At 36.4% G+C, this 72,089-nt stretch overlaps 3 protein-coding genes and 2 pseudogenes across 3 annotated transcripts; 1 reads left to right on the plus strand and 4 right to left on the minus strand.

The window, feature by feature from the left end:
* Window positions 1-3,763: 3,763 nt before the first annotated feature.
* LOC143616311 (F-box/kelch-repeat protein SKIP11 pseudogene) lies at window positions 3,764-4,741 on the minus strand (annotated as a pseudogene).
* A 332-nt stretch (window positions 4,742-5,073) lies between these two features.
* Window positions 5,074-5,537, minus strand: LOC143616301 (putative serine/threonine-protein kinase PBL19). Its single transcript, XM_077089173.1, has 2 exons — window positions 5,207-5,537; window positions 5,074-5,132 (listed from the first exon to the last, which is right to left on the minus strand). Exons 1-2 carry the CDS (start codon window positions 5,535-5,537, stop codon window positions 5,074-5,076), a joined length of 390 nt encoding a protein of 129 aa, XP_076945288.1.
* A 15,422-nt stretch (window positions 5,538-20,959) lies between these two features.
* On the plus strand, window positions 20,960-22,384 carry LOC143616302 (F-box/kelch-repeat protein At1g74510 pseudogene; annotated as a pseudogene).
* Window positions 22,385-23,287: 903 nt separating this feature from the next.
* On the minus strand, window positions 23,288-25,377 carry LOC143616305 (F-box/kelch-repeat protein At1g26930-like). The gene is made up of 2 exons (XM_077089175.1): window positions 24,675-25,377; window positions 23,288-24,518 (listed from the first exon to the last, which is right to left on the minus strand). Exons 1-2 carry the CDS (start codon window positions 25,041-25,043, stop codon window positions 23,415-23,417), a joined length of 1,473 nt encoding a protein of 490 aa, XP_076945290.1. The 5' UTR covers window positions 25,044-25,377; the 3' UTR covers window positions 23,288-23,414.
* A 448-nt stretch (window positions 25,378-25,825) lies between these two features.
* Window positions 25,826-28,550, minus strand: LOC143616306 (delta(8)-fatty-acid desaturase). Its single transcript, XM_077089176.1, has 2 exons — window positions 28,466-28,550; window positions 25,826-27,301 (listed from the first exon to the last, which is right to left on the minus strand). Exons 1-2 carry the CDS (start codon window positions 28,494-28,496, stop codon window positions 25,965-25,967), a joined length of 1,368 nt encoding a protein of 455 aa, XP_076945291.1. The 5' UTR covers window positions 28,497-28,550; the 3' UTR covers window positions 25,826-25,964.
* Window positions 28,551-72,089: the final 43,539 nt, after the last annotated feature.

A 72,089-nucleotide genomic window follows, 5' to 3' on the forward strand; every position in this document is an offset into this window, starting at 1 on the left:
CGTGTTGTCCCTTCCGCCTAAGAGAGGGCGAGAGCTGGATGAGGTGTCGAAGTTTATCCTTGACTGCCAAATACCAAGCTTCCTCTTCTTATTTTGTCGGGCGGTACGGACGTTATTTTCTCTTGTTCTCTGCGTGTAGAGGTTTGTGCTCTGGGGAAGATTTCTACCCAGTTGCTTCTCCGTCTCGGCGAAGCGTTTAGCTGCCGTCATGATGGCATCCCACGTGGATGGCATGCCATCTTTACCCGTCAACGTGCGGATGAGCTCTGGGTACTCAGCGCCCTGGATGAAAGCGGCGCGAACAAGATCTTCGCTAATGGTGCCCAGACTTAGCTTCTTTGAGTTGAAGCGAGTGATGAAGTCTAGCAAAGATTCGTCTTCCTCTCGGACGCAGTTGAGGATCGTCCACTGCTCTTCAGTATATTTTCTTTGTTGACTGAAGTGCTGGCTGAACTTGTGCTGGAAGTCTGCCCAATCATAGATGTGGTGGACCGGTAGACGATCAAATCACGCTCTGGCTGCCCCGACGAGCGTCATTTGGAACATGTAAAACCACGTGGGTTCCGTCCAATTACTGACGGTTGCCTCCGCTATAATCCTATTCAGGTGATCGTCCGGGTCAGATATGCCATAGTAAGTGCCTATGTTGGACATCTGTTTGGCACTCTTTGGAGCGATTGCTTCCGCAATGTCTCTTGCGAATTTGGACGTTCCCGCATTCGCAACAGTTGGTCTGAAAGTTTTGGAGAAGTCAAGTGGGTTTCCCCCCGTGTTCTTTGGTTTGAAGGTTTCCTCGAAATTTCTCTTCGAGTGGAAGTCTTCTTTACGCTTCCCTTTCGCCTTATGACGAGGGTTTGCGTGACTGTCAGATTCTTCCCAATCTTCGTCATCCACATACTCGCAATCGTTGCTCATGTTGAGCTGTTGTCTTGTGCTTCCGAATTTGTCATTGGCCTGCTGGAGTGAACGTAAACGTTCGTCCAACTCAGCCTGGAATTCTTTCTGACGTGCTTCCGCCCAAGCTTTAACTTGTTCAAGTGTTTGTTGGGGAAGTCTCGTCTGTTGTTTCTCCACCTGGATATCAATGAATCCCAGGGGAGGATTGTTTACTGCACTTGCCCCGGCTTGGGTAACCGGGGTAGTGTTCGTAAAAATCGTGTATTCACCGGTGTTCCCCCCAGTAGCTGGGGTTGTGGTTACCGGAGTTTCTTGGTCACTCGGTGGCCTTGGCGTCGGAGTAACCTTAACCATCTTCCCAGAAGTTTGAAAAAACTGAGAAAAAGAATTAGTTCTAGCTTAATGCACGGAGGGCGCCAATAAAGAAACACTAAATTACCCCGGCAGATTAAGGATAATCTGGGGGTTAAGTAGATGTTTCCCACGAGGGTTAGGTCCAGCAAAGATGGTTATTCTTCTCGACCTGAAAAACAGACACCGTGAGCTCGTCACTGAGAAGGGGGGGGGTTCCTTCTTGTGACCACCCTTCGGCGTGAGAATCAGACCAGATTGCTCTGAATATAAGTGTATATAGAGAGAAATAGCTAGAGAGAAGATACCGTTCCAAGGTGTTGGAGTATTTTATAGCCGAAGGTAGGTTTCCAAGCAGGTACGACCAGCTGTATAATATTCCTTTTCCACCAACTACGGGCTATGTTCGTGCCACGATGGGAGTTGGTGGGTAGGCAGCGGCTGATAGTGACATTTTGTACTGGAGCGTGTTGCTCCTCGTACTATTGTCGGTGAGCTGTCACCCTGTGATTGGTTCATGGGTTGCTTTTGCCAGATCTTGTCTATTTGTTCATACCTTGGTAGGTATAGTACAAAAGATCTTCTAGAAGCGTACAGACCGGCTTTTTTGGGCGGGAATATTCCCGCCCTGCTCATTCCTTCTTCAGGTGACATTACTGAAGTATAAGAGTTAGTGCCTTACGCGTGTAGCCTTACTGTTAGTGCGGGTAGCCCTCCTTCTTGGCTTGTATCTGCAGCTGCCGGAACAGGCAGGGTACTTTACCAAGGGAGGCTTTCCTGCGGGAACAGCTGGCTTACTGCGTGTAAGGTCTTCATCTCTCTGAGCATGGTGGGTCCTGCGGATCCAGTTGGTCTTTGCGCAGACGTCCCTCTTCAAGGTGAGTCTTGCGGGTCCAACATGGCTTTGCTGGAACCTACCTCTTCAGTATTTTAATAGCAATATTGCTAACAAAAATAAGTTGAATGTTGCGTTATCCAACAAATTTTCACCAAAATTCAAGAGTGAAAGCAATATCGTTGATTGAAAAATATATAAGAGGTATTCAATTTTGTCGAATACGAACAGGTTAATCTTTACGAGACTCACGAGAAAAAAAATTTTGAACACAATAATATTCTGTATGCTTTTAATTTATTATCTCCACTCTCCACTATAAGAAAAATGAATATCTGCTGAAAACAACATTACAGCACAACTCTTTACCTTTCTAACAATGGGATCATAATCAACATGTCTTCCTCTGGTAAACTGAAGATTCCTCTCAGAGAGATATCGTCGGCAACTAATGAATTTGTAAAGCAAACATCATTGGAAAGGGTGGATTCGGCTTAGTGTACCGAGGCCAATCAGAACAACATGGCACGCTCGCTATAAAGCGGTTGAGTCGTGTGCACGGACAAGGAGATCATGAATATGGGATGGAGATTTCACTGCTTTCAAAGTATAAACATGAAAACCTTGTCTCTCTTATCGTACGCATCTATCTATTCTGCATACTTTTGAACCTTGATATTGATAAGTTCCATGTATAATACTTAACATCTGGCACTTTTTAAGGCACCCCTTAGCATGGGCAAAGTGGGTGGCGACGCCCCTAGGGTCCCGGGGGGCCAAAATTTTTATAGGTAGCCCCAGGTTTCTTCTGAGGGGATAATAGAATTGAACTCTTGGATACCTAATGAAAGCCGGCCTCAATGGAACTTGCTTGCTAGAAAGCGTTCAAATGGTTTTGTTTATAATTGCGTGGTGATTGGATGCTGATATGCAAAACAAGTTTAAACAGATTCCCTTCTGAACTAAATCTTGGCAGTTTTGTTAAATTTCTATGTTATTTTTGGTTGTTTTCTTATTAAAACTAAACTAATTTCATGGCGGGTTTTATTCACGTTATATGCCAAATTAAGTTGATTATGTGTAGTGACATGTTATTCCACCCGCCTGACAGTAATAATAATAAAGCAGAAAGCGGAGTATATATAGTCGTTAAAAAGTTACAATATAGACAAACATCTAATCACAATTCTAAATTCGAAAACCATTTTGATCATTGACCCATAAAGTCAACGCATGCATATCTCTGGATTCAAACTCTATCAACTGAGTTCTCTCTTCATCTCGAAGGAGGATTACGTACTGTTCGATCGTTCCCAGGCAAAGTATACGATTAATCTAACAGTTCTTCATTTCAAAACCAGTTTCATTCGAATGATTTAGATAATTAATATTTTGTATAATGCAGCTAGAGAGTATTCAAGAACTGATCAAACAAAATCATAATGTTCTTCGATGAAATTTATTCAAAATCTTTTTGTGTATACAATGTAGAGGTTAACATCCCATCACCGCACAATTATAAACAAAGCCACTCGAACGCTTTCTAGCAAGCAGGTTCCATTGTGGCTGGCTTCCATCGGGTACCCAAGAGTTCAGTTCTGTTATATAAGAACCCAACCACCCGTGGTTTTTTAAACGGGCCGTGCCAACAATTGCTGCCCCTACCTCTAGCTTTCATACCTGCTCGAGTGAGACAACGTTTCTAGTTTGGTCTATGCGAAACGCGGGCCTAATTTCCTAGTTTAATTTTAATAAGAAATCAAACCACCAAAATAACATATATTGAACCCGTGGAAACATATTTGGAATCTCGGTCCAAGTACCCGCATTCAAATCATAAACTTCCCCACAAGTCAGCTCGTTATAATCTTCGCCTATTCCACCAATAACATAAAATTTTGATTCCATAAATACCCATGCACACATTTTTCTTGGTTTATTCATGTTGGGTAAGGTAACCCAAGTCTCGGTCTCTGAATTATAAAGCTCAGCCGAGCTCAAGGTGTTGCCTGATAAACCCTGCCCACCGGCTACAATAGCTATCTCACCAAGACTTGCGGACCCAAACAGACATCTAGGTGCATTGATCTTGAAACCAGGTGACAATGAGTTCGTTAAGATACTATATTTATGCACTTTATGTGTGTCTATGTCTCTACCAAACACCAGCAGCTCAGTGCCTACTGCTAAAGATTCTTTGTCTGCGCACATGAAACATATGCTGCAGTCCATGGTAGGCAGGTTTATCCACCTACAGTGGATTGGGTCAAAAGCCACCCATTCCTTATTATCAAAGGAAATATAAACCCAATGTTCTGTAATGCCCATTAATTTTCTTAGCTTATAAAGCTCACCACTGCGTACCAGGGTCCGAAAGGCGCGGTTCAGTGACACGATCGAACCATAATTAGACCTCGAGCTGTGCAAGAGGCAATAAATGGAGAGTTTTCGGCCTAGTTCACTAAATAACGAGCTAGAATATTGTGATTGATCATTAATCAGTGAAAGTGAAATGACTGGATTAATATCCTTATCTGTCTCGTTGGATTTTCTCAACCTGGTTGTCGTACTTGTTTCTCCTTCATTATTCTTGTCTTGTTCACACGCACTTGGACTTCGTAACTCTCCTGAGACAAGAAATGATGGACCCTCCAACATGATTCGTGTCTGAAACAATGAAATATGTTCAGTTTGTCAAACGAATCATGGACTTCATGAAGGAAAAAGAAAAAAAGATTAGTTAACAGACCGTTTACTTGTGCAAATTAACGAAATCTGATGTAAATATGTGTAGAACAAAAAATACAACCTTTGCAATTTTGTAAGAAAGTGCTAGATGTTAAGTATATACATGGAACCAAGAGGGTCTCTCTTTTTGCCCTTGCTAAGGGCCGACTCTGTTGTAAAAAAGTGGTAGATGTTACGTATTATACATGGAAAATATCATCAAGATTAAAAGATGGTGCAGAGCCGATAGATGCATACGACAACTACAAACTAACAATAGATTTGCAGACATCTGAAACATTATCATACCTCTTGGTGTGCTCTAAAACATTATCAAAACTTTAAATAGATCAAAATGACAGTTTTGGATAAAGGAGTATACTCTTAAGTGATAACCCAAAGCTTTCTCTAGTGCTTCCACGACCAAGCTCATTGTCGGACGCTCTTTTGTTCGTCTCTTCAAGCATTGGTAGGCAATGGTTGAGAACGTACCCAAGGAATCGGAAGTCATTTCATTAGCAAGTACAGGAACGGTCATAACATGCAATGTTTTCTCCTTGTAATGCTTTTTGGCCATTTGGACAGTAAAACGATCATCACCAAGATTTCCCGGAACAGCTACAAGCTTTCCAAACAAGACTTCAAACAGCACAACCCCGAAAGAATAAACATCAGATTTTTGCGTGATACCACAACCATATAGTATCTGCGGATCAACATATCCCATTGTTCCACAAGGAGTCGTGAACATGACTGACTCGGCCGAATTTGTAAGAGCTATTTTAGACACCCAAAATCTGAAATCTTGGCATTCCAGTTTGTTAAACGTGTTCAACACCAAACCATATTGAAGGCTCCTAAAATCTTGGAGAGTAATTAATATAATAATTAGTTTATTATTATAAGATAACTTAGTCTTATTTTATTTAATCCTCTTTGTTTTAGATTCAAATTGTGTATTTGAGTTAGTATAGGATTAGTCATGTATGGGCTCTATATAAGCCATACATTGTATCACAATTATTAAGTTTTTCTCGTTAGTCGTTTTCTTAATAAAAGAGTCGATCGTGTGTTGATCAAATCTTGTGTTCGTGTTCTTGATTCACCTACCAAAAGTTTAACAAGTGGTATCAGAGCCTAGGGCTCGTATCGGGAAGCGTTTTGAAGATCGGGGCAGCCTCCACCGGCGAGTGTGTCCGTCGGTGGAGGGCACGCGTGAAAAATTGGCTTATGTCGAGACTCGAAACCGCGAGACTAACAACAACAATAGACGAAGACGGTGAGGTGTTTCGGGTCAATCGTTGTTGTGCGGGAGTACCGTTTGGGACAACAGGGTGACAATATGTTCGTAGCTGTTAGAGAAGAAATATGATGGTGGTAAATCTTGATTGGCTCATGTGAAGAGGTTGGCCATGGGTTAACAAGCCGTAATATGGAGTGTTCAAATAAATTGAGTCCAACCCATTCTTTTACTTCCTGTTTATACAACAAAGGTAATCGACGTTTGATTTTTTTTGGAACGGAACCCATCATGGTAAGTTTTTTATCGAACAAAGGTGTGTCTAGGTTCCGATCGCCGTAAGTTTCCGATAGAAGTATTCGTGAGTCGAATTAATAACCGGAAAAGAACCGCTTGGTTGAGCAAACATACTGTTCTTGTTTGGTTTTAATTGATCCATAGTAAGAATCCGATCAAACGTCTCTAGTTTTAATAGAAAGTGTCGCTAATTAGTTTAGCAAACATGCGCAAGAATTTTACCAAGATCAGTTCTTGGCAACCGGCGGTTTGTAGCGGTTGACCACTGGGGATGAGGGAATTACAAGGTGGTTCGGTACGCCAGTATAACGGAGTGTAATAGGGTTGTGTGTCAACTTTGTTTAGGTGTTCATCGAGTTGAAGGTTTCAGTGATGAAGTGCCGTCACCGTGTGTCGGGATGGTTGAAACTTCGTGTGTCCAGTCGCGATGATGTGTCATCACCGTGTGTCGGGATGATAAAATCTCTATGTGTCGGTGTAGTTTAGTGGGCTGAATCGATGACCCAACAGTCCGAGTGGTAGCGTTTCCGGGCTGTCTAAACGAGATAACAACATCAGATGTTCGAGGTCCGGTTTCGGGACCAAATTGTAACGTGCATGGCAGAAACGGTTCATGTTTTTAACAACAGCGAGGGATGATTTACGGAGCTAGAACCGGTGGCAAAATTGGTCACATAGTTATGGTTTTGGGACTGTCAAAATAGAAGACAGCGGGCTCGATGGTTTCGGTTTGTACGAACAGTGGGTTCGTAGGAGACCACTGAAGATGATCAAGGCATGTGATAAGGCCGTTTGGAGGTGAGTTGAATATGTCCTAGATCTTGTGTAGATTAAGAAGTAACGAACCAAGACGCAACTTCATGTAAAGGCGTGTGGCGAGACCAGAAATCAAGTCTAAAGAGATACAGGTGTTGCGAGACCATAAAAGACCTTGGAATTACCAAGTATGAACCTAGAGGGAGTGTTGGAATTCAACACTTGAGTCGAAGCCGGAAGACGTGACCTGTTGAGTTGAGTCGCAGGTTGTTTCGAGTCGAGGTGCTTCGCGTGTGTCACGATTAGAAGAAGTTTGGTGTTGAGAGGGAGTGTTAAACGTGTTCAACACCAAACCATATTGAAGGCTCCTAAATCTTGGAGAGTAATTAATATAATAATTAGTTTATTATTATAGGATAACTTAGTCTTATTTTATTTAATCCTATTTGTTTTAGATTCAAATTGTGTATTTGAGTTAGTATAGGATTAGTCATGTATGGGCTCTATTTAAACCATACATTGTATCACAATTATTAAGTTTTTCTCGTTAGTCGTTTTTTTAATAAAAGAGTCGATCGTGTGTTGATCAAATCTTGTGTTCGTGTTCTTGATTCACCTGCCAAAAGTTTAACACAGTTATCATCCAAGAGGATGTTCGAACTCTTGCTATCACGATGGATAACTCTGTATCCAGATCCAGTCTCGTTATGAAGGTACCTTAACCCATGGGCAGCGCCCAAGCAAATCTGAAGACGACGAATCCAGGAAAAGTCTTTCCTATGCAAAACTTGTCAAGACTCTGATTTGCTTCATATTTGTAGACCAAGATCTTTTCGCCGGCTTCTCCACAAAATCCAATAAGAGAGGCAAGGTTTTCGTGCTTATATTTTGAAAGCAGTGAAGTCTCCATTCCATATTCATGGACTCCTTGTCCGTACTGCCTATTCAACCGCTTTATGGCTAGCTTGCCATGTTGTTCTGATTGGCCTCGGTACACTAAGCCGTATCCGCCCTTTCCAATGATGTTTGCTTCAGCAAATTCGTTAGTTGCCGACGATATCTCTTTGAGAGGAATCTTCAGTTTATCAGAGACAGACATATTGATTTTTGAAAAAAGGGAAAGTGTTATGCACTAATGTTGATTCTGAGTAGATATGTCAGTTTCCTATAGTGGATATAATAATATATTAACACCAATGATAACATTAGTATTGTAGCTATATAAATGTCTTATGTATTGCACTTAAATGATATTAAGTAGGACATATTTATGTGGTTGTATTGAATAGTCCTCACTAATATTGAACTTAAATATTACCATCATATAACACTTGTAGATTCTTAAACCATATCTAGAAATCAATTCCCTGAAACATATTACAACAATATTACAAAAAACAAATATACAAGTAGTAAACAAATAACAAAATCTTACTGCTCAAAGCCTATTACAAGAAGTAAAGAATCTCAACTTAACTTAACCATGAAAGCCTCCCAAAGTAGATTCTGCGGAGCCGGGTTAGTAAGGTCACACACCTGCAGAGCCGCTGTCCTAAGCGTCTTTAATGTAGTTACATTTGCGTCGTAAAACGACAAACTCACATAAGGTAAATCATGTTTCTTGCATAGTTCCTTAACAATAGGAGAAATAGACATCAAGTGACACCGTGGCAACCTAGGAAACAAATGGTGCTCAAGCTGAAACTGTATACCACCGAAAAACCAATCCATCCACGAAGAACACATGATATCGATCATCCCACTCGTTTGTTTCTCGAACCAGTCGTTACCCTTTGGTGGACCCACGTAAACATCCACCTAAAAATGGTTAAGTGTAAACTGAACATGTTGAATACCTGTTACACAAAATCTAACCAACACAAACGCCACTCGTTCGGGCCAGTTCGGTAACCAAGAAACAAGTAACGGAAACCACGTCCAGAAAATTAACATGCTGAGTATGTTTAACCCTCGGTAGGGAATCTTTCATTTCGAAATCAGCAAAAGGATTGTTTGTAAATAAAGTTTGACCTGAGCGACACACATGATCGGGTAATACGAATGATGTTGGTAACTTACTAAGAGCCATGCCAATGTTGGACGTAATTTTCAACTTAATAAGCCCGTCGCGTGTAGGTGGTTGGGTTAGACCTATTGGGTCTGTGGGATTCATTAATGATGTAATGGGTTTATGAGGCTGCAATTAGGGTTTATTATATTTGGTAAAGTCTTGACTAGCAAATTAGGTTAGTCTATATATAAACCGAGTTATGGTTAGGCATTATAGATAGTGAACAAGATGTAACCGAGTAAGGGTTCATCAAAAGTCAAACCGAGTTAGGGTTTGAGGGTTGTAATCAGTCTTTTGAGTTAGATTTTTTGATTAATATAAATGAGAGTTAGTCGTTTAATTATCGTTTGATTATTGATCAGGGACTTGAATTGGTATCAAAGCCTTGTGCTCTTGGTGTTTATCAATCAATCAAAGTCGTGATTTATCGTTGAATTCAATATCACCTATTGATCTTCTTCCCAACATCATTTTCAACAAATTCCTTAAACTTCTTGAAAGCTTCAAACATCTTAAAGTATTCGATTGTGTGGCGTATGTAAAGATAGTGGGCACTCACTTGAAAACGCTCAACGACAGTTCGAGGATTTTAGTGCATATCAGAATCGAGACCGGGTCCAAAGCTTACCGGTTATTCGATCCGAAGGACTTGAATAGTGCTAAAGCCGAGATGGTCAAGATCGTGTGTCGAATCAAGCATGTCAATGGAGACAAGTTTAAATCAAAGACCACCTGTTTCAATTCGGAAATTAGGGGGTGATTGTTGGACGTAATTTCTAACTTAATAGGTCCGTCGCGTGTAGGTGACTGGGTTAGACCTATTGGGCCTATGGGATTCATTAATGATGTAATGGGTTTATGAGGTTGCAATTAGGTTTTATTATATTTGGTAATTTTTTGACTATAAATTTAGGTTAGTCTATATAAACCGAGTTATAGTTAGGCATTATAGATGGTGAACAAGATGTAACCGAGTTAGGATTCATCAAAAGTCAACCCGATTTAGGGTTTGAGAGTTGTAATCAGTTTTTGGAGTTAGATTTTCTGATTAATATAAACGAGAGTTAGTTGTTTAATTCATGTTTGATTATTGATCTGGGATTTAAATCTTACGTGCGCAAGCCCACTTAAGTCCAAGTACCCGCTTTCAAATCATAAACTTCCCAACAAGTCAGCTCTTTATTATCTTCGCTAGGGGTGGCAAATTAATGGGTTGGGTTGGGTCAAAATGGGAAATAGGTCGGAACGAGTAAATTAAAAAAAATGTTGTTTTGGGTCAGTCAGAACGAGTCCGGGTAGAAATGGGTCAGAACATGTTTGGGTCGAAAACGGGTTTCGGGTGGATTATTTTACGAGAATAACGGAGGAAACATTTTTTCCCCTTAGCTAAAGGTTTTTTTTTACCACCGGGTCTTATTTAGCAAAGTTTTTAATAAGACAACACTCAATATAAACCTTCAAAATTGAAAATGTGTCATACAAGAAGGAGTGTTAAGAAATATTAAGGATTATTGGATGATCATTTTTTCAAAATCCAAGATGAAAATTATTCATCTAGTTGTCTCCAAAATAGTTAATTATGTCTACCAAATAGTGTATGTATTTGTATAAGTTAATACTAACTTCATTCTAATAATGAGAAAAATGCACCATCTTATATAAACTCAAGAGTATGCATTTCTTACTATCTATAATTCTTTTTAAACTTCGTAGGTTAATTTACTATCTTGTGCTAAATATAATAATATTATAACGTTACTTTTATTTCTTGATTTGGACCACGCGCGTAACTAGTAAAATCTCAAAATTTTAAATAAGGTGCGACATTTACTTATGAATTATATTTTCAATTTATTTATATTAAGGCTCTTTAACTAAGCCTGCCCCATCAAATGAATAGGTTTATTAAATTTTGGTTTTTGTAATTTTGATATTCCAAATGAAAGTTTCTAACAAGCGAGTTATATCAGTTTTAGTTTCTAGCTATGATTCGAATGAACTGGTAAAACAATTTTTGTTTCTATGATTAGAATCAACAGGTAAACCAAGTTTAGTTTCCACGATTTAAACACGCATTTGTTTTCACCTGAATCGTTTTGAACAGACCATCCGCCCCCCCCCCCCCTCACAAAAACTCCTAGATGGCTAGATCTGCCACTGGATTACGATATGAAATCGTATACTCCGATTAACCAAGAATGGCAAGAACATATTCCTAAGACTAGATTTAAGCCCAAGGTATACTCAAAATTGTTTCTTTCATATTCTCAACTTTAATTTGTAAGTGTTTCAATAAATATTACAAAAACCAAGCTGTTTTCAAAATAAAGTAGTTTTATGCGTATTCGTTTATATTATTTAATTTTTCAAAAACTTTTCTGTGTTTGGATTATTATAATGGATCACCAACTTTTTATATTAGAACAAAAAATTTGAAAGTGTACTATAATAGCAATATTGCTAACGAAAATAAGTTGAATGTTGCTTTATCCAACAAATTTTCACCAGAATTCAAGTGTGAAAACAATATCGTTGATTGAAAAATATATAAGAGGTATTCAATTTTGTCGAATACGAACAGGTTAATCTTTACGAGACTCACGAGAAAAAAAAATTTAACAGAATAATATTCTGTATGCTTTTAATATATTATCTCCACTCTCCACAATAAGAAAAATGAATATCTACTGAAAACAACATTATAGCACAACTCTACCTTTCTAACAATAAGATCATAATCAACATGTCTTTCTCTGGTAAATTTCTCAGACAGTAGCGGAGTCAGAAATCTTTTCTTATGAGCTCGAAATTTTTTGGTGTTGGAATTTGTTTTCGTCGTCAAAGTTTTCGGGCCCGGATGGGCCAAGACCGTCATTCGGCCAAATAAATAACTTGCAATATCACAACCATAACCAAAGTACATCGTAAACATTAAAATAACATACAAAGTCAAATTAAATAATAATGTTTACATATTATAATTGTTTCATACACGTTTTCATGTATTAAAAACGAATCACAAAATCTTCGACCGCGACTATCAGAAAGAACTTATTTTCAATATAAAAAATGCAATCATTGTTCATATAACCTTTACACATACAATTAGTTCAAATATTTTTAATGATGATGGAGGAAATCAGAATTTTTTATGGATAAAAATAGGGGGCAACGAGAGAAACTTGATTGGGCGAGTTTGTGAAATTGTACAATTAGAAAATTTTGAAGTTTGGTGTTGTACGTTCATTCATTTCTAGCTTCTTGCTAGGCATTGGAGTTTTTTTAATAATATTTAGCCGTTAAAAATAATAAAAATAAATATAGATCAATGATGACGACCATTAAATAAAATACGGTGCTACATATATTATTATAACGAAAACAATATTTGTCTAGACATATATTTTGTGAGTGTAAAAACCTCAGATGAATCTAAGCGATAGTATATAGAAAATGTGAGTGGATACTTGATTATGAGAAGTTTCTTATGAATATTAGAGAGATGGTATAGAAGATGTGTTTTTAATTCCCGAAAGGCCTCATCTGCTTCCGAATCCCAGTAGAACTTGTTCTTCTTCATGCATCTTCTTAGCACCGCCATGAACGGAAGGGTTCTATCTGCGATTTTCGAGAGGAATCGGTTCAGGGCGACCAACCTCCCTTGCAGCCTCTGTACCTCTTTGATGTTCTTGGGTGGGTGCATCTGGGCCAACGCTTCTATCTTCTCGGGGTTTGCCCGAAATCCCTCCTTGGTAACGAAAACCCCTAGGAACTTTCCCTCCTCCACCCCGAATGAGCATTTACTCGGGTTGAGTTTCATGTTGGCTTGTCGAAGGGTGTTGAAAGTTTCCTTGATATCGTCTAGCATCCTTCCCTCATCCGTGCTTTTGATGACCAGGTCATCCACATAGAGATCTCCACGTTCCTTTCTTTTTGATGATCGAACAAACGGTCCATGAACCGCTGGTATGTAGCTCCAGCATTTTTAAGACCGAACGACATCTTGGTGTAGCAAAAGGTTCCTTCGTCTGTGTAGAAAGCGGTTTTCTCTTCGTCTTGGGGGTACATTTGGATTTGGTGATACCCTTTATACGCGTCCAGGAAACATCGAAGTGGATATTGGGCGAGGGATTCTATCTTCTTTTTAATTTCCGGGAGAGGATAGGAGTCCTTTGGGCAGGCTTTATTCAAATCTTTAAAATCAATACACATACGCCAGCTGATGTCGCTTTTGGCAATCATCACTGGATTCGCTATCCAACGCGGGTATTTGACCGCTCTTACTATTCCTGCCTGCACTAGCTTGGCGGTCTCTTCCCGGACTGCTTGGCTCTTCTGGAGCCCTAAACTTCTTCTTTTCTGCTTGATAGGTTCCATCCAGTGGAACTCATCCAATGTGTGTTGTGCCAATGTTCGTGGGACCCCCGTCATATTGTGAGTCCACGCGAATACGTCTGCGTTGTGCAGCAACACTTCTTTTAGACCTGCCTTTCCTTTATCGGATAGCTGCGACCCTATCCTCACTGTCTGTTCAGGATGCTCCTCGTTGAGTACCCATTCCTCCACTCCTTTCTTTCCTTGCGTCTTTTTGTTGACACTAGCTATGATTTCCGTGGACGACCGAACGGTAGCTATTCCCTCGGGAGTTGGAAACTTTATATATCCGTGCACCGTAGACGGGACCGCCATGAGCGCCTTCATACCTGGTCTGCCCAGAATGACGTTATACATGGACGGGGCTCGGACTATGGAGAAACGGAGGCATACTGTCCGGGTTTTCTCTCCATCTCGAAGTATGAATGGTAAATTGAGGGATCCCAATGGCTCTACTACTTTTCTGGAAAATCCCATTAACGGGCATATATCCTCTTCCAGCCTTTCCTGGACATCCCTTTGTAACCTAAGGAAACAGTGCTCGTACATCACTTCTACCCCGCTGCCTCCATCGACGTGCACTCTAGCCACTCGATGTCCGGCTATGCTAGCCGATACGTTCAATGGCATTTCCCGGGCCTCACTTTCTGTTATGCCGGGGAAATGGACCTCAGCTTTCATCCACGCCGTATTCATCAGTGGAAACTCCTTTCTTACAGCCGTGTAGGGTCTCCCGGGGCTTCCGTCGCCCTCGTCTCTTCTTCGTATCATATCTAAGAAATGTCTGTCTCCTTCTTCCTCCTTTATTCTGGGTGGCGGTTCTTTAGCCGGGGGAGGCAGCTGCCCGGTTCTTAAGGCCGCTTCCCATAATCTTTTTAGTTGAACACAATTTTTTGTGGTATGCCCGGTGCTCTTATGATAATTGCAATATCCAGATGGGTTGGGTTTATATGCTTGTTTAAACGGGCCTGGTGTTCTGACAGGATATTTGGCCTTATCAGCTACCAACACGTCCTCTTCTACCGGGCTCACCTTTCCTCCGTGTGGGGGTCGGTACCTACCCCCCTCGGGTCTGATGCTGGGGAATCAAGGGGGATGATACGTAGTGGAGGGTATATACCCCGAATGATTCCCGGGAGGTCTATATGGGGTGAACCGGGTTCTATCAAATGGTGCTCGCATCTTACCTGGACTTGCACTCCCCAGGATCTTGCCCCCTAACGGCTTAGGGCCCCCCTTCTTGGTCTCCCATTCTCGCAGCTTGGACCCTGTATCTCTTTCCCCCTGACGAAGGCTCGAACCCGATCCATTAGCTGGTCGAAGGTGGTGGGAAAGTCTTCCCCTAGCTTTCCGTGAGCTGGGTAAACCTCACACCATTTATGAACCCACTAATTTTAATAATCTCTGGGACACCCTTGATGTTCATGCTTTCGGCCACATACCGGTCCATGAACTATTCCACCTTCTCTTCGTCCCTTCTCCGGATATGCAGGATTTCGTTAGGGTTTTAATGGCTTTTCTCTGCTGGCTGAAATTCCCTAAAAACTTCCCCCTAGCTCCTCGTAGTTATCTATACACCTCGGCTCCAAACTATCAAACCATACCCTCACTCCTCCCGTGAGAGTCTGGGGGACATCAAACACCACGCTGGCATGGTCCATCCACTGACCATGCCTGCACCTCTGAAAGCATGTAGGTGGTCTTCGGGGTCTTGCGTCCCGTCGTACTTATCTACCATGAAGGGGTATCGTGGTATCGGAGGCAGGGTAGCCTCGGCTATTCGTCGGGTGAATTTTGACACGTCAGAGGTATCTGAGGGACGGTAGGGAGCATCTAGGGTGCTGGGTATGGACTTTTCCTTACCTTTGACCGAAGATAGAAGGGTTACAAGCGACTCTAGAAGGACTCCGGGGTCTTTATCAGTCGTTTTCTCCGGCTCCTCCTCATTCTTGGACTTTGGGGTATTAAACAGAAAGTGCGTTCGGACTGCCGCGAGTTTCTCTTCTTTTTCTTGCTCATCCAAACAGGCCCTGAGCGCGTCTCTATGAGCCCGTATGAACTCTGGAGTTATCTCCCATTTTTCCCCGGAGGCGGGGTCTTTCTCCCGCTCTCCCCTCGCGCCCTCTTTCTCCGTCTCATCTTCTATTATGACCGGACCCTCCATGTCTCGTACGTTCTGCAGGTTCGTTTCTTCGTTCGCCCCTATAACTGTGGACTCATTTCCGTGTGCTGTCCCAGGCTGAAGCCCCGAGACATTCTGCTCTAGATTTTGATCAACCATTTTCTTCGAAACCGTGGTGTGGGACTTCCTAGTTGCAGAGGTCCCACGGATGGCGCCAATATAAAAACCTCAGATGAATCTAAGCGATAGTATATAGAAAATGTGAGTGGATACTTGATTATAAGAAGTTTCTTATGAATATTAGAGAGATGGTTGATGTGAAAGATGTGTTCCGGGTTTCTTATTATTTTGCCTTTACAATATACAAATCCCTTTACATATAGGGAGTCAAGGGAATCTTCTCCCCTTGACCGTTATCCTAGAGTGTATCCTATTATCCAGTGGTTTATCCGTGGTCTCTTGACTTGAGCAAGCTTCCCTCTATTGTCCGCTGGACACTTCCCCTTTTGTAAGGCCCCGTTACCGGTGCCTCACATTGGACGTTGGATTTACTCATAAACGCAGTTCTAAATATCAGAATTAATTAAAACTTACGCGGAATATAAAAACTTTCATAAAACATTACATATCAAATCATAAACATGTCTTAAAACATTTTTCTTGTCTTTTCAAAATCAAAACATAACTTATAAAACATAGCAGATCTTCAGATGCTAGACTTTTATTCTTCTGCCATCTGTCCCACTCACGCCAGCTGACGCATCCTACTCACCTGCGTGCATACTAAAAGTCAGCTACGCTGAGTGAGTTCTAGTTAATCATACATCATACAATACATTCACTTACCTTCAATCATGCATCCGAATATACATAATAATTACTTTACTAATTTACTTTTATTACATAAGTCATACATACGTTCGTACTTTAATACTTTCATACTATATAAATTACTTTCCTTTTCTATCTCATATATTATTAGGGTCTGGTCCCTCTTTCCTTTGTCTATCTCAGATATTATTAGGGTCTGATCCCTTTCTTGTCTATCTCAGATATTATTAGGGTCTGGTCCCTTTTTACTTCTCTATCTCAGATATTATTAGGGTCTGGTCCCTTCTATCTCAGATATTATTAGGGTCCGGCCCTTCTTTCTTCATCTTCGTACATACCGTCTTTACATACCCATAACATACATACTTTCTTTAATCATTCATACATACTCATATATTGTACATATATTTATCATACACATTCATCTATCATAAACATACCTCCCTTATTAGCATGTGCAATATCCGAAGATCGTTCACATACCGACAAGCTTTCATTTACATTTAAGATATACATACATAACATATAAACCATATAAGGCATACACTTACCAGTTAAGGTAAGTGTATTAACTATCGCATCGAATATGCACACAGCCCCGAAAACATAACAAGGAAATGGGGCTAGAAACTCACCTGAATGCGGTTACGTTCACCGTTTACCGTAATCCCTTTCTTGAGCTGTGCACGGCTAACTGTATAATATTCACATGTATTAATTAACTATTAATACCCATATCGTATTTCTATCTTTATATAACCCACAATGAACGGGGGTCCGGGGGCAGCGCCCCTGGCAGCGGGGTTCTATGGGTGGCAGCCCCTAGCGGGGTCCAAGGGGCAGAGCCCCTGGCTGGGGTTAAGCTGCCAGGTCAGCTTGAAAAAATTTTATTTTCATTGACTGTCTTAACACATTTTTCATTGACATTTTAAAATATTTTTCTAAATTGGGCTTGCTTAGTTCTGATGGATTATGGACTTAAAGTTTGTGGACTCAGTAAGGTCAGGCCCAAACTGTCCATTAAAGCACTTAGGCCCACTAGGATCAGGCCCAAACAGAAAACTGGGTCAGCCGAGGACTCTAAACAGAGAACCCCTGTTGACCGAGAACTAGAGTTTGACCGAAATCCATGTTTGACCGAGAACGCATGTCGTTGACCGAGAACACGGGTTACCGAGAACCTACCTTGACCGAGAACTCTGGTCCGACCGAGATCTCACCCTGGCCGAGAACTCAAGGAGGCCGAGATCTCAGGTCCAATGCATCCAGTTCATATATATATATTTTTTATCTATTAATCATTTAAACCTTAATCTTCCTTAACCGTTTTAAGTTCGTTATCAACCCGTTAACCTCGCGGATTCAAGATCTAACCCATCCTAGTCATAAAGATTGAACCTTAAATCCTAAAAATGTTCTTTAAGCTAGATCTAGGGTTTCATTAATGGACCGTATCTAACCATGATTCCTTTACGTCCATATTAATCATCAAGTTTGAAACTTCATGATTTATCTAGACCCGATCTAGTCTATGTTAAATTTTCATGGCTAACCGTTCATAAAAACGTAACCTTTAAGGTTAAAGCACATACCTTTAGACGTTTGGTAAGTCACGGCTAGCTTGATTAAGAACTTGGATTGTATGTCTAGCTTGAATAATGAAGGTAAATCAAAGACCTATGCTCGTTTGATCTTGGATCTCCTCTTTCTTCCTTGCGGCCGAAATGGAAGGGTTGTGTGTGTTAGGGAGGTGTAGAGAGAATAAGATGGATAAGTTGGATAAAAATGGAAAGATTTAGGGTTTAAGGGGTATTTATACTCCCTTAAGCCCATAGACCTAAGGCCCATCTTTCCTTTTTAGTCCATGATTAACTCATCTAATTAGTTTACTTATCTTGCCCTCTTTATTATTATTTATGTATTTACTAACTCGAGTAAACTTTTCCGTTATAAGAAATAATATATAAATTATTATTCGAAATTTTGGGATGTTACACCTTTTGCCTCAGACATGCGTCATCCCGTCCTGATGCTCCAGACTCAAAAGGGACCCTTCAATCGTTGACTTGTCTTTGTCTTGGAGGGCTTTAGGCTTCTGGAATTGGGCTCTGCTGCCTTGGGCTTCTGGGATTGGGCTCTGCTATCTTGGGCTTCTGGAATTGGGTTGGATCCTAGGTAATCTCTTCAGTGAGCACAAAGAAATTGACAAGACTTCCCTTATACCATCTTCTTCTCTATGGATTCCTTAAAATTAAATGACATGTACTCAAAGCTGAAGAAAACAACATCGTTGTCTCTCTCTAAAATTCAAGTTTTTGTTTTTTCAACCGCTAACAATGAAATGTTTCCAGAGATTTCGTGACACCGGGTTCGTTCGTCTAAAAAAGAATGGGTTCGCTCATTAAATCGTACCTATAAGTTATATATAAAACCGAAAATGAAGCGGGTTCGGCCAAACCCGGTGTTTTGAATGTGGCTCCGCCACTGCTCTCAGAGAGATATCGTCGGCAACTAACGAATTTGCTGAAGCAAACTTCATTGGAAACCATGGATTCGGCTTAGTGTACCGAGGCCAATCAGAACAGCATGGCATGCTCGCTATAAAGCGGTTGAGTCGTGTGCACGGACAAGGAGATCGTGAATATGGGATGGAGATTTCACTGCTTTCAAAGCATAAACATGAAAACCTTGTCTCTCTTATCGGATTTTGTGGAGAATCTGGCGAGAAGATCTTGGTTTACAAATATGAAGCAAACCAAAGTGTTGACAAGTTTTTGCGTAGGAAAGACTTGTCCTTAGAGGCGGACCTAAAGCTTGAGGATTGGGGGGTTGAGGGGGGGGGGGGGGGGCAGCTGCCCACCTTAGATTAAAAAAATATAGTGTTAGACATATGTAAAAATCTTGAGCGCCCCCCATGAAATTTTGTAATCGCCCCCTTTAAGCTTTCGAAACCACTAAAAAAAGAGAAATAAGTATACAAGGAATTATTTTTAATGAGTTATAGCCATGGTGAGAGATGAGAGCATCTTTCTTGTTGCAGGGAAACAAAATGAAGAAGATAAAGATAATATAGGAAAATGACAAAAGTTACCATTTAATGACTTTTGGTGACAATTGACCATTTAAACCCCTAAAGTATACTAAATTTCATTTGAACCTTTTTTCTTCTTTTCAATTGATTTGTACAGTTTGTAATAAACTAAATAATAAGGTATATACGCATGATAGTAGTCTACACCTTTAGTTCTCCTTTCCAACAATTAAGAGTGAAATAAAATATGAACTTTTTAGTCAAGTATAAGTACTAAGTATACATATACCATTACAATATATGTGATTATTTTGTTACTTAATTAGTTAATTGTATAAATTATACAACTTTTATCACAAGTATTTAATTTCCATTAAAAAATTTAGACATGGAAAAGTTAGAAGTTTGTTATATACTAGTTCATTAAAAAATAAATAGCATATAATGTGACTCTCTAGTCCTCTAGTGTGTCACTATTTACAATGAGGTTAGAGGTTGTAAAGAAAACGATGAGACATGTACATGTAGTTGTTTATTTTATGTTAGTTTGGGTTTTATCCCATCTTTTTAATAATATCCACTCAAACAATGACTGGAAACAGTTATGTGTGCATCAACATACCTTTTCTAGTCAAATCCCCACTTCAAAAAATTATCTTTTTAATGTGAAATATTATAATTAAAAATACTTAAATTAATTATCTTACTTTATCTCAGTTTTACCTTTCATTTATTTATTTTTTCTTTCTTGGTGTTTATATTTTAATTTTATAATGTTCAGATTTTTATTTAATATATTCTTTTACGTTATTACTATCTACTTTCATTTGTAAAAGATATATTATTATTATTATATGTTATTTTAAAAAAGGTTGTGCTCTCTGGTTAAAAGTCTCTATTTCGTCACTAATTATGATGTTTGACATACTTTTGTTAATTATATAAAATTTAGGGTGATCATCTTTTTTCAATATGACATGACACGACCCAAACCACACCCAAACCAGACAAAAAAAACTGTTATATAGCGATAGCCAAGTGAGTATTAAAAAGTTTCGCCTCCCATGAATAAATTTCCTAGGTCCGCCACTGCTTGTCCTGGATCCGTCGTCTTCAGATTTGCCTGGGTGATGCTCGTGGGTTGAGGTACCTACATAATGAGATTGGATCCGGACACGGAGTTATCCATCGCAATATCAAGAGTTCTAACATCCTCTTGGATGAAAACTGGAATGCCAAGATTTCAGATTTTGGATTGTCTAAAATAGCTCTTACGAATTCAGCCAATTCGGTCATGTTCACTACTCCTTGTGGAACAATGGGATATGTTGATCCACAGATACTATATGGTTGCGGTATCACACAAAAATCTGATGTTTATTCTTTCGGGGTTGTGTTGTTTGAAGTCTTGTTTGGAAAGCTTGTAGATGTTCCCAGAAATCTTGGCAACAGTCGTTTTACTGTCAAAATGGCAAAAAAAACATTACAAGGAGAAAACATTGCATGTGATGATCCATCCTGATCTTACAAATGAAATGACTTCTGATTCCTTGAGTACGTTCTCAACCATCGCCTATCAATGCTTGAAGAAACGAACAGAAGATCGTCCTACAATGAGCTTGGTGTTGGAAGCACTAGAAAAAGCTTTGGGTTATCACTTTAAAGTATTATCCTTTATTTATAACTTTCATATTTTCCTATTTAAGTTTAATCATGTTTTAGGGCACATCAAGAGGCATGATAATGTTTCAGAATCTGGCCCATCAGATAAACAAGAACAAGATGATCAATCACATACTAGCTCATTAATTAATCAATTAGGCCGAAAACTTTCCATTAACTGCCTCTTGCACTGCTCAAGGTCAGATTATGGTTCGATCGCCTCATTGAACCACGCGTTTCGGACGCTGGTTCGCGGTGGTGAGCTTTATAAGCTAAGAAAGTTAAGGTGTATTAGAGAACATTGGGTTTATATTTACTGTAATCTTTTGGAATGGGAGGCTTTTGACCCGAGCCACCGTAGGTGGATGCGCCTGCCTACCACGGACTGCAGCAAATGTTTCATGATTTCAGATAAACAAGCTTTAGCTGTAGGCACTGAGCTGCTGGTGTTTGGTAGAGACATAGACACACATGAAGTGTATAAATGTAGTATCTTAACCAACTCATAGTCACCTGGTTCCAAGACCAATGCACCTAGATGTCTGTTTGGGTCCGCAAGTCTTGGTGAGCTAGCTATTGCAGCCGGAGGGTGCGATCCAACAGGCAGCATCTTGAGCTCGGCTGAGCTTTATAATGCAGATTCCGAGACTTGGGTTACCTTGCCTAACATGAATAAACCAAGAAAAATGTGTTAAGGGGTATTTATGGAGTCTAAGTTTTACGTAATTGGTGGATTAGGCGAAGACATTAGCGAGCTGGCTTGTGGGGAAGTTTATGATTTGAAAGCGGGTACTTGGACCGAGATTCCAAATATGTTTCCGGTGTTAACTGGTGCAGGGGGTCAAGATGCACCTGCGACGACCAAAGCACCACCTTCATTGGCGGTTGTAAAGAATGAATTATATGCAGCGGATTATGAACAACAAGAAGTCAAGAAATATGAAAAGCGTCGAAATATTTGGGTCAGAGTGCGTGGGCTGCCGAAAATAGCACGCCCTATGAACGGATGGGGATTTGGTTTTCAGGCCTGTGGTGATCAGCTCATTTTTATAGGTAGCCCCCAGGTTTCTTCTGAGGGGATAATAGAATTGAACTCTTGGATACCCGATGAAAGCCGGCCTCAATGGAACTTGCTTGCTAGAAAGCGTTCGAGTGGTTTTGTTTATAATTGCGTGGTGATTGGATGCTGATATGCAAAACAAGTTTAAACAGATTCCCTTCTGAACTAAATCTTGGCAGTTTTGTTAAATTTCTATGTTTTTTTGGTTGTTTTCTTATTAAAACTAAACTAATTTCATGGCGGGTTTTATTCACGTTATATGCCAAATTTGAAACACCGCGTCAATCGAGCAGGTATGAAAGCTAGAGGTGCAAGTTATCTCCCTAGTCGAAAACTAACATCAAAATATTTAGTGGTCGATCTTTAAAGGACTTCAAACCGGTACTGATCATGGTTAATTTTAAACATGAAAGCTTGATCCTAGCCGGTGAACAAAGTATTGAAAAGAATACAATGACACTTCATGTTATTAGAATATAGTATTTCGGGTTTTAGTGAATCCAATGGGCCTAATTATCTCTATATATTGTAACTCTATTGAATCAGACCCGTGGGCTCGACACTAAAACCCCAAATACTATATTCCAATACATTTCATAATTACCCTTTCTAACGTAAAACTATTTTCCAGTTCTGTTGCTTAAACTATATGCCACTTAATTTTTAGACTAAAAAAATCTTCATATAAAAAAAATAAAAAGAGTGTAAATAATTACATAGCAAAATAATAATAATATATAATAATAATAATAACAACACCAACCAACAGCAGCAGCAACAACAATAAAGCAGAAAGCGGAGTATATATAGTCGTTAAAAAGTTACTCCAATATAAACAAACATCTGATCACAATTCTAAATTCGAAAACCATTTTGATCATTGACCCATAAAGTCAACGCATGCATATCTCTGGATTCAAACTCTATCAACTGAGTTCTCTCTTCATCTCGAAGGAGGATTACGTACTGTTCGATCGTTCCCAGGTAATGTATACGATTAATCTATCAGTTCTTCATTTCAAAAACCAGTTTCATTCGAATGATTTAGATAATTAATATTTTGTATAATGTAGCTAGAGTATTCAAGAACTGATCAAACCAAATCATAATGTTCTTCGATGAAATTTATTCAAAAACATTTTGTGTATACAATGTAGAGGTTAACATCCCATCACCGCACAATTATAAACAAAGCCACTCGAACGCTTTCTAGCAAGCAGGTTCCATTGAGGCTGGCTTCCATCGGGTACCCAAGAGTTCAGTTCTGTTATATAAGAACCCTGAGGGTTACCAATAAAAATGAGCTGATCACCACATGCCTGAAAACCAAGTCCCCATCCGTTCATAGGGTGCGCTATTTTCGGCAGCCCGCACACTCTGACCCAAAGATTTCGACGCTTATCATATTTTCTCACTTCTTGTTCTTCAAAACAAGCTGCATATAATTCATTCTTCACAGCCGCCAAATAAGGCGGTGGCTTGGCACTTGCATGTGCATCTTGATCCCCTGCACCAGCTGACGGAAACATATTTGGAATCAGGTTCCAAGAACACTTTTCCAAATCATAAAATTCCCCACAAGTCAGATCGTTATTATCTACGCCTATTCCACCAATAACAAAAAATTTTAATTCCATAAATACCCCTGCACACATTTTTCTTGGTTTATTCATGTTAGGCAAGGTAACCCAAGTCTCGGACCATGAATCATAAAGCTCAGCCGAACTCAAGATATTGCCTGATGGACCGCACCCACCGGCTACAATGGCTATCTCACCAAGACTTGCGGACCCGAACAGACATCTAGGTGTATTGGTCTTGGAACCAGGTGACCATGAGTGAGTTAAGATACTATATTTGTACACTTCATGTCTACCTATGTCTCCATCAAACACCAGCAGCTGAGTGCCTACTGCTAAAGATGCTTTATCCGAGTATGTGAAACCTTCGTTGCAGTTCATGGGAGGCAGGTGCATCCACCTACGGCGAATCGGGTCAAACGCCTCCCATTCCGAAGGATTACAGGAAATATAAACCCAATGTTCTGTAACACCCATTAACTTTCTTATCTTATAAAGCTCACCACCGCGAACCAAGGTCCGAAACGTGCGGTTCAGTGAGGCGATCGAACCGTAATCAGATCTCGAGCAGCGCGAGAGGCAGTAAATAGACAAGTCTCGACCTATCTGACTAATTAATGAGCTAGAATGTGACTGATCAACTTGTTCTTGGTTATTTAATCGACCCTCCGACATGATATCTGTCTGAAACAACGAAATACGTTTGGTCAAACGAATCATCGATTTCATGAAGGAAAAAAAATAGTTAAAAGACCGTTTACTTGTGTAAACAGAACCTGATGTAAACAAAATACAATGTTTGCATATATTAAAATGATAGTTTTGGATAAAGGAGTATACTCTTAAGTGATAACCCAAAGCTTTCTCTAGTGCTTCCACGACCAAGCTCATTGTCGGACGCTCTTTTGTTCGTCTCTTCAAGCATTGGTAGGCAATGGTTGAGAACGTACCCAAGGAATCGGAAGTCATTTCATTAGCAAGTTCAGGAACGATCATAACATGTAATGTTTTCTCCTTGTAATGCTTTTTGGCCATTTGGACAGTAAAACGATCATCACCAAGATTTCCCGGAACAGCTACAAGCTTTCCAAACAAGACTTCAAACAGCACAACCCCGAAAGAATAAACATCAGATTTTTGCGTGATACCACAACCATATAGTATCTGCGGATCAACATATCCCATTGTTCCACAAGGAATCGTGAACATGACTGACTCGGCCGAATTTGTAAGAGCTATTTTAGACAGCCCAAAATCTGAAATCTTGGCATTCCAGTTATCATCCAAGAGGATGTTCGAACTCTTGATATCACGATGGATAACTCCGTATCCAGATCCAGTCTCGTTATGAAGGTACCTTAACCCACGGGCAGCGCCCAAGCAAATCTGAAGACGACGAATCCAGGAAAAGTCTTTCCTATGCAAAAACTTGTCAAGACTCTGATTTGCTTCATATGTGTAGACCAAGATCTTCTCGCCGGCTTCTCCACAAAATCCAATAAGAGAGGCAAGGTTCTCGTGTTTATATTTCGAAAGCAGTGAAATCTCCATCCCGTATTGATGGACTCCTTGTCCGTACTGCCTGTTCAGCCGCTTTATGGCGAGCATGCCATGTTGTTCTGACTGGCCTCGTTACACTAAGCCGTATCCGCCCTTTCCAATGATGTTTGCTTCAGCAAATTCGTTAGTTGCCGACGATATCTCTTTGAGAGGAATCTTTAGCTTATCAGAGGACATGATTACTTTTTGAAATAAGAAATATATGTTGATTTATGAATCATGATTAATGATCTAATGCTGGTTCTGAGTAGATATGCACTTTCCTATAGTGGATATAATAATATATTAACACCAATGATAATATTAGTATCGCTATTATATAATCGATAATAGTCTCATGTATCACAGTTAAAAAAATATATATAAAGTAGACATATTTATGTTGTTGTATTGAACATAAATATTACCATCATTTAACACTTGTAGATTCTAAACCATATCTATAAATCAATTCCTTGAAACAGATTACAACAATATGACAAAAAAAAACAAATTTACAAATAGTAAACAAGTAACAAAATCTTACTGCTCAAAGGCTATTACAAGAAGTAAAGAATCTCAAAACTTAACTTAACCATGAGTGTTAAAAGCCTCCCAAAGCAGATTCTGCGGAGACGGGTTAGTAAGGTCACGCGCCTGTAGAGCTGCTGTCCTAAGCGTCTTTAATGTAGTTACATTTGCGTCGTAAAACGACAAACTCACATAAGGTAAATCATGTTTCTTGCATAGTTCCTTAACAATAGGAGAAATCGACCTCAAGTGACACCGTGGCAACCTAGGAAACAAATGATGCTCAAGTTGAAACTGTAAACCGCCAAAAAACCAATCCATCCACGAAGAACACGCGATATCGATCGTCCCACTCGTTTGTTTCTCGAACCAGTTGTTACCCTTCGGTGGGCCCACGTAAACATCCCCCGAAAAATGGTTCAGTGTAAACTGAACGTGTTGAATACCTGTTACACAAAAGCTAACCAACACAAACGCCACACGTTCGGGCCAGTTTGGTAACCGAGAAACAAGTAACGGAAACCACGTCCAGAAAATTAGCGTGCCGAGTATGTTTAAACCTCTGTCAGGAATCTTTCGTTTCGAAAGCAGCAAAAGGATTGTTTGTAAATAGAGGTTGACCCGAGCGACACACATGATCGGGTAATACGAATAATGTTGGTAACTTACAAAGAACCGCGCCAACGAGTCAAAAGTCAACTGTCTACCGTAGAAAACCGAAGTCAACGAGTTAAAAAGCTTAGACGAAACCGCTAACATTGGTAAATGCTGCAGATCAGGATCATAATCAAGACTATTGCAAGCAATGTGATGCGCGTTATGTGTCCATTTCCACCACGCGATACTAATCCCGGTTACACAATTCCCGATAAAGATTCCCGCAAATTTGTTCCACCCACGGGTCGCCATCATTTGGTAATGACCCGCGTCATGACCCAAGTAAGCGATTTGCATCCACGCTAATCCCAAAATCGCCCCCGAAAGCATATGAATCCAAAAGCTTTCGGAATATAACACGCCATACACGCAAGCCGAAAGCAATAAAGACACGAAACAAAGCGAGTAAATTACTCCGTGACCCTTTTTCTCAAACATCCCGGCTTTCGCAAACTCAGAAGCGAGTTTTCTGTAGTCTCTAGAAACTTCTGAGACTTGGTAATCTTTTAAATAGTACCCGGTAAACAGTTTGTCTAAATGCTTCCACGCGGTGCCAGGATGAAATGCGATAAATGCATCGGTTACATCCTGACCCGCAAGATTAAGCAACGGGATGTCACCACCCGGATGCTCTTTAGCCCATTCAGTCACATTGTAAACTTTGCCCAAAATTGAGATCCAAAGGTCACTAGGATTGTTATGTTTCTTTAATTCTTCTGATGTTATATACTTTTTACCATCTGAAAAAAAATTTAAAACTTTAATGTAAGAAAACAAATCTTTAAACTAATGAAAGTAAGTAATCAAACAGCTAAAATGTCTCTTCTGATGTTCATAAGTCAAGAAAAGAGGTATGTCTAGTGGGCGGTGTTGCAAAAAACACTGCTAGCTAGTCGGGGACTAGAGATTAATCAGGATTAATCGAGATTAATCGGATCGGACTTGTATAATCTTCAGTTTTATATATACACGCACACGATTAAGTCCGATTAATCCTGATTTTGGCCGGATTTGACTATTGATCGATTAGCCCAAAATTAATCAATAAAGTGGGGACTAGAGATTAATCGACACCTAGTCGGGATCTTTGCAACACTGCTAGTGGGTTCATTACACAAAATTAAAAGCTAAGACAAAAATTAAAAATTATTTCTTTAAACTAATGAAGAAAGTTAAAGATAATAATATATATATATTCTTCAAAAAATATCGTAATTAAATGCTAAAATGACGCGTCTTTAGATATTTATGCAGGCATGAAAGTCAAGCCGGACAAGATCAATTACTTAAAAGAATAAAGCAACAAGAAAATCAAGCTTTGAAAAATGTGTCTTTCAGATTTGCTAGCTACAAAAACATCTCTCAAATTCAACAAGTAGTGTTCCTTAGTTTAACTCTAAATAAAATTTATTAATCTTGACCGGTCAATCTAGATGCATCATGATGTTAATACCACACAAACACCATGCCCCACTGATTCACATGACATGATGTGAATTAAAACAGTAAAACACCACCATCAGTTTATTGTTAATTATTATGTTTTTTTTTAAACTCTCAAACCTTACATTTGTAAGAATATGAACCACCAAACACCATGGTCACGAGTATTATGTTTAAAACATAATACAAACTAATTACTCCACTTTAATGGTGAAATGAATATATATATATATACCAAATTAATTATTAAACTTATTTAATATGTAAAACTTTGGAAAACACCTTTTTGTAATTCCTAGTACACACAATATCAGATCCAGATTCGTAACAGAAAGTGCAACAACGAACCAGATCTCGGATCCGGTTAACAAAAACCGAATTCACTTAGTTATAAACACACACAAAGTTTCACATTTCGAAAATGCATTTAAATTAATATAATAACAATAATATTAATTTACCTTCAACAACAGGAGTGGAAGAAGAAACCATGTTTGAACCTAGGGAGAATTATATAGGAGGTAGTAGTATGTTATGATATGTTAATAGTTAATATGTTTGAAGAACCTTAACGTTGTATATTATTATATAGGAGGATGGAAGAGAAAAGATCAACGGTGGACATCGAACGGTCCGCGTAATGTAGAGGATAACTACTCCTACTCTACTCCTCTGCAACGCAATTGCCTGTACCCTTGCAACCGCCCCACGCATCATATAAAACAACAGCACATTGTTTGCCTATTATTATTATTATTTAATTTTTTTATGGAACATCCAACTAAATAAAGTCGGGTATTCCGTACACAACCCCTGTTAGCTAAAGATAGCCCGAGCCGACAACGAGTCTGGGCGGACGAAGCTCCTAGGAGTCCACCTAATATTTAACCTTAGATATTATTATTTTATAATTATAAATATTATAGAATATAGTGGCATGTTAAAAAACTAAAATAGGAACCCAAAAAATATATGTCTTCTACATGTAACAAAAAATAAAAAAAATCGTTTTTACATGAAAAACGCATTCTTATATAATTGTTTTAGAGCTTTATATATAAACACATGTAGAAGTTGTTTTCATAAAAAAAAAAGTTTGAAAAAAGTAAAAGAAATATATATTCTTTACAAAATAAACTTTTTTTTTATTAAAATGTCTTTCACATGTATTTATAAGCAAAATCTCTAAAAAAAGTATATTTTAAAACTAATATTTTACATATGAAATCGAGCTTTATATTATTTTTTTACATGTAAAATATATGATTCTCTAGTTCCTTACTTTTTAAAGTTCTATATTGAACCCTCCCCATATAATATAATATAACTTAAGTTATGATAAGTTTAAATGGGACCGTGAATAAAAAGAATAAAATGTATACGTTTTGGTGACTTGTCACTTTTATATTCTTAAGTTTTAATACCTTTTTTCACAAATATTGAATTTTCACAAAGTGGCGTATGGTTTGGACAGGCTGACTTATATGCCGAAAATTCTCAGGACCATACGCAGTGTAGAGGTCTAAACACGGCGAATGAATCCAGAAATGGTTGGCTTTATGTCAGCATGTCCGGCCTATACACTTCGTCCCATGAACGATCAATACGGTACGTGAAGACCTATATGAACTGTATTAACTCATAATGTTTTTTTAAATATTTAAAATTACTAAACAACTTATACGTGTCGTTTTTATTGCCAGAAAACCACAAATTAAGTTATTTTAGTTTTTTATTTATTATAAAAATTATTTTAATTTCATGAAATGAAGGCCTCTGCGCTCGCTCCATTTCCGCCGTTCAGATTATCTACACGTAAAGCTACAACTATTACATATATATGGTCAAAAAAACAGCAAAACAATAGCTATTATTTTCCATTTACTTGAAAGGATGTTTGTTCTTGCTACCTCTTTAATTGATAGAGGACCCGTGATGCTTTCTATTATATGTATTTTTTTTATTAGAAACCTCGTATAATACACGAGTCTCATACAAGTTTTTATTATATAAAAAAACAATGTATATATCATAAAAAGCACACGATATGTCATCAAGTTACGTGTGGTGTAATTGTGATGGTAAGCAAGCACCTACTTTTCCTCAAACAAGAAACAACGTCAATGTTAAAAGAAAATGAGTAATCCGAATTAGTATCTTTACAATGACATAATACATTTATCATAGTTTGTGATTCATGAATCTATCTAAGGCTTTTTAATTAGTTGATGATGAGGATGTTTAGGTTAAGATATACAATCCACAACAAATTATTTGTAGAGACGGGTTTAAGATATAAATCCATGGTGTATTATCGTATAAAGACGGAAATATGAGGGTCAAGTCAAGATCTTTGAGAAATCGAATCCATCATGACATCCAAATCCCTTGTTATTTAAGATGTGGGATAATGTGTGTTTTGAAGGAAATTAAATTGATAAGTGTTCTTCATACAAATTGGGAGTCATGTATGTTGTAACACTCCCATTATAGACAATAGTAAATTTACAAAACTTATTTTATATAAGTAAAAACAATAAAAAGGTCTTATGTAAAAGAAGAAACCATATGACAGATTAATATCACCAGTTATGTAGTACTTGTGTGTCTTGTAACATAGCAAAAGCAAGGGTAAGCAATTAACAGCAAAAAGTGTGATAGCAAGCTAAAGTTGTCATGTATGTTTCTTTATTTTTGGTAGCTATACTTATCCCGCTCATTTTATTAATCATCATCTTGGTATCTTGTATGACACGTCAATCCCGCTGAAAAAAATAATTGTAAGTAAAACTAAGTATTAGTAAAATTATTAAGTGTGCCCAAGGGCGAGGCTTCATGGGGAACGGGGTGGCCTCGGCCACTGCCTTTTTTCGGTTAATAGGTAAATATCGTGACTTTTGCCTGAAAATTTTTATAGGTATTAAGCGTGGTCACCCTGAGTTATTTCTCCATAAAGCTACCGGTCACCACTGAACCTTTTTTAATAATATACCAACGTTTGATTATATATATATATATATATATATATATATATATATAAATACACACACACAAACACATATATAACCTCACATTTTTATAAACAAATACTAGTCGAATACTAGAATCTTTGTTCTTATAAAACTCATTGAAGGAGGCTATTTGTAATAATGATACACTTGTTTAAACAAACAAAAAAAACCAACGTGATTGCCATTGGTGGATTAGGGTTTGGAAACCATCTACCATTCATTCGGTTCAGAACTTAAATCACTGCCTTACCGAGTCACTGGAGACCACCCGCGACCACTAAGCACACACCATCATCTGCCGCTATCGGCCACCATTCTGGAGACAACTGACCACCACACACAGGACAACACCTTCAACCTTGGAGACACCACACACATTGCAACATCGAGTAACCGCACCATTCTTCTCGTGTTATCATGAATATGTTAGGTATTTGTTGGTTAAAAATTTATCTAGTTATTATATATATATTTTTTATAAGAACAATCGTTTGAATGAATGAAGAAAAATTAGATATTTAAATATCATATTGTTTAACCCGACCCAAACCGGATAGGTGACCCGACCCGGACGAATCTTCGAACCGAAATTTTTTAGGTTCATGACTTCGGTTACTGCTGTGACTAAGCTCAAGCTTTGACACTGAGTGTGCCATAGATTTGCAGTTTTTTAATGTATCTTTCTCAATTTATATGAGCTCTTTACACAAATATATTTACTTTAGCAGGTCCTTTCTTTTAACTAGCATTGTCTTTATACTTATGTCCTGATTAATTTGGCGCCACACACATGAATGTTCATAGTCTATTGTTCTCGGACTTTAGTTATGTAATAATTGTACAATTTGTATGACAATCATATGAATATTGAAGAGAAATTTGTATCTCATAAGTCTCATGCCATATAACGTACTCTTTTCACATGTTTATGTGTTAATCATAAACCATCAACGCATTTTCTGACACATTATTATGAATATATATATAAGAGATGAACTCCATAAGTAGGTGTGCATGAGTAGGAAATAAACAATATATGTTGTTATGAGGGATTGAATGTTATAACGTTCGTGTTTGTTTACGCTGATGTGGCAAACCTCAACAACAAGAAGCTAAACAACAATTTACTTTACCGTGCTTGAAAAGTAGTTGTCAAACCAAACAGTGTTAGAAAAATATTGTTGCAATGCATGTTTGAACATATATTAGGGCCTTCAATAAGTGTTGTTTTTTTTACCAATTAATTTGGCAGAATTGTTAAGATAGTGGCATTATTAGCGGCTTTCATCTTGTTACAATAATTAAATACCCTCCTACCTTTTTCTAATATATTTGAGCTTCTTGTTTTTATAACTTTTTCATAAAAAAAACTATATTTATCTTACTATTCTAAATCTAACAATGTAATTGCTTTCTTGATTTAATTTTTTTATTTAATAACTATATTTAAATTTAATATTTAATTAAGTTAAAAAAGTATTTATATTTTATGTAATATCAATAATCTTTCTAGTTTTGTTTTCTTTTTTAAAATTTAAAACTAGTTAAATATCGGTGCTACCGATGAGCTAATATGGTATCGGTTCAATGACAAAGCATTACTAGTATTTGTATATAGGTAAGTTATAAAAATTAGACGACAATGCACGGAGTGATTTAATAATGTAAAGTTGATCATTGTATGCATTAAAACCAAACATTGGACCCACAACTCCACAAGAGAAGACACCCAAAACAAATATGCATAATCTATTTTTTTTATTAAGACAAAATGATTTTAAAAAACTTTAATTATATTCTATTAGCAAGTAGCAGTCTCATCTTTATACTTAGCATGTGACAGTCTCAACTAAATGTGTATTTATTTACAATAGTCCGCAACTAACAGAACCCTAACGCCCTTATTTGCAGATGGCCGAAAACTCACATTTTTCGTTGAAAAACTCAACTTGAACACCACCAACTGACTCACAACCAACCAATTGACTCCAACGATGGTTTTAAGATTCCGAAGACCTCAATAACTGAGGCTTTTACTAAAATAATGTTCATAAAGGTCCAATCTAAGGTACACAAACAGGTTTCGGTCGAAAAAATGAGTTTTCCGGCAAAAATGTGATTTTTTCTAGCCGAAACCGTTTTTCATGTGAATCGCAACTAACGGCGTTAGGAATCTGTTAGTCGCGGGTCATTGTAAACAAATACATTAGTTGGGAGCGCCACCAACCAAGTGTTAAGTTGATACCGTTATTAGACAGGGGCATAGTTCGATTATTTAAAACAATTTTTTCTTTTGTTAAAAACAACAAACAAGACTAGCAAGTTGCTAGACTAAAGAATCTTACAAACAGCCGATAACAAGGAACCGAATATCAAAAAAGAAAAAGAAAATCCACTACTACATAAAACAAGTCTTTTACAACGGGTTTTAAACACTATTAAAACGATTCAATGACCGCTTTAAATGTATGTGTTTTAAAAGGTTGAGATCGTTTTAAATAGTAATTTTGTATATAAACAACATACTCATCAAATACATCGGCTAATCCTACAATTAACAAATACATTAGTTTATAATTCTTAATTCTATTATGCAGGTATTAAATATCAAAACATGATATCTAAACCAATATATTAAAAGCCGCAACCAGAGTTCATACATTAGTATCCATATGATGTTTCTACATCAAGAAAACAATCGATAACCAAAACATTAAACATCATTAACCATCTAATATTTCTACATATTTCATAGTTCAACATTGTGATCACAAACAAGAGCAGCTTTGGTGAGACCATGGAACCAGTAAGAACTGTCGAAAGCTTAATCAATGAAGATACTTCTATCCACGAACGAATGTAAAATCCTAACCATAACTACAAAAAATGAAAGTTGAAAAGAAAGTCAACATTTCTTGCATTATTAATACTTAAAAAAAAACTTGAAGTTACATTTTAAATAACCGACCTGATGCGGAGCCCATTATATACCTATTCATGAAAAGAAACATGAACTTCCTTTATTAGCATAATAATCTGCTCAAATATAAAACACTGCTTATGTTATTACATAAATGAAGTCCATCTTTGACTTTTGAAAGTCAAATGCTACATTTTTTAACATCCAAAAAGGGAATAACTACTAAGAAAACTAAGTTAGATGGAAGTCTAAGACTATAAATCATTACACTCAAGAAAGATTGTACTATACATTAAATTGATTTTTTCACCATTAATGTGAAAGATCAAGAACAAAAGATATAGTACCACGTAATGACTTTACATGGTATACAACACAAGTTTAGTGATATACAAATTACACATAAATTCTCAATCTATTCATTTGTGAAGCATAAATGCATCAAAGACAACTACTATACTAATAATATTGATTGACAACAAATAAAAAATAAAGAAAGAAGCTTACACTTTCATGCTCAAAACCTTAACATAAGTGGAGCCGAATTCAATCGATGTTAGAAGTTTTCATAAATTTCTCTAATGCTTCTTCAACAAATTGGTCAATTTTAAATATAAAATATGAAACTACAATGTTAAAATTAAGCAATGAGAAACATCTAAACACACAAGAAATTAAAAGTCTGAGAGTCCAAATTAATAATTATACGCACCAATTTTAGATGTCTCTAATTATAATATTAGCAACAGTTACAATAACTTTTGATCCTAACTATAGCACCATAAACTCGTATGTGTTTGTTTTAAATAATTAGCCTCAATTAAATGCCTATGAACCCTAGTAAGTGTCGATAATAATCAAACGGAAACGCAATTAAAGCTAGCCATGGCAATAATCAATGAAACAATATAGATACATGTTTAATTTGAATACCTAATAGTGAGAAACATAGGGAGCAACGGAGGACTTGTGGGAAGTTATTGGTAGTGGGTAAAAACACTCAGAGAGGTTATAGCAATGGCTAATAAAACGTTCTAAACTAAGAAGCAGGGGAAATTATGGTTTTGTATACCAACTAAAAGTTATATTATCGTGAATAATATAACACAAAACAAATAAAGTCTTACCTCTTGTTCTTGGAGTATTGGCGTTCCCATAGAGGAGGCAGAGAAGGTGACCATGTCAGTTGTTTGTGTTTTGGGGATGATTTATAAAAAACCCTAACAAAAAATCGAATCTAAAATACCAAATAAAACACCAAACTCAAACTCAAACCGTTTAGAAATAAGTATACCAAATAAAACGAACCTTTTTAAATAAGCATGTTAAAATAAAATTAAAATGCGAACAAACATAAAATAATACCAAATAAAGCGGTGCAACTTAAATCGTTTTAAATGACTTTACCCAAATAAAACGTTGTCATTAAACAAAAAGAAAACCGTTTTAAATAACCATTTTAATAATTTTATAATGTTGTATTTGTTCTTCTAAATATTGAATGTCTTAAATAGTAGATCTTAATTTTATGATCATGACATTTTACAACAGTTCCTTACCTCTTAAAACGGTTATTATAAAACCGTTTTAAATGAATAAATAACATCGAAACGAGAATGCATACACTAGAGGAATATCTCTTCAACTTGTAATGTGTTACCAAAAACCAACGCTACACACACATGTATCAATATATGATCCACTGACTCGAGTGCATCATCACATAACGGACACCAAGTAGCTTCAATGCCATATATAGAGCTATAAGCCACGGTTAAGGAAAAAACAAAAAAATACGTTTTTCAGAAAACACTTATATATCACGGATAGAGCTATAAGTGACGGTTTGAACGGTTTTCTACCCACACCTCCTTAACTTTAACCAAACAACAAGAACGTTTTAAGTAATTTACTCTTTTTATATATTATTTTACAAATCTGTCCATGTGTGGCACAAGTGGGGCGAATATGGCAACCACTTATATTCTAGAAGTTAATGTGAGACCAAGTCTTTGTAACTCTAATCAAACATTGGTCTCAAATGGTGTCGTCCCATAATATCTCCACTCATTTCTCCGTAAGTTACATTTGGATTTTAGATTTTTTTGAATAGACATTTAGATTTTAGATCCTTTAGATATTTTTAGTCCATCCCTTGTTTTACTTTTTCTACAACTAAACAAGACAAATGTGAGTCTTAAAATCATATTTTATGAGAGTAAATATATGTTGAAAAGTTCGACAACCATTATATAAATTGGTAAATTGACATTTGAGCAAATTAACCTTCTATGAGATGAGTATATGCATGCATATCCTGAAATTTTGCACTCAATGATAGGAATTATAGGAAAACAACACTAAATCATATTAATAACGGATATGCAATATATTTTTATGATGTGTATGTATGACTATGTATAAATTGCTTTAAGTTATTTTATTTAAGGGATTACGCTAGAGAATAGTAACCAACTTTGAAAGTTGTTCCAGTCATGTCACTGATAAAAACTTTTGTTCCAATCAGGTCATTGAACTTTCATTTTTGTTTCAATCCTAGATATTTTACCTGGATAGCAGGTAATCTAGGTTTTTCCTAAAAAATTCAAAAAAAATAATAAAAAAACCACAATTCAAAATATAAAACAAAAACAAAAAAATAAGTAAAAAAAAACCTAAAACGTGTCGTCCCTTGTCCTCATTCAACAAACAAAAAAAACAAAAAAAAACTACTCGAAACCCGTTTTGACCTTTCCGACCAGGACTCATTCCGACCCGGACCCGTTTTGACCAGAACTTGTTGACCCTAACCCATTCCGACCCGAACCAAAACAACTCATTTTAGTCAAAACGTGTTGAAGCAAGCTGTTAAGTGCTGTAACGAAATGAAAAATCGCTTAAACGAGCTGTTAGGTGCTGAAAAGAACTAAAAAATCGCTTAAACGAGCTGTTAGGTGCTGAAACGAACTGAAAAATCGCTTAAACGAGCTGTTAGGTCCTGAAACGAACTGAAAAATCGCTTAAACGAGCTTTTGCTGTTAAAACGAGCTGTAACGTGTTGAAAACGCATTGATTCGTTGGTAAAAGAAACTGACCAGAAACCCGTTTTGACTCGTCCCGACCTTGACCCGTTCTAACCCAAACCTGTTGACCCTAACCCGTTCCGACCCGAACAAAAACAACCATTTTTTTAAGTGACCCGTTTCGACCCTAACCCGTTCCAACCGATGACCTGTTTCGACCCAACCCAACCTATTTGCCACCTCTAAATTAACAATATAACTAAAAGGATTGAAATTTATTGCAATTTAAAAAAAAATTGAACATTTATGCATTTTTTTTCAATTTTTGCATTTTTTTTCAGTTTTTCCAATTTATTGCAATTTTCTGAACTTCTTTTGCAAATTTTTGGAATTTTAAAATTATATTTCGCATTTTTATTAATTTTCGCAACATTTAAAAGTTATTATGCAAAGTAAAAATATTGAAAAATTAAAAAAATCCTAGATTACCTGCTATCCAGGTATAATATCTATGATTGAAACAAAAATGAAAGTTCAATGACCTAATTAAAACAAAAGTTTTTACCAGTGACTTGATTGACTCAAAGTTGATTACTATTTTATGAACTAATCCATTTATTTAAAGACTTTGTACTTTAAAGTTTAAACATGTAACAGTTTACTATGTCCAATAAATCAATAATTATAGTATATTGCAACTTGCAGGCTTGGGAGTTGGGAGCAAGGGGCTGGGCCCAAAATAAATAAGGCTTAAATTTTTGTTTCTCTCTCTCTTTTTTTTTATTGCAATTGTCCAACTAACCCAGATACAGTTTTGTATGATATATTGATGCCAGCACAACTTGGGCTGATAGATATGGCCCAAAAGATCAAACGTTAAAAGCGTAAACATAACTTTCAAGATATATTTGTAATTTGCATACTATACTTTAGTATCACCAACTTCTATGATACTTTTACATAATTAAATATGACTTTTATCGGTTATATCTCAAGGTTTTCAATCTTAAACATCTGGATAGAGTGTATGGTTTCTAAACCAATGGTAACATCGCTGCCACCTCATGCGAGTAGGGTGTATGAGTTCATTTTATGGCAAAGATTTGCTACAAACTTGATTTAATGTCTAAGGTTGGAGAAATAAAATTACTTAATAATTAATTTATTACACATGTGGGTAGGCGTCGCCAATAGTTTTATAGTTTGTGGGTACTTAAGGGTTAAAATGAGGTGATATTGTAAGATTGGACGGTTTAAGGACAATACTCATGAATGTCCCTTCCACTCTTATATATGAAGGAATATAGTGTGAGTATAAGTTATCATTTTTAAAAATCTTTTGGCCTAGAAATCATTTGATCAAATTTCTGAATTTTTGTTGTCCTTTAGTATTTACCATTTTACCGTTCAACAAAACAGATGAGACGGTTGATGTGTACTCGTGTTCTCCAACAACAATAACTTAATACAAAACAAAAACAATCAACCTATTTATAATTTAGTATTTGCATATACATATAGGCCATTCCAATTTCCACCACTCTTTGTAAGTTTATATTTATATCACTTTTTTTCCCTAAGTAATAAGGGCAAACAATTCATTTCTTATAAATTTGACAAAATGGCAAAACTAATCCTTTATGTTTCCACGTTTTTTCAGTGTCCATCCTTTAGCAAACTTAATAATATAAATAATCATTTACGTTTAAAAACTTTATCACGGTATGTCCTTTGACCCTAACCTAGTTAACTTTTCTTGTTAAATACGGTCATGTGCAAATCACATGAGGTAGTTTTGTAAACTTACATATTTATTTATTAATAACTGAAAATAAAAACATTAATATATTTAAAAATAAATAGTCTCTCTCTCTCTCCCCTATCTATCCAAAACAGCCGCCCACAATCTACCGCCGCTCCACCCACAACCCACCGCCGGCTGCCTCCATCTGCTGCCACCTCCACCCACAACCCACCGCCGGCCGCCTCCACCCACGACCCACCACCGGCCGCCTCCATTTGCAAATCCCACAAATTAGAAAACCCTAAATCCACAATACTCATCATATTTACAAAATCAAAAACCCTAACTTTAGCCCTAATCCACCCATCTCTGTTTTGCCGTTACATATATGGCCGGTCACCATCTATCCATGACCACCACCACAGTCGGTGGCCATCACCAACACTTAATTATTTCTCTATAAACCCCAAACTGATATTCATCTTCACCACCAACTCGTACTTGTTTCTCGCCGGTGACCACCACGTAAACGATGACTGATGACAACAAAGATCAAAAGGCTATTGTAATGGATACACCTGTTTGCTTTTAGGGTTTCATTTCGAAATTTGATTATGGGTTTTTGTGGGTTTCTGCCGTTTTTACGATTTTTGGTGTTTTTATAACGTTGGGTTGAAATCAAGTTTGGGTTTTTATCTGTAATTGTTTTGGGGAAGTTTGGTGTTCATGGGTCGATTCAATTTGAAGAATTTGGGTTTTGATTGCGTTTTTAATTGGTTGTTTTTTATGGGTTTCATTTTTAGGGTTTTATGGTGGATTGGGTGTGACAGTAAAGGATCTACTTGTTCTTTGGTGATGGTGGTTGTTTGTTGATAGTGGTGGTGGTGATGATGAATGGGTGGGTGGGACCCACATTAACTTGATATATCTTTTATATAATATATAATTATAGGGTCTCATTAATTTTTTTTAAATTACAAAACTACCCTCATGTGCATTGCACATGACCAAATTTAACAAAAATATTTAAATAGGTTAGTGTCAAAGGACGTAATATGATAGAGTTTTTAAGCATAAAGGATGTTTTCTGTTATTAAGTTTGTTAAAGGACGTCCATTGAATAGCCGTGCAAACATAAAGGACGTCTTTTGCCATTTTATCTATAAATTTAATGTCTTATTATGTTTACGTCCATTCGTCTATAGAGCAAAAATATGACCGAAAGGTAAACAAACGAGACCATATGTCATTTTTTTTTAATTTACGATTTAATTTGAACTACTAGTTTACAATATTAATCATCCATTCAATTTACTCTTTCGCTTATGTTAAACGATATTTAAATATAGATAAAATAGCAAAAGACTTCCTTTATGTTTGCACGGATTTTCAATGGACGTCCTTTGACAAACTTAATGACATAAAACATTCTTTATGTTTTAAAACCCTATCACAATATGTCTTTTGACACTAACCCAGTTAACTTTTCTTGTTTAAATCTGGTAATGTGCATCCCACATGAGGGTAGTTTTGTAAATTTATCTATTAATTTAATTAATTATGTATAAAAAATAATCTCGCTCTCTCTCCCTCTCTCATAAAAAGGATTCTCTTCAGACCATCATATGCTACAATCCAAGATTCGGCTACCACCACTGCTTGAAAACTGCCACCATCGCCTCCCCCTCTTTAACCAAATCGAACTGAAACAGATTTCTTCGTAAACCTTAATAAAACCTTATTTGATGGGGCTTTTAGAGAGAGAGAGAGAGAGATGGTGAGATCTGTTGTTTGTGGTTGTCGGAGAAACGAACGATGATTCTTAACCACTACGGGGATTCTATTTATTTGATATGTTAACTTTTCAACTATGATTTTTCAGATTTGTGAAGATCTAATAACACAATCAATGAAGATGCAAATGATTATGCTGCTGAAATCCAGCGGTTGTTCTCACAAACAAGTGGCTGTCCACAGCCTGCAATGGCGAATTGAAGATTCAAATTGAAAAACCAGCTGTTGTACGACTCTCCGATCACCCTCAGATTTCCGGCGACAAACATTGCAGCAGCACCAGGGTTCCGATGACTCTCAGATTTCCGGCGACGCACATTGCAGCACTAGGTTTTTCGAGAGAGAGAATAATGACTATTACGGTGGCATTGCAGCTAGTGGGTCACGGTGCTCCTAAAAAGGTCGATGACGATGGAGGCTGATCTGCAAAAAAATTTTAGGGTTTGAAACAAGTGAAATGCTTTAGGGTTAGGGTTTGGGTTTGGATATTTGGTGACCTCCCAAGTCTCTATTTGATTTCAACTTTCTGCTGTTCGTGGAAATTGGTATTGGGGGTGGCAAGTGATGGTGGCGATAGTGGCATGTGGTGGGTGTTAGTCGGTGATGGTGGTAAGGTAGTTTTAGATGATGGTGATTGGTGGATCTGTTGGAGAGAGAGAGGGGGGGGGGAGGGGGGAGAGAGAGAGAGAGATTATTTTACAAATATATATATTTTATTTTTAGTTATTAAATATATTTATAAATCTACAAAACTACCATCATGTGGGATGCACATGACCAGATTTAACAAGAAAAGTTAACTGGGTTAGTGTCAAAGGAAATAATGTGATAGGGTTTTGAAACGTAAATGATGTTTTCTGTCATTAAGTTTGTCAAAGGACGTCTATTGAAAAACCGTACAAACATAAATGACGTCTTTTGCCATTTTGTCTTAAAGAGTTTCTTCTCTATGTTTTTAATAAATAAATCTTAAAATACAAGAAAAGAAATTGCCTTAAAACAACTATTAGGGGCACCGACGACGGTGTGCGTGAGGCCATCACGCGTGATGGTGGCTCATCACGCACCACCCCGGGTGGCCTAATATAACTTATCAATTTTGTTTTATTTATTTAATAACTGGAAATAGAAAATAATGGTTCTATAACATAATCCTCGCTTGGTTGGATCTAATTGGACCGGAAACAATTGAACCGAAAGACTTTTAGACTTGGCTAAAAAACACACATCTACCTAATAAGAAGAAACAATTTGTGGAATGAAACTATATTAAAAGCTAACGATATAAAGACAGAATTGATTTTTGATTCCATATGTAACACATTTTTCTTTTCTTGGATTGTAATCACGAATAAAAAGGTAACATTAGTTTAGACAGAGTGGCTTCAAAACTCACTGCTAGGACTGGTCATGTAATTTGTCCTTTGTTGTTGGTTAGCCTTTTCTGACCTACATCTTCAATTTATGCTAGCAGGAGAGGAGAGTTTGTGCGTTGGGACGAGTGTCTAAATACTTAATTATTGCAACTAGAACTAACAACAAGGCCATTTAAGTGTTTTTCTTAGTGTGCAATAATACGCATTTGAGTTATATTATAGAAGTAAACTAAGACACGAATGTTCGTTAATGTAATTTAAATATAAACTCAACATGTATAAATATGTAGGTATTAATGGTAAAGTGATGGTTTTACTGTTTTGGTAATCAAATTGTGACTTGGAGAAACAACTATTATTCTGTCAATACTGGGTTAATATCATAATCACAAGCACAACTTTGATATAGGATTATGTTCAGAGTTGAGTTCACAAACATGTAACAAGTACTACTATTTGTTTATTAATCATCATATCAATAATATCCAACATGTAAGTAACATGTACGGCTATTTGTTTGTTAATTATATCACTAACTAATATGCAAACATAACTCTTCAAGTTACAAACAAATGTAATTACAGTACAAAAGCTACAACTATTAAAAATTTAATCCAATAAAAACTTTTAATCAAACACAAGAAAATTTAAAACCTACTTAAGACAACAAAAGTAACATATGTTACACCTCGCCTCGGCGGAATCACGAGGGGTGACGAATGTGAGTTTCAAAGCATATGATTATCGCAAACACAAGCACACAAATTGGATACATAGTTAAAATTCAGAGTTTACATCCCAAAATCAACGCTTAAGTCTCAAAACATTTATTAAAAGACATCGTTTCTAAGATTTTTCCCATATGACCGAAGACGTCCGTTATACAAGTAAAGTCCTCCAAAATGCGTATCCGACACTTGTGTGCGTGTTATCCTACGACGCTTTCCACTTGAGTGATTGTGCTTTAAGTACATAAAAAACATACTTTGAAATGTCAACATAATGTTGGTGAGTTCACAGGTTTTAGCGTTTAAAAGTTTGTAAAATCTTTTCGTCCGAAAGCGTTTCATGTAGCGTTAAATATAAACAAGTAATAGTTTGACCCATCGTAAGCTAGCAAAGAATACGATAATTATGAAATACATGAGGCATAACCAAGACACATGTGTTTCGCCCCTCACGAGAAAGTGAGTAGACACTTTGCAGTCATTCAACCATGCGGATCGGCGGTTAGCGCGACTAACCATGACTGGGGGCGTCAATCCCAATAGTACTATTCACAGAATCTTAGGCTAATAAAAGCTAATGGTTATTAATAAGCGATAAAGGGGACTTTCGGATCCAAGAGATAACTCATGCAAACATAAAGGTCGGGTCTTGTTAGTAATTAACGTATAAAGGCGAGTATTTGTATGTTTCTCCCCCATTTTGTAAATTGTTTGAAAGTAAAGGGGCCGTGAAACTCACCTTTGAGTTTTCGCGCGAAATAGATAGCCACTATCGAAAAAAAGCGTGAGACTTCTCCTAACCGCGACCTAATCAGTTACTGTTACTTAGAATCCCATAGTACAATATCAACATACAAGTTGATCTTGTATAAAGTCCACCCAACATGTTAGACTCGATGATGTATGCGTTTATTGTTAATGTATATCCTAATGAACCGTTGGTGATTCGTCTATGTGTTTTATCGTACATTTAAGTTTTGGATCAATATATATAAGGTTATATATATTAAGAATGCCATTATTAGTCCATAAATTCTCATACAAGCTTTATATTAAGATTTGGTGACTTAGTGCTAGTATCTGACATTTTATAAATTGCTAAATTCTTGACTGATTCTTTAGCCGTTTTTGGGGTGTGAAGTGACTCGATTTTCTGGTATCAAACAAACTTGTTTTGACTTGAAAATTTTATAACATACTCTCATGTCTTAAATTTCCAGAAAACTATGATACATAAATTTTGAAGGTGTTTAAGGGGTCCAAACACATTTATTAGTACACAAGGGTCGTACAGAAAAATTTATTGATAATTAGTGGAAAAACCTTTATTTTACTTACCTAAACTTATTTTCATGAAAAGTGTGGGTACAGATTTTAAACCTAAGACATAAAGGTATCGTTGGATGTAATTTGGATTTAATATGCGTGAGTTATGGGTCCTAGAGTAAGACTTAAATCTGTTAACAAACTGACAGTTTTGACACATATTTTTGTAAAGTCTGTTTCGGTATCAAAACTCATCCAAATCGCATAATAACGGTTGGGTTGGAAACTAGACTAGGATTAGTATATTTTAGACTCAGTATTTATTCATTTTGGTTAAGTATTGACTGAGTTATAACCTTGTGAAACCGAGTTATGAAAACTGTTAGCTCAGTGTATACTTATAATTGTACTTTTGAGCCATTTTTACACATTTCCTAGGCGTGTAATGGTTTAACCTTTTATCAATGGTTTATAAACTTGTTAAGCATTATTTTTACAATATTTTGGGTCTTTTGTTCTAGATTTTTAATACATTTATATGCTGATTACAAATCATGGGTTCATAGTTTAGTTTTTGTCTGTAGTTCTTGTCTTTCTCACGTTTGTTCTTGTAGATCTTGATTTTACCCATGTTCTTTGGTTAGTTCTTGTTATTATAAGTTTGTTTACCCATCATATATAAAAAAAGTTGGTTATTTTCTCATATTTAAAGAGGATGAGCACACCACTTTTGTTAGTTTAAAACAACTCATGTTTCAATCTTTAGTGGTATTTTGTGGTTACCAATAATGTTACTCTATTACTAACAATTCTTATGAAAGGCTTATATTAAATATATCTTCTATATAAAAACTTGAATATGCCATGATTTATAGAAGAGGTTTGTATAAGGTTGAGAATAATATTGTGAATTGATGATGTGATTACAGATATACGATGCCTTATATTGGCATGTTTACAATATGGAAACAAGTAAAATAAAGTAATAAATTATGCCTCTATACAAGGTAAGAAAAACCATGACATAAAATGTATATTTACATTCTTTCTATGTTTGTGTTGACCCATTAACATTGTGTTTCCTTAATAGTTTGTTTAGAGAAAATAAGGTTTTAGTTACTAGTTTGTGTTCTTTCATCTTTTAATCTAATAATTTGGGTGGTTCATTATACAAGCTCTCAAAACTTGTATATATCAATATATTAACAAAATAATAAAGAATTATGGTCTGTTTGGTATGGGGTAATGAAATGGACGATGGAATGCAATGAGCGAGGGAATAGAATGGACGAGGTAATGAAATGGATCATTACCATTCCATTGACATATTTGCTTACCATGTGGAATGAAATGAATTATTAGTTTTTTTTTTATTTTTTTAGTAAGCTAGAAAAGGCCGAAATAAAATAAAAGTATTGGTGAGTGGCGATAGCAATGAGCGGGAGCCGGGAGCGATTATTGGTGGTGGCAGGTGGTGGTGATGATGGTCGGGAGCGATGGTTGGTGGTGGCGGTGGTGGGCGGCTTTGTTAGGTGGTGGTGGGTGGTTGGTGGTGGCGGCGGAGGTGAGTGGTGGTGATGACGGCCTGGAACAATGGTTGGTGGAGGTGGTGGGCGACGCTGTTAGGTGGTAGGTGGGTGGTACTGGTTGCGGGCGGCGGAGGCGGGTGATGGTGGTGGCCGGAGGCGGAGGCGGTGGTGGGTGGTAGCGAGCGATGGAGGCGATGGTGAGAGGGCAATGGGTAGTTGTGAAGGGAAGGTGGTGAAGGTGATATAATGTGAAAGATGGATGGAATGAAAAAAAGGGGGGGTGGATGGAATGAATATGAGGTGTTTTAAGGGGGAATAGAATGGACATGGTAATGGGTGATTTCATTCCGTTGACCAACCAAACACATTTTTTTTTCATTCCATCATAATGGTCCATTCCATTCCGTCTTTCATTCATACATACCAAACACTACCTTAGAGTGTAGATGCTCACTTAGGTAGAAGGTAGAGGATATAGTAAAAATAATAAGAAGAAAATAAGAGGTCTTGAGCTCCTAGCATCACTCTAGCTTCCTTTTACTTGAATCACCGTCTTTAACAATTGGATGTTTGGCCCTTAGACTTGGTTCTTGAATAATTTACTTAGAATAAAATATGAAGGTTAAAAAAGTGGGTTTGGGTTTGGTTGAGAGAATGTCGTGAGAAAGAGGGATGTGAGGTGAGAGTGTGATTTATGTTTATAGCATTTGTTTGTTATATAAAAGTATATTTAGGAATTTTTGTTTCTTGGATAGCCTTTAATCCACTCATTCCTAAATGTGATTGGTTGTTGTCATGAAAGTGGAAAATAAAATTGGGAGTTGTTTGGCTTGTCGGCTAAATGGTAGCAAGGAAAAGAGTTGTTGATAGTGGTGATTATGGCATAGTTATGTATTAAATTAGAAAAGGGGGTCCACTTTGGTTAGTTTAGCCATTATTAAGAATTAATTTGGTTAATTTAAATGTGTTAGTTTGGTTTAATAGTTTTATGTTTTTATGAAGTGTAGGTATTTTGATGGCATAATATTGCTAATATAACTTTGTATGCACTAATGTGAATATTACACCATCGTATGACTAGTTTATATAATAGTCACGAATTATATGTACAAATTTATATAAGGATAATAATTCTTAGACTTGAGATACATGTTGCCACAAATTTCAATTTATTAAATTTGAATGTACAACATAAAGTCTATATATTGGACTATTGAGCCTTGCTTTGGTTTTGTAATACTTTATTACCAACGTTTGAGTTTATCGGGCTAACTTGCATGTGTACAAGTAATTTCAAGTATGATAACGATATGTATGGATTCGCTAGACTTTATATGACTTAGTTAATGCAATTTAAGCCAAATAGAAACTCATAAAATGAAAGTGCTTTTAGGACATGCACGGATATTGACTTGAAAATTGGCGGTTGGCACAACATAAATGTCAAAAATCAGAATACACCTTTTGCTGTAGCAATTAAGCTTTAGCTTAGATGTTCCAATCTTGTTAGCAACATCCAACGCAACATAATTCGTAGTCAACTGCACAAAAGCTTTTTTAGTTCCATTACGCCTACATTACATTCAAACAAAACCTAAGCTAGTTTTCCCTTGAAACATAATAACCAATACATATTACTCGTCACAAGAAATACCCGAAATCACTTTGTCACGATATTAGAAAATAGCCATGATGACACTTTGAGCCTAGAATGATAGAAATCTGAAACCCAATCAACCCTTATCTTGAGCTTCGACCCGTTTACTTGAACAATATTATTCTACTATGTAGTATCAAAATATGTTTGATATTTCCAAAACTACCCCTGTTCTAAAACAAATTAGATGAGGTAGAGTCCAATTTCACTACAAAAAAATTGGTCTATGTCAACCTTTATTTCACAAAAAAAGTTGCATTAGGTGAAGTTGCATCTGACCTGGTGCAACCTTTTTGTTAGATAATGCAACTATTTCTTTCAAATGTAACCCTTTAAAAGTGTCGCATTTGAAGAAAACAGTTGCGATATCTAAGAAAAAGGTTGCACTAGATCTAATGCAACTTCACCAAATGCAGTTTTGTTTTTGTGAAATAAAGGTTGCCTTAGGTCAATTTTTTTATAGTGTTTTGACTATTTAACTAACAGTTAGTCAAACTTGAAGTTTCAACTAAACCGTAATGCATCGATATGCACCACTTTTGCATATTGAATTTATACAGTTAACTGATATAGTCTTGACCAATATATCTTAGCAGCCAAATGACCAAATATTGACCCGAATTCTGATATGAACTTATGGTTATATTATCTGCTGTTAGATTTTTAAAATTGTGTGTTACTTGAACTTGAATATGAAATGCCCATATTGTCTTGCAAATAATGTGCCTAAAAATGCAAAATTCCCTTTGCACTAATCTGCATGATCTCAAATCATATTGTGCTACTGACCAAGTTGACCACTAAAATGAGTCAACGTGTTTTTCAATACAGTGACAACAATTTTAAAATTATATGTTTATTCATATTCAGGGATGTTCATGGTTCAGTTTAAAACCATGAAACCACTCAAATCGGTCGTTGGTTCTGGTTTAACGGTCGGGTTTTTGTATTCACTTTCGGTCAGTCGGCTTCAAAACTTTAAAACCGTGTTACAACTGGACCAGGCCATAAAATTTTAGTATATTTTAATTTTCTTATATATTTTATATTGCAACTACTTGATTCTTTAATTTTGTATTGGTTTTGATAAATTACGAAACTACTTTTTGTTCCTAATTTGGTTTTCATTATTTTTATACAAGTTATTTTATGATAGAAACATGCGCTACAATTGTTAATATGAGTGCGAGCAATCACATCTTATTTTATACTATTTTGATAGCTTATTTTTTCATAACTTGTTTTATGCTTTGACAACACTTTCTATTTATCAGTTTATACAATTTATATAATGTCTCAATAAAACCCAAACCATGGCCCGCACACGACCCATTTACCTAAATGGGTATGGAGTTCTATGTAAACTAACCCGAACGATGCATATTTAGACTATTGGAATTCGAAAAAAGGCTCGCTTGAACTTTAGAGATGATACATATTGTGATATTTTTATGATTGTTACCTTGTATAATCATACGAGCCATATTGTGATTGTTCCCTGCATTCACCTCTGGGGCTTGAAAATTGTGAGGCCCACACGATCACGGGTTCTTGTTTTCTTAGTTCCATCAACAACTTGAGATCCCTCTAGCAGGTATAAATTGCAATGCATTGGCTATATGTAACCAACATCATAATTAATATAATTATTATGATCGAACTTAAGGAATTTAAGTAATAAAACTAAATAGAATAGTGTCATAAAACATACTAACCTGGCATTGCCAACTTGTAAGGTACACTCGACCTCTAATGCCGCCTTTGGATTTTAAGACATGCTTTGCCACATCCATCAGACCGCTATATTTTATTGTTATGGTGGCTACACCGGCTTCCGCCACGGCAGCTGCACCTAAAATTGGGCCTGTAATTTGTACCCAAAAGTTAGATTTTAGTAACGGGATTGTTGCCATTGCTTTCGCAAGTTTGCATTACACAGGTGATGACAAATTACCATTTTGCCACTGCAACTTTCTTTCGTTTTATATCCCTTTGGTATAGTAGTTTCCGAGCAAACAATTTCACCAATTGTGTTGTAACACCAATGTGCTTATTTAATAACCCATACACAAATATAATTTTTTCAAGATTGATAAAGAAATTGGGCTAACATGTACAATTAGGAGTGACCAATAAACTAAGAAGGGACCCGTTAATAAAGACCTTGTTAACATGTACAGTTTGAATTTGTTATCGGATTATTTTGACCCATTGACTAATATAGACCTTCTTAGCACTTGTTATCGGGTTATTTTTAACAAAAAAAGGAGCAACGATTTATCGGGTTAATTAGGCCCCTTAATAAAAAACTTCCAAATTTTTAACAACTGTTTTAAACTATACAGGAGAAGCTTGCTTCCCGTGCAAGTTTTAAGCTACATGTATTCGCTTTAGTAAAAATGTAAAGCCCCAGTCCCGGTGCCCTACTTTGGCGTTGGATTTACTCATAAACAAATTTCTAAATATCAGAGTTAATTTAAACTTTCGCGGAATAATATAATAAAGGTCAACGATTTATTACAACATTCATAACTTGTCTTTTTAAAACATAACATGAAATATATTATCAAAACATCATGACAAGTCTTCAGATGCCAGCCTCTTCAGATCATGCCACGTGTCCCCCCTCAAGCTAGCTGTCTCAGTCTATTCACCTGCATGCATACTAAAAGTCAGCTACGCTGAGTGAGTTCTAGTTAATCAGGCAACATACAATACATTCACATACTTACATAAATACGTATTCGAAGATACATATTACATACTTAATATGTTATCTTCATTTCGTTCGTACATATATACTTTCTTTCTTTCATACTTTCATACTTTCATACATTCATTCATACATTCTTTCATATCATCACACTTTCATACTTTCATAATACATACATAACTATCTTAACCATCTCTGATTTTAGTAGGGTATAGTCCATTTCTTCTCTATCTCAGATATTATTAGGTTCTGGTGTCACACCCCAACCTACGACGGAAATGCTGGGGCGAACTGATTGCTCACAGCTTTTCAAAGGTTACTATTATGCATTATTAAAATGACAATATCTATTAATTAAATTAAGTTTTCAAATAAATCAAATACAACAATTACATAATCCAAAATCATGCATCAATACAACTTATATCACAAATGATCTTGATTAATTATCTTCTAACTTAAATTCTTCACTAAGTCTTCACCAACCTGCATTAAATTTCTACGATAACCTGCATATGCGTTTAAAATAGGAATTTTGTCAACAACACATGTTGAGTGAGCAACACACCAGTTTAGTTGTACATATAGTATATATAACAAAATACGTAGCTGCAACAAGTCATATGAGAATAACAAATTAACCAAATGAGCAAGTATAACTGAGATGTCGAGAAGCACAAAGGCTATAACGACTGGCGTATGATCATACTATTATGAGATTATGTTGGACCTCTCCGAATGCGGTTCACGTAAAGCATGTAAGCACATAAACAATTACGGTATAAGTTGTTAACACATAAGACAATAGTTGCAGTTTTGTGTATAATATATGAGAAATATAATTTACGCATATGTCTCAAAAACGTGAGAAAACTAGTAAAAGAGGGGAATGTGGTACTCACCTCGATAGACGAACAAAAGTGAAAGGAGAAATATTAGGAATGATGATTCACGGAAATCACGCGCTTCGGGAAAATACCGACGTGAATCCTAAGTAACAAATAATTACGAAATAAATACGGATTGAAATAAAGAATCTAAAACTAGAGGGAAGTTCGGGTTTAATGATCGAGTGTAATCTTTACAAAAGCTTAGATTTATTACCAAATTTTTATCGTAATAAACATGATTTTAATTATATAAAATACATAAAAATGCTTGAATGAATATTTATAAAATCGTTAGATAAATTATCTAAAGAGATTGTTTTAACATATTTGTTTTAAACTAAAATACTTTTAATACATATTTTTATTATTAATGAAGACTTATTGTAAATAATAGATGAATAATAAATAATAAGACTTATATGAAATGCGATTTTTATAAAATACTTAAACGATATTTTTAACAAGATTATATTATATACATATTTTAGATTTAAACTTGTTTTAAATATTAAAACCCTTTATCAATTTTAATAACTAAAATGTGTATATATATATATATATATATATATATAATATATATATATATATATATATATATTGTTTTAGCCAAAGCTTGAGAAAAATGATCGGTTAACAACTCGGTTTTATAAATTATTAACTAGTTATTGTATTTATAATATTTGTGATTTAGTTTAAATAGTTAAATATACTTATAAGATTGATTAAAAATAATAATACCATAAAAATTACAAAACCGATGCTAGAGGTGGCTCGAACCCACGCCCCCAGCCTCAAACGAGACTTAAAACAAACCCCATGGCCAACTGGTCTAGGGGGTTAATTGATTAACATCTGAAACGAGAACTATATAACTAAACAGACGCATGAACAAGAACAATCTCATGAACCCTAGATCAATAATCGAGCAATCTGTTAAGTTTTGAATTGATTAATGTTAGGGTTATTAACGAGTGCAACAAAATGAACAAAACTGTATACTTAAATACCTTTATAGACGATTAATTGATATCCTATTTGATCAAAGTCAGGTCGGCCAAAACGATGACGAACTGGGTGCTTGCAGAGTGTTATACTCAAATTAGTTTTAGGGGTATTGATGACGTCGAAGGGGGGATGGTAACTGTTGGTTTAATTGAATTATGATGTTTGTTAACGCGTCCCGTGATTAACGAGTTGAGGTCGGCTATGTATAATAAGGAAAACGAATATTTTGTTGATCAATTTACCATACTGATAATGTCGGCAGATCATGTATAGGAATTATCACATAAATTTGATTCGATTACCATGTTTAGATGCGAAGATTAAGGTCCAAGAATGTTATTCGGGTCACGGGTTCGCTAAATGGGTCTCGGGTTAAGGTTTGGATAAGGGTTTGGGTTATTGGGTATAATAACTTGACTGATTTTTGCAGATAAGCCCCTCTACTATGAAAGTGGAGACATAAATGGATTAAAGCTTATGTAACATCCCGAAATTTCTAAGAATATTATAATTAAATAAATTAATATCAGTGGGAAAGTTTACTCGGGTTAGTCAGAAAAAAATTAATAGAGTAGAAGCTAGTATGGGTCGGGCTAGTGTTGGGTAATGGATATGGGTTATGGACTTGGGAAGGAAGGAAGAGGCCATGGGCTTAAGCCCATGATCCATAATTATATAAACCTTAATCCCCATTTTCCATTCATTTCACACATAATCCATACACCACCAAAACACACACTTAGCTCTCTCTCATCCTACTCTCTCTCTCTAGCCGAAATCAAGAGGAAGAAGAAGGATAATCGATTTCCGACCCGAGGTAATGATAGTTTAATATTGTACGAGCCTAAAACGTTAGTTATAGTCGCGTAACGACGAGCCGACACCGTTAAACCGTTTTAAATCACAAGATCTGGGTGGAAACGGGTATAAATCGGACCTAAGATGAGGTTAGGGATCACCCTAGCTCAAATCTGGATCAAACGGGACGAAAAACGATGAAAACGGTGGAAGAACGAGTGAGATCTCGTTTTTCCGACGAAAACGCGGTTTTCCGGCGATGACGGCGCCGGAAAAGATAAAGGTGTCAGGGAATGTTCCCTGACCTAACCCTAGTTCGCTAAGAAAACTTAGAGAACTAGATGGTGATTCGCTAGCTAGTTCGCTAAGGAAACTTAGAGAACTAGAGGGTGATTCGCTAGCTAGTTCGCTAAGGAAACTTAGAGCACTAGAGGGTGATTTGTTAGCTAGTTCGTTATGGGAGCTTAGCGAATCAGAGGGTGATTCGTTAGCTAGTTCGTTATAGGAGCTTAGCGAATCAGAGGGTGATTCGTTAGCTAGTTCGTTATAGGAGCTTAGCGAATCAGAGGGTGATTCGTTAGCTAGTTCGTTATGGGAGCTTAGCGAATCAGAGGGTGATTCGTTAGCTAGTTCGTTATGGGAGCTTAGCGAATCAGAGGATGATTCTTTACCCAATTCGTTAAGGGCAAAGTAAAGAACTAGGAGTTTAATATAAAGACAGAATGGTCCCTGGACTTAGAAAGGAATGAGATAATTACATAGTAGCCCTTGGACTTTGATAATTTATGAAAGATGCCCTTAAAGAATTAACGAGTAACGATTAACCAACCGGGTAATGATTCAATGAAGTAAAATCGGCTTAGACACGTAAGACTAATTAAGTAGTAATGAGGATGGCTAGAGTAGTATTTGATATTCAATTATTAAACAGTTAGACGCGCACAGCTCGAGAAGGAATAATCAGTAGCCGAAGAAGTAACCAAGTTCAGGTGAGTTTCTAGCCCCATTCCTTGTTATGTTTTCGGGGCTGTGTGCATATTCGATGTGTTGTTAATACATTTATCCTAAGTGATAAGTGTATGCCATATGTGATATATGTGATGGATATGAATGATTGCTTGTCGGTACGCGAACGATCTTCGGATATTGCGAGTACTATCGGTTAAAAATAAAGGTACGAATATTATATATCGAAGATGTATGAACATTACAAATGAACACTTGTCGGGGCGTGAATGATCTTCGGATATTGCACGTATCGACAAGGGGTATGGTTGTTAAATGAATGATGTAAAGAACGCCTAGAGTGTTCTTATGCTATAATGTAATTATTGTATATGTGAAGTATGTGTGTACAGGTACACTAATGGTATGTGAGTCCTACGTTCGACATAGTAAGTTAGGATGGCGAATCCCTCTAACTTCTGTTGGACATAGACTTGGCAGGTGATGGCGTAGTTAAGGACTGCGGGCCTTATACGTGATGTAGATGATAGATGTAAACGTAGATAGGGACGGTGGGCCTTATACGTGTTATAGGAGATAGACGCCAACGTAGATAAGGACTGCGGACCTTATACGTAATGTAGATAGGCGTCAGCACAAGAAAGGACTGTGGACCTTATACGTGCTATATTTGTGTTGTGGTAGCATAGGGGAAGACTGCGGACTTCGTACGTGCTATGGTTATAGGTGATAGACGCCAACGTAGATAAGGACTGCGGACCTTATACGTATTATAGATAGGCGTCAGCACAGGAAAGGACTATGGACCTTATACGTGCTATACTTGTGTTCTGGTAGCATAGGGGAAGACTGCGGACTTCGCATGTGCTATGGGTTAGGTTGCAACATAGGGAAGGACTGAGGACCTTGTACGTGTTATCAATATAGGATGGTACAGGGAAGGACTGCGGACCTTGCACGTACCATAACTGGTGAACATAGGTAAGGACTGCGGACCTTTTACGTGTTCACGATCTTGAGTACAGGTATAGACAACGGACTATGAACGTACTCTCGGTAGACTGAGGTTAGTGATTGTAGATATGTATGCATGTATGGTAGTAGGGTAACGGATTAAGTATGGATATGTATCTTCGGATATGTATGTATGTGTATGTATTGTATGGCGTCTGATTAACTAGAACTCACTCAGCGTAGCTGACTTTTAGTATGCACGCAGGTGAGCTGATTAAAGAGTTATCATGAGGACGGCACATGGCATGGATTGAACGGCTGGCATCTGAAGATGGAAGAAACGATGTTTTAAATATGATATTTTATGTTATGGTTTTAGAGAAAAGATTAATTGTTTTGTAATAAACGGTTAAAGTTTTATATTCCGCGAAAGTTTAATAAACTCTGATTTGTAGAACTGTGTTTATGAGTAAATCCGACGCTAAAGTAGGGCTACCGGGTTCGGGGCCTTACAGCTTAGTTAATGGGTGAAATGTGGATATTAATCAAAGTTAAATGGATACTAAGTATTTATAATTAAATAATAAGATATTTTAGTGATTACTTTACCAAAAACGCAAAATGAGTCGAGTAACGGATATAATATATTAGGTGTAAAACCCGAGTTGTTACAGTCTCCCATACTTTAGGGAATTTCGTCCCGGAATTAAAGGATGCTATAACAAAACCATTAAATTTGAGAAAAAGAAAATTTTAAAAATAAAATTTAAAAATTTATCATAACACCGAACTTTGAATAGTTAAAATAATGCTCCAAATGCAAATCCGATAAGGGCACTTATATATAGGATGTACCAGCGGCGTATCCACCATGTCCTTATCCTTTCTACATTTGTACCGTTATCTCAACTACTTTCAGTTCTCTATTATGAAACACAATTTTACGCATCATGCTTTCCATGCGAGGACTTCGATAATTATGTTCCGGACCATAATTATTTTCATCGTCAGATGGTCCACATGATTCGTCCCATCATGTGGATTTACAAAACGTTTGATTAAAAACATGACTTTGAGGAAACAAAAGTTTTAAGGAGTTTTAATTCATAACACTAGAAAATCAACAATGCATAAAACAATTTCAAAGGTTGTAGTGGATTTAAATAAAGAAATGTCTAAGACATCGCAAGGATATAAGTATTTAATAATTTAATAAGGGTAGTTTATAAATAGTTAAGTTTAATGGAGGTAAAGAAATAAGATATAAGTAGGCTTCAATAAACAATCTATTTAATCCAAAGAAACTTTATTTATTAGATAGAAGATAAATAGTCTAAATTGGAAATAATCCAAGGCCATAAAGAGGCGTTACAAAACGTAATTAAGAAAAGACGAGATAAATTAAGATAAGTAAAGAAAACGACAAAAGTCTTCGGGGTTTTTGAGTAGATTAATTGACGTGTCTTGAGGCACTGTGGGGAGATGCAGGAGTAGGAGCAGTTGAGACAGGTTGATTCGGCATTGATTGGAAAAACTGGAGCTTGAACGGTTTGCAAGAGAGTTGTTTGGTGGAAATATGTCTAGTAAACTTGAGCTTGTGGTTGCGAGGTTTGGTAGTGTTGGGTTAAGTAAGGTTGACCTTGATTGATGGAAGGAGCTTGAGGATATGAGGTTGATGGGTTTGAGCCTGGTAAGCATGGTTCAAGTAGTATGGTGTAGTCGTAGATTGGGCTTGATGAGCTTGGGTAAGTTGAGGGCACGCTTTACGAAGCTGATTTGGGTTTCCACATTGGTAGCAAGCACGAGTATTAGGAACACCGGGTTGAGCAAGAGGGGTAGGTTGTTACGGGACAGCTTGTGCAGTAGGCGGGGCACAAAATGTGTTAACAAGATGCCTATAACGGTTACATTGGGTGCAATGACGGCATAGGGATTTAACCGAGTGATGACGGAAAATTGAGCATAACGGAAAAGGACCGAGGTAAGGTTTATTGTTTGAGAAGACTTGCGGGTGAGTAGGACTTGTTGTAGCAAGTTTTTTTTTTTTTTTTTTTTTTTTTTTTTTTTTTTTTTACGTTTCTTGTTGTGAGGATGAGTAGAGGTAGATAGTTTGTAGTCACCAGCAGAGGTATTAGTGGGAGAAGTTGAATGCACTGACGTTTTGAATTTGCGTCACTATCCTAGGGATCACAACAGTTAGTTCTTTGGTGATACAGGAAGCCATACGGTGGTCGTGAGAATCAAACGATTGATGTCGAGGATAACGTTGGTTTATTGAATGAGACATTCTGTAGGGACCAAAAATAAAGATTATAAGATAAAGGATAAGTTGAGGAAAACATTTAGAATAATAAAATGCTTAATTATGAGATGACTTATGATAACGCTGCCTTAAGAAGTAAGAGGAAATGCGTCGTTAGGATTAAAAGTAAAAGTTTATAAAATGGGGGGGGGGGTACATTGCGTAAAATATTGCAAAAAAATGAATTGATGTTATTATTTTATTATTAATTTTTTTAGTTGTTTTAAATAAAATATTAAAACTTTCAAACATCCTTTGAAAGTATAGTGATGCAACCAGTTGTCTTTGAAAAGATAAATTGTGTTGGGTGAACATATTTATAAATTATTAGAATTGAAATCGAGTAAAGATTTATTATAATGTACGATTGAGAAAGGTAAAGTATGTTTAGATAAAAGTGACAAAAACATCTTCTTTAATAAACTTAGTTATGAATAACTTGATTAATTAAATCTGTAAAAATTTGAATAATTGAAGTTGATTGAACTGAAATATTCTGATTAGGTCGCAAAGTAGGGTTTAATAGAGTAAGTTTGGAAATTTTGAGCTTGAGGAATATAATTGAGTCGGGAACACGCATGGCGTAGGTGATTAGGATTTTCATAGTCGTGACAAGTATTAACAAGATAATCAAATGATTACTTTAGGTACAAAGCGATATGAGGATTGAATTGAACAGTGATAGTAAGTGAAGAATACCGAGTGAATTTTGACGTAAAGTTTCTGCTTTGAGACACTAAGTTTTGTTGAGATTGACTGTTAACTTGATTGACAGCATATAGTTGATGTTTAGACTTGTGGTTGTTGTTGTTATGAGATTGAGTAGGGGTAAATGAATTGAATTTATTGGCGAAGAAGTTAATGGACAATATTGAATTGATTGCATTTATGTTTTAGAAATTGAGTTTATATTTTAGAGATTGCGGGAGTTATCTCCTTGACTAAACATGTAACCATGAGGTAGTTATAGAAAATAAATGATTGGTGTTGTTTCATGTTAAGAAAACCTTCTATGATTAATAAAGATGTGATTTGATGAGAAGATTGGATAGTTGTGTAGATTTCATATGAGTTATTGTGTAAAACGAAACTTAAATATGTTATGCTGATGTTTATTCATAACTTAAGGATAAGTTAGAATCCAAATTGAAAATCAATGGATTAATTTGATGAGTTAATGAGTTTCATCAAAGTTTGACATGTTTTAACAAACTAACATTTTGAGGTTGAATACTGGAAATATGTTTAATAGTTTATGTATATGATGTCATGAGTATTAAATTGTATTATATTATTTAAATTAATTAAGTTATTGACATTATAATAATGTGATAAGATGAATAGGTGAAAACCGATTTTAATGAGTGTAAATTGTTTTGGTTAGCTCGTGATAACCGAGTCTTGATTAATGAAGGGTCTGTATCCGATCATGAGAATAAGAATGTTTTGAGTGTATGAGTAAATCGAATCAATAGATCTTGATTAAAAAAAAATGATTTAGTAAAAAAGGAATTGAATAGTTTAATAATAGAATAATAGAATAATGAATAGTTAAATCAAATCATAATTTGGTTCATATAAAATCAAACAAATAAAACAATTAACGAATGTTCTTCGAGGTGTTGGGTTTCCCATGAGCTTTCCATGGCATATTGTTTCCCCAACTTATTAGCATATCAAAACCAAAACAAATGTGTTAGTCGGCCTCCCATGAGCATTAAATGGCAATTTGAATGACCCAACTTAATTAACGATTCAACGAATCAATTGAGTTTGTCGGCCCATGAGCGTTTCATGGCGATTTGACCGACCAAACTAAATAACGAACTCAAACACAAGTAGTTGAAACATCTTGTGTATCACCACGGATGATAATGTTCCAACAAAATATCGCAAATATAACAAATTGTGCAAATGTACAGTTGGTGTGTCCATGGCGTCCCATGGGTTTTACACCCGACTAGACATTTTAAAAACAATAAAACACAATAAAGGGTGTAACCGTTTACCCAGTTACATTAAATGCTTAAAGTGTCGGTCGCATGAAAATTTCCACTATGGCGTGGAATCTTGTCACACTCCCTAGTTTTAAGTGAAAACGAGCAAAAACAAGGCTAGGAAATTCATAGGAAAATTTCCGACAATAAAAGACAATCCAATAACATTTAATATGAATGTTATAAAATTGAGGCATAGCCTCGAAGTTAAAATATTTTGAGAATGAGACATAGTCTCGGAGTAATAAAAAATTTTGAGAGTGAAGCATAGCTTCGGAATTGTGTGTGTGTGCATGACAAATAAAATAAACAATTAATTAAACAGTGAAATAAGTACTAATCTATCAAGGCAAATACGTAAGTTGTAAACAATCAAATAGAACACATCAGGTAAACAAATAAGCACGTATGGGGCTCCTAATCATGTTACTAAGGCACCACTAACGACCTATCTTAAACCTTAGGCTTTGATACCAATCTGTCACACCCCAACCTACGGCAAAAATGCCGGGGCGAACTGATTGCTCACAGCTTTTCAAAGGTTACTATTATGCATTATTAAAATGACAATATCTATTAATTAAATTAAGTTTTCAAATACAATAATTACATAATCCAAAATCATGCATCAATACAACTTATATCACAAATGATCTTGATTAATTATCTTCTAACTTAAATTCTTCACTAAGTCTTCACCAACCTGCATTAAATTTCTACGATAACCTGCATATGCATTTAAAATATGATTTTTGTCAACAACACATGTTGAGTGAGCAACACACCAGTTTAGTTGTACATATAGTATATATAACAAAATACGTAGCTGCAACAAGTCATATGAGAATAACAAATTAACCAAATGAGCAAGTATAACTGAGATGTCGAGAAGCACAAAGGCTATAACGACTGGCGTATGATCATACTATTATGAGATTATGTTGGACCTCTCCGAATGCGGTTCACGTAAAGCATGTAAGCACATAAACAATTACGGTATAAGTTGTTAACACATAAGACAATAGTTGCAGTTTTGTGTATAATATATGAGAAATATAATTTACGCATATGTCTCAAAAACGTGAGAAAACTAGTAAAAGAGGGGAATGTGGTACTCACCTCGATAGACGAACAAAAGTGAAAGGAGAAATATTAGGAATGATGATTCACGGAAATCACGCGCTTCGGGAAAATACCGATGTGAATCCTAAGTATCAAATAATTACGGAATAAATACGGATTGAAATAAAGAATCTAAAACTAGAGTGAAGTTCGGGTTTAATGATCGAGTGTAATCTTTACAATCGAGCAATCTGTTAAGTTTTGAATCGATTAATGTTAGGGTTATTGACGAGTGCAACAAAACGAACAAAACTGTATACTTAAATACCTTTATAGACGATTAATTGATATCCTATTTGATTAAAGTCAGGTCGGCCAAAACGATGACGAACTGGGTACCTGCAGAGTGTTATACTCAAATTAGTTTTAGGGGTATTGATGACGACGGAGGGGGGGATGGTAACTGTTGGTTTAATTGAATTATGATGTTTGTTAACGCGTCCCGTGATTAACGAGTTGAGGTCGGTTATGTATAATAAGGAAAACGAATATTTTGTTGATCAATTTACCATACTGATAATGTCGGCAGATCATGTATAGGAATTATCACATAAATTTGATTCGATTACCATGTTTAGATGCGAAGATTAAGGTCCAAGAATGTTATTCGGGTCACGGGTTCGCTAAATGGGTCTCGGGTTAGGGTTTGGATATGGGTTTGGGTTATTGGGTATAATAACTTGACTGATTTTTGCAGATAAGCCCCTCTACTATGAAAGTGGAGACATAAATGGATTAAAGCTTAGTTAAGGGGTGAAATGTGGATATTAATCAAAGTTAAATGGATACAAAGTATTTATAATTAAATAATAAGATATTTTAGTGATTACTTTACCAAAAATGCAAAATGAGTCGAGTAACAGATATAATACATTAGATGTAAAACTCGAGTTGTTACATCTGCTCCCTTCCTTCTCTATCTCAGATATTAGTAGGGTCTGGTCCCTTCTTTCCATTCAACCATTCATACACATCTTAACACATACATTTAACTATATAATTCATACATACTCATATTCATTCATTCATTTATCATCCATACATTGGTCATAACTCACCTCCCCTGGTGATGCGTGCAATATCCGAATATCATCCAAGCATTCATACATAACATTCATACATAGTATCACATCAATCATTATAGCATACACTTACCATTAAGGTAAATGTATTAACTTTCACATTGAGTATGCACACAGCTCCGAAAACATAACAAGAAAATGGGGCTAGAAACTCACCGGAGTCCTATTACGTTCACCGTTAATGGTTATTCCTTTCTTTAGCTGTGCAAGACTAACTGTATAACAATTACACGTATCAGTTAACTATCACTACCCATATCGCGTTTCTAGTTTAATTATAACCCTCAACGAACGGGGGGTCCGGGGGCAGCGCCCCTGGCAACGAGGTTCTGGGGGCGGCAACTCCTAGCAGGGTCCAAGGGGCAGAGCCCCAAGATTAACACATTTTTCGTTAGAAATCTAATTTATTATTTTATTTGCTAATTCATAAAGTTCGAGGGCTTCTTTGTAATTAATACATTTTTTCTAAGTCCGGGGACCTTTCTGTCATTCTTTCAAAGTTTAATTCGTTATCCTGCCCCCTTAACGAATGAGGTTCATTCGTTACTTCTTAACGAATTGGTCTTCATAACGAACTGGCCTCTATAACGAACTGGCATTTATAATGAACTGATCATAACGAAATGTTGTTAATTGGTTATTCTTCCTTAACGAATGGGCATAACAAATTGTTGTTAATTCGTTATTTTTCCGTTAACGAATTAGGGTCAGGTAAGAGAATGTCAGAATATTCTCTGACATTCCCTTTAACCTCGTACGCCGTTTTCCGGCGCCGTCATCGCCAGAAAACCGGGATCTCGCCGGAAAAATGAGATCTCACTCGTTTTTCGTCCCGTTTGATCCAGATCTGAGCTAGGGTGATCCCTAAGCTCATATTTTGATCGGTTTATACCCGATTCCATCCGGACCTTGTGACTTTAACAGTTTAGGGTGTCGGCTCGTCGTTTCGCGACTAGATATAGCGGGTCTGGATCCATATGATATCATAATGTTATTGCCTCGGATTGACGTTCGGTTTCTTCTTGTTATTATGCCTAGAGAAAGAGAGAAAGATGATAGAGAGCTTAAGTGTGTGTTTTGGGTGGTGCATGGAATGGGTGAAATGAATGGATTTAATGGATAATTAAGGTATTTATATCATGGGTCATGGGCTTAAGCCCATTGTCTTTCTTCTTTCCTTATTAATCCAAACTCATTACCCATTTTTATTTAACCCAACACTAGCCAAATTCATAATAACTCATATTTTATTTTATTAACCGAAACGGAACATGATGTTACAAAAAACCATAAATATTAGGAGGTGTCATAACATATTCATAAAAATGGTTTGTCATATAAATACCCTTTTTTAGGCTTCTCAGTTGATTTTCAATCGAAATCCTAAACAACAAGCGAAGTCTCCGACAACCTTCATATGCGGCGCCGTAACTGGGTTAATTTGCGACGGCTGAGAAGCCACAGTCACCACGTGAACATGTTGAGATGCCTTGTTCTTATTTTTGAATGTGTCGTGCCACTTATCAATTCTAAACGTATCAATTCTCTTTACAGTTCCAACAAAATGATTGTCACCAACATCCCTAAAAAACAAAGTTTCTCATTCAAATAATCAGAAAGATTCAGATTTCAAAACTTAATAAAGTGGTAGTTAATTTGATGAATGAAACAAATGGCCAATACATTGTAATGAGCCTAATTATGGTGGAATAGGTCATACAAACGGTTTTGGAGCAGATGAAGGTATTGAAGCTCACTCAGTATTTTCCCTTTGAAGCCATTAAAACTCAAGTAAGTGTAGCCATATGCCCATACAAATTAAGTAATTTAGTTGGCTTTTATCTTGAAAAATAGTTTAATTTAGCCCAAATATACTCACAGACGTGTTTATTTATTTTGCCAATTTCTATTAATTAAGATTGTGAAAACAGTAATTGAAAAAATAACATTATAGCTGTTGGACGTAATTTCCGTTGGGCCGACTCATCGAGCCTATGATGAGTTCGTGTCTTGTTTATCAAGTTGAGCAACAAGTCGAGCAAACGACTTGGACAACAAGGAATTTATTTATTATTTATTGTTTAAATATGTTTTTACTAATTAGTATTTGAGTATGATAAGGAGGTTGTATTCTAGTCTAATTAGGTTTTCATGTTTAAACTAGTATATATACCCGAGCTTGTGGGTTATATCATTAAGAGAGATTAAGAGTTTAAGGATTGTAATTTTCGAGCTAATGAGAATTACAAAGATCGAACTTATGATCTAAACCTTCGTTTTTTGTTTATCGATCCGGGTCACCAAACTTCAATTAATCAATGGAGCGATGAAGTAGCTGGAGTGAATTGGAGGGTCGCCTGAAACGTCATATTGTACTGGCTGCCGACAAGAGTCATAAATTTAGCGGCGTCTCTAAAATTAAATTTATCGGCATCTCCAAATAATATAATTATCATTTTGTTAATATAAAATGTTTTATATTTAATATAGATATAGATAATCATATTTTGATGTAAAAAAACTGAAAATAAAAAAAAATATAATATTCTAAAAACGTATAGCACAAAATACGTTTGTAATTTTGCAAAAGTAGCAACAAAATTTGTATTCCTCTATCAATGGATTTTTGTATTTTGTGATCTTTTTAATTACTTTTGAATTTTGACTAATTAGTAATTACCATGTATATATTTTTGCCTTTGGTAATTTTATGTTGTTTTAGCATATGTATATTTTACGAAAACTTTAAAGCTTCAGCTTCACACGTACTGTGAGATTTATTACTAAGTTTTCTTTGACTTGACTCAAGCAAATACAACACAAAAAACACATGTTTGTAACGAAGATAAAGAATACATAATGAAGTGTTCTAAGTTCTAACATAGTTTAATCAAGAAAAAACAAATTTCTTAATAGCGACAAAAACTTATAGTAAGCTTCTAAAAAGTGAAAACTTGTTCAAATTTAAATCAGGTTTCAAATTGAATCAATTTGTCTCAATAAAAAAGTTATTAGTTCTGAGACATTTCAGAGTATAAAGGTGAGAGGATTATTTTTGGAAGACAAAAATATCAAAATATAATCATACATTTAAACATTTGAACTTATTAATCGTTTTTTTTGTATATTTAATTTAGTAAACATAAATTTTTTAAATTTCCTAAAATGAAAATTGGAATTTCAGTTTTAATAGTTTTTCTTAGAATACATAACGAAAAAAGAAAACTAAAGGTTTCTATTTTTTTGTTGCCGTCAAGAAAAAGGAAAAAGAAAAAAAGAAAAAAAAAAGGGTTCCTGTAATAATATTAGCCTTAATTACAACAAGATTATTGAAGTAATATTTGAACAAAGAAACAAGAGGATAGAAGGAAAAGATGAGAATGTGTACTGGGATAATCTTTCATTTACATCGTAGTATTATTTATACTACACAAAAGTAAAATTGCCGACAAACTCAAATTATTAGATTTTTACTTGGAGTGTTCATGTGACCATATTTTTGACAATTGTGAAAGGTGACATACAACTTGCACAATTCGTCGGTGGTTTCATAACACTCCCCCTAGGATGACACATTTTCAAAACTTCGGGGTCTTGAAGTACTGCCTCATTAAAAACCTTGCTAAAGAAAAACCCAATGGGAAAAAACTTTAGCTAAGGGAAAAAGAGTGCATTATATAGTTCCCCCTCAAATTGCAGGTCGTTACATTGTCCGTACATGGCGCATGCCAATATCATGAACATGTTTCCTGAATGTTGCTGTGGGAAGTGATTTTGTGAAAAGATCAGCTGAGTTGTTGCTGGACTGAACATATCTCATCTCAACCTGATTGTTTTTAATAAGGTCCCGAGTATACTCAAAGTATCTTGGTGGTATATGCTTTGTTCTGTCACTTTTGATATACCCTTCCTTCATTTGTGAGACACAAGCTGCATTATCTTCATAGATAGGAGTTGGAATTTGATCTTTCTCTAGTCCACAAGAAATCAATATGTGTCGTGACATAGATCTTAACCATACACATTCTCTTGAAGCTTCAAGCAATGCAACGACTTCAGCATGATTTGAAGATGTTGCAATGAGTGTTTGTTTTTTAGAACGCCATGAAATCGCAGTTCCTCCATTCTTAAATACGTATCCAGTTTGAGATTTTGCTTTATGGGGATCAGATAAATAACCTGCGTCTGCATAACCAACTAACCCTTCTTTTGAATCGTTAGGATAAAATAAACCTAAATCAGCAGTTCCTTTTAAATACCGAAAAATATGTTTAATGCCATTCCAATGTCTTTTAGTAGGAGATGAACTGAATCTTGCCAATAAATTAACTGCTAAAGAAATGTCAGGTCTTGTACAGTTAGTAAGATACATAAGTGCTCCAATTGCACTGAGGTATGGTACTTCGGGACCAAGAATCTCTTCATTATCTTCGCAAAGACGAAATCGATCATTGTCAACATTGTGTGATCTAACAACCATTGGTGTGCTTAAAGGATTTGCTTTGTCCATATTGAAACTCTTTAAGAGTTTCTCAGTATAAGTTGACTGATGCCAAGTATCGCATTATGCATATGCTCAATTTGTAAACCAAGATAATATTTGGTTTTTCCAAGGTCTTTCATTTCAAATTCTTTCTTTAAAAAAGCAATTGCTTCATTAATTTCTTTTTGTTTCCCAATTAAATTTAGATCATCAACATACACAGCTATGATCACATATCCTGATGTTGTCCTCTTGATGAAAACGCATGGACATATAAGATTATTTGTATATCCTTTGCTTACCCAATAATCACTCAAATGATTGTACCACATCCTTCCAGATTGTTTCAGTCCATACAAGGATCTTTGTAACTTTATGGAATACATTTCCTTAGGCTTTGAGCTTATTGCTTCGGGGAGTTTAAATCCTTCGGGAATTTTCATATAGATGTCACTGTCTAGTGATCCATACAAGTAAGCTGTGACAACATCCATAAGATGCATCTCTAAATTTTTAGAGACTGCTAAGCTGATTAAATATCTAAACGTAATAGCATCCATAACAGGAGAATACGTTTCTTCATAGTCAATTCCTGGCCTCTGAGAAAAACCTTGAGCTACAAGTCTTGCTTCATTTTTCTCATTTCTTTTTCTCACAAAATCCCATTTATATCCTACAGGTTTCATTGACTTTGGTGTAATGACAATAGGTCCAAAAACCTTTTGATTATTTATGGAATTTAATTCAGATTGCATGGCATCTTTCCATTTGTTCCAATCTTGTCGATTTTTTATAAACATCTACAGATTTTGGTTCAGGGTCATCATTTTCTTCCATGATATCAGTTGCCACAGAATAAGAAAATATATCATCAATATTTTCCATTTCATCTCGATCCCATATTATATGTGATTGACCATAGTTTATTGACAATTCTTTATTGGAATCATTTATTCCTTCCTGAGGAAATGTTATATCATTTATTCTTTCCTGAGGGAAGGTTTCCTTAGGGTCATTATCCTTTTCAGAGTTCTTTCTCTTTCGAGGATTTTTATCCTTTAAACCGATTGGTCTTCAACGTTTTAAACGTTTTTGGGATTCATGAGGTGCATTATTATGGTTTTGCTTGCTTGGAATCTCAACTCAAGCTGGAGCATTAGCAGCTGGTATATGAGATTTAGTAACCCTGTTTATATCAGTAAATGCATCAGGTAACTGATTGGAAATTTCTTGTAGATGTATTATTTTTTGAACCTCTGTCTCACTTTGTTTTGATCTTGGGTCTAGGTGTAACAATGATGGCACACACCATGATATATCTCTTTCTTGCCTTTTCATTTCTCCCCCTAATGCTGGGAACATTGTCTCGTTAAAATGGCAATCAACAAAACGTGATGTAAATACATCACCTGTTAAAGGTTCAAGATATCTTATGATGGAAGACGTTTCATATCCAACATATATAACCAACCTTCTTTGGGGATCCATTTTTGTGCGTTGTGGTGGTTCAATAGGAACATACACAGCACACCCAAAAATTCTAAGGTGAGAGATATTTGGCTCATTTCTGAAAACAAGTTGTGCGGGAGAGTATTTATGATTTGCACTTGGTCTCACACAAATTAATGACCCAGCATGCATAATTGCATGACCCCAAATAGAAACAGGGAGTTTTGTCCTCATTATTAATGGTCTAGCTATTAGTTGTAAGCGTTTGATCAACGACTTGGCTAAGCCATTTTGTGTGTGTACATGAGCAACAGGGTGTTCTACATCAATCCCCGCAGACATGCAATAATCATCAAAAGCATGTGATGTAAATTATCCCGCATTATCAAGCCTTACTCTTTTAATAGTATAATCGGGAAAATGTGCACGTAATTTAATAATTTGAGCAAGAAATTTTGCAAAAGCAACATTACGAGTAGATAATAAAGAGATATTAGACCATCTGCTGGATGCGTCTATTCAGACCATGAAGTATCTAAATGGTCCGCATGGTGGACGAGTCGGTCCACATATGTCACCTTGAATTCTTTCAAGAAACACTGGTGTTTCTTTATCGACTTTTAATGGCGAAGGACTTGTAATTAATTTGCCAAGAGAACAAGATGTACATGAGACATTTTATCTATTTTGTGGATCTTTTGACCTTTCAGTGGATGCCCATGTGTATTTTCAATGATCCTTTTCATCATTGTGAATCCTGGATGGCCTAATCTGTCATGCCATAAGTTTATGATACCAAAATCGCAACAATTTTCTTTGACTGCCATATGTGCTTGAGGCACATTTATATATGTATAATGCAAACCATAATAGAGCATTGGAAATTTTTCCAATATCTGATCTTTGCTTATGATATGCAAATACTTTTCATTATTAACAGTCCTTGACTGAGTATCATATCCATTATGATATATGTTTTTGAAACTCAACAAATTTCTTGTTGATTTTGGGGAAAATAAAGCATTTTCTATTTTCAGCTTTGTACCATTTGGTAATGCTAAATTAGCTTTTCCCACTTGTAACACCACGTTCCTAACCCTCTTAATTTAAGCTTAAATATATTACATTAGAAAGTACATGGACCAGAATTGTAAATTCTGAAAATAATGTCCTGCCGCGGTACGCGACGGGGTAACATATAACCCATCGCGGTACGCGATAGGGTTGCTGAGTCAGTGGACATGTGTCCAACCACGTGTCAACACATGGCGCAATGTGACAGGCCACGTGTCACCACCGCATAAGGCGGCGTATTTTTGCGGCGCCGCGGTACGCGACCAGTCTCAAGGGACCGGGCGCGGTACGCGACAGGCTACAAAAATTGGCTATAAAAGGGAGGTGACGGGCATGAACCCATTTCATCCCAAACACACCTTTCTTTACACACACATAGCCTTGGATAGCGTGCCCGTTGCCATAGCGAGCTGACGTACTGTTTTCTCGATATTCGTGCAAGAAACGAAGTTATAATCAAGTAGCAATCACTTAAGCAAGTAGATCAAGATCCTGCGTTTTTCTTATTATCAATCTAAGCATCCGAACTAAGGTAGGGGTTATGTTTAAGTTATTTGAATTATAGCTTAGACTATCAATCGAGGCTATGGCCTTTAACCTTGATCGTATTTTACAAACATTCATTCACAATCATGTTTTCATAAACGTTACTTCATGATGAAGTAATGTTAAACGAAAGATATATTTTGACGGGCATGTAGTAACTGGAAGGGGGATATCATTAGTAGTAAGTTTCTTGCCTAAGGAAAAGTAATTCGCATAAATCCCAATCAACCGAGGGACCTGTTACTTACCTGGAGAAACTTACCAACGTGATAGAACCTATTAGGCCAAAGCATGCTATATCAAACGTCACAAAAAACTAAGTGTTTTCATTCACAATCTAAGATAAACGATTTCAAGGTTAAGCTTACAATCATAGCTTAACATCATTCAAAACATTCATACGAACCTATTTATGTATAAGTTAATATCATTCACAGTCGATCAATCAATCAGTCAAGGTTTACAACACCGACGGTACAGGTGAATACGTTCAAACCTTTTTAATCAGTCGAAACATATTTATACTCAATGAGACGAACGGGTGTTTGTCTTAACGAGTCAATCAATGTCTACATGAGATAATGAAATCTCTAAAACATTATAAGACAAAGTAGAGAATAATATCAACTGAGACCAAATACGCATGTGTATGGATCCAAACATAACTGTTAAAGCTCAAATCAATCAATCAATCAAAGGCAATGAAGCCACGAGCTTAAACGGTCATGACCAGTTCTCAGCTTAGGGCCGTTTGGCTCAGGGAATACCGTTGTGTGTGTAGGGCAGTGGTACATATACCGGAAGTAGAAATGCTTCTACTGAGATTGTCAAGAAAACAACATTTGTATTGTAATCATCATTCACAATGATTTATTGAGTCATACGTGTTCACCAGCATATAGCTGACGTATTTTTCCAACCCATTGCAGGTAATTAAGCATAAGTAGCATTAACATGGATTGGAGTCTTAATGAAGATAGAAACGCGTACAAGATGGCTCTGTTTTGATATAAAATCCTTGTAATAAGAAAACATATCTTTTGTAAACCAATACTCGGATATTTAATTCCCGAGTAAATTTTCAATGTAAATTAATATTATATTCAACCTAAAGTCTTCCGCTAAAATTAACCCATAAACTCTGATATATATACAAAACAGGTACCAACTTGTGGTCACAAGCCTAGGCCTTAAGTCGGGGTGTGACAGGTTGGTATCAGAGCCATCGGTTTCAGCGAATTAGGTATTAAACATTAGTACCTAGGCTTTAATCATTATTACTATCCGTAGGGATAAGATAGGATTGGTAAACCTCCTATCCCTAAACCTAACTAAAGTGAAGATGTCTTATATTAACTACTTTGGTCGTAGACACCGAGTAGCCATATGATCAGTACCGACAATCATTCACGAACCATCCGATATGGAAAGTAACAATAGTTACTACACTAGCTTTTTCAATCGTGATCAACCAATCAATCCGGTGTTACCGTACGAGAGTCAACCTGTGTATCTCCCAGCCAGTCAACAATGTCCAATCGAAATATCAGACAATACCAAGGATAATGTTCCCTAGTATTACCCCTCTGATATTCCAACATACCATCCTTCCAAGGAACAGGAGGTGCAGAGTAAAATCAAACAAGAAACTGAATCGGAGTCATCAAGCTGGATGAATTGTCACTCGGATCAAAGAAAATGGCAATTCGGATCACCACCATTGGGTTATCAATACCAGATTCCACCAACCACTGTTGAACCAAGTCGGAAACCAAAAATGAGGGTTACAATGCCCCATGAAAAGATAACATTTCAAGCACCAATCAAGAATCCTTATGAATCCGAGGAAGATCCCGAGGAAGAGGAGGATTCCAAGGAAGAAGATGAGGAGAATCAATATCCTTATTTTCAATCTTATAAGGGATCAATACCATCGATCTCCCAGCAAGCAAAAAAGATTCAGGAGGAGGCAAATCTCATCGAGGAGTTTTACACCAACAACATCCCTGATGAAGAAATGCATGAATACGTTGCTAACCCGCATCTCTATCCACAAGAGAATGCTTATCTCTTTCTAGCCGCATCCGCACTAACGGGATATCCGAACCCGCCAAATTCGGTGATGGACGAGCTGAGAAACGAGAAAGTGGACAAAAAGAGAATAGGGAGAAAGATTGTCAAGAAGTGTGACAAGATGAAAAATCTTGTTACAAAATGGATTAAGGATTAGATGGCTATGTACTGTTATAGTTGTTGTGATCTTTTTTCTTGTAAGATAAATAAATGTAATATAAAGTGTGTCTTTTCTGAAATATTATTCATGTAACAGCATGTCTAAAGCAAATAGTAATCAAGAAACTCAAGTAAACAATAAAGGAAAGACAATCGAAGAAATCATGCAAGAAAAAGCAATTGCGGAGAATATACAAGCCATACCACAAAATTATGTGCTTGGTATCTGTGATCTAATAAAAGAGGCCGTAATCCAATCTATGAAATATTGAAACATGATCAAAGTCGTACTGCCTCACATTCTAATAAGAGAACAAGTCGAAGTAAAAGCGAATCTGCTACTTCGAAAAGAGAATCAAAAAAAGAATCGAAAAAGGAATCGGAAAAGAAAGAAAGTAAGAAAGAAAGAGAAAGAACCGAAAAAGAAAGAAACTAGTGATGAAAGCTCCACTGCCGAAAACAACCTCCATGAGAAAACGAAGAAATTAAAGATACATGAAGGTTGTGATTTCAAGGTGTTCAAAGTTTATAACCCCAAAGATTTCCACTGGGATAAAGGAGTGATACATACCCTCCGATGGTTGGAAAAAATGGAATCGATTGTACTAATAAGCAAGTGTACGGAAAGCGAGAAGGTGAATATACCTCCCAGATGTTCAAGGGGGAGGCATTAGAGTGGTGGAATACCCTGATTGGAATCAATGGTAGAGAGAATTTATACAATCTAGATTGGGCAATATTAAAAGCTATGGTAACAAAGAAGTTTTGCCCGATTAACGAAATGGATCAAATTCAAACCAAGCTGTGGAACCACAAGGTTGTGGGAACCAATCTCAAGGAATATAACACCAAGTTCCTTGAGTATTGTAGAATCGTGCCTCACTTGGTCACTCCTGAAATCAATAAAGTTACACGATACATATACGAATTGCAATCGAGATCCGTGACTTAGTTCGATCACATATGCCGACCACAACGGAATACTCCATGGAGTTGGCCGGATATTTGATGGACGGGATGTTGAGGAACCGAGAAGAGAAAAAGAAAGATGATGGAAAAATGAGTGTGGGCGGAAAGGTGAAGAAGACGGAGAAGAAAAGAGAAGGGGGATTTGTGTATAGTCGCCCCATTTGCAATTCGTGCGGTAGGAGACATTTCGGTAGATGTCTTCGACCAACTAACACAGTGGTATGTGGATTCTGCAAGAAACCTAGACACTCGGAAACAGATTGCGGGAAAAAGACAGGAGTATGCTTTGAGTGTGGTGAGAAGGGACACTATAGTACTAAATGTCCAAAGAAGAGGCCAACGGTAGTGACGGTTGGTGCAGGTGGCAGCGGTACGATGACCGATGCCAAGAAAGGAAACGCTCGTGTCTTTATGTTAGATACTCAAAAAGCAGCTGACATACCGGACGTGATCAC

This window comes from Bidens hawaiensis, unplaced genomic scaffold, assembly GCF_021521415.1.
Source record: "Bidens hawaiensis isolate Kalapana, Puna unplaced genomic scaffold, B.hawaiensis_p1.1 tig00046777_1, whole genome shotgun sequence".
Lineage (NCBI taxonomy): Eukaryota > Viridiplantae > Streptophyta > Magnoliopsida > Asterales > Asteraceae > Bidens > Bidens hawaiensis.

Coding starts and splice junctions, on each gene's coding strand:
- LOC143616301 (XM_077089173.1), bottom strand. CDS start 5,537: ATGGGATATGTTGATCCGCAGATACTATATGGTTGTGGTATCACGCAA. Junction 5,133..5,206: donor AGCACTAGAGAAAGCTTTGG/GTTATCACTTAA, acceptor ATAATGTTTTAG/AGCACACCAAGAGGTATGAT.
- LOC143616305 (XM_077089175.1), bottom strand. CDS start 25,043: ATGTTCACGATTCCTTGTGGAACAATGGGATATGTTGATCCGCAGATA. Junction 24,519..24,674: donor CTTTGGGTTATCACTTAAGA/GTATACTCCTTT, acceptor TCGTTGTTTCAG/ACAGATATCATGTCGGAGGG.
- LOC143616306 (XM_077089176.1), bottom strand. CDS start 28,496: ATGGTTTCTTCTTCCACTCCTGTTGTTGAAG. Junction 27,302..28,465: donor TTCCACTCCTGTTGTTGAAG/GTAAATTAATAT, acceptor ATTTTTTTTCAG/ATGGTAAAAAGTATATAACA.